The sequence below is a fragment of the Gavia stellata genome, chromosome 1 (genome assembly GCF_030936135.1).
Source record: "Gavia stellata isolate bGavSte3 chromosome 1, bGavSte3.hap2, whole genome shotgun sequence".
Lineage (NCBI taxonomy): Eukaryota > Metazoa > Chordata > Aves > Gaviiformes > Gaviidae > Gavia > Gavia stellata.
In genome coordinates, this window is record NC_082594.1 from 3,793,813 (window position 1) to 3,865,901 (window position 72,089).

A 72,089-nucleotide genomic window follows, 5' to 3' on the forward strand; every position below is an offset into this window, starting at 1 on the left:
TGAGATTGAGGCACATGTTATTTGTGCTTTTGGAAAGTGTCCCTCCCATGCTAGATTTCCATGTGATATTTCGGCTTAAATGGGTGTACATTTATCGCAGACATTTTGCAGCTGATAAGGGCTCTGATTCACATATAAGGGTGAATTAAGCTCAGATGACTGGAAAAGTTACTAAGCTGAGCTCTCCTTCCACACTTTTCCCAGTGTCAACTGCTTCTCCCTCGGGAATGGCTGAATAGCAGGTTTATCGCCTCCCGTACCAATTTCAGCCCTGCAAATTAGTGCAAACTGACATCAGTTTTATTTCATGCGAATACAATGGGTTGAAAGCTGCAGGTGGTTGGAGACACCTACGTGTTCTGTCTGCTTTCAGGGCAGTAAGCACTGGGTGCAGAGAAGCCTCAGTTTAATGCACTGCTACAAGAAAGCAAACATCCTGATGTTGGTAAAATGGCACCTGCTGTGGATGGTATCACCTGCCTCAGCTTTTGATTCGAAAGGTTTTGGGATACATCTCGATAGACCCCATCAGATAGGCTTGTGCTAGGAAAAGGACGGAGAAGAAAAATGCCTCTCTAAAATCTGCTCTGAGGATGGGATATAGGATTGAACCATCCTCAGCATGAGGGAACGCCCTCTCCTCGGCAGGTCGCACCTCCTTTCGTAAACACCTTGCGCTCGGCAGCCCCTGTTTTCATCAACCCTTTATAACACCATTCAGGTTGTTGTATTCATATCTGAGCCCTTCAGTGCCGGATGCTCACAACATCCGCAGAGCTGAAATCTGTGATGCTGTCATTCACTACCACAGTCATCTGCCAGAATGCATACAACAGCCTCGAAAATATGACTAAGAACAGTCACATTACACTGCCGAGCTTATGAATATTTATATGGCTCTAGGACTTGAGTCCCTTTGATGATGCTTTACAAACGCGTGACTCCATTTAATGTCAGCGCAGACATTTCTGCTTTAGCTAGCTATGAGTAGGAAATCAGTTCCGATAAAGTCCGCTGAAGTTTCTGGGATCAGATCCTTCTGCGCGTTAGGAAACGACTTCTCTTTTTCACTCGTTCAGGTGCCAATAAATTTCTGTGATCTTACTTCAGGCATAATTATCATCATCCCAACAATAGTGCTCATAAAGAGCCCTTAAACTTCAAGGCGCTTTACAATGAGTCTGATTCAGCCTCTTATAAACCTGCTTTTAGCATCTTACTCATGCTATCTGCTTATAAATCAATGGGATAAATTACGTGTTACACAGGATCAGGCTTGCAGGATCTAGAGGTGTTAATGACCTTTTTCTGTAACCAGTATGGACTAGATAATTACCAGAAAGCTGCCAATAATGACATTTTGAGCTGCAGTATTGGGGAGCCGACATTATCACGGGATGTGAGACTTTCGAGCTGAGAGCCCTGACTCAGGGTTCCATGCCTATAATGTTGGACACGCTATGACCCAATAAAATAAGATCCTAGAAGAGGCACAGGTTCATAATTAACATAAAATGTGAACAGGTGATTTGTAGCATAAAATTCAGCTTTATTTATGCGGCTGATACCTTTATTTTAACATTATTAGAACCAAGTAGTGAAAACATCTTCAAGATTTTGTGTCAATTTTATCTCCCCCTTCGCATGCGTATACTGATGAGAAGGAATACACACAATGTTCTCCAACGTATGTAGCTGTAATGAGTTCTAATCAATCTGTTTGTTAGGTCCCATTTTATGCAGAAATTAAACAACCAGCAGCACAAGCCATTATAAAGTGTTTGCATAGAGCAGGGATAGAGAAGAAATGTTCTTCAGGCGTCATTCCCTGAATGTCACGGATCACAAAGAGAAACAGCTGAACCCGTGCAATTTTTGAACAGGAGCCCTTTCCCATTCCCCAAGCAAAAAACTATTGGATCCGCATACTGAATTTACAGGATGTACCCCTCTAGTGGTGTAAACGGACATGACTCAATTAACCTAACTGATCAGTTAAGCCATGAGGTTTCAGGGCAACATAAAACTGTATGGAAAAGAGGATCCCTTGCCACAGGCAACCTGAGGCCACAGGAAATTACTCCATTGGCATGTCAAGTACATTTTTAGTAATACTGGAAATAAGCATTTCAGGAGCTCTATGTTTGGTTCTCTTCTTGGTATTTCAGAAACAAGACATTCCCTCCGTAGGTCATACAGATCAGACAAAGAAAATCCAACACCTGGACATAGGGAGGTTTGACGATCTAGTCAGACAGACCACATTTAGATGCAAATAACTTCAGGCTGTCACATTATATCCAGTGCAGTAACATACACTACAAAGCGCAGCTCAAGGTTACAAAGGGTAGTATTGCTTCTAATATGCATCATTGTAACAGCTGAAACGATCAAAGCTGGTTTTGTGGAAGATTAATTTTATGAAACAGTATTATAACGGTTTGCGGCTGCCTCTTCAATACTATCCTTCTGAGTGCAACGACTGAAAGGTTTGCCAGAGTTGAAACGCAGAGAAGCTAACCACAGAATAAGTCAGAAGTAAACATACATTGTGATGGAGAATACTACAGAAATGTGTCAAATAAATAAAAATTCCCCAATGATTCAAATTAAGGGCTAGCTATATATTTTTGCTTGCCTTTCTCTCTAGAAAAAACAGAATGGATGATACCCACATTGTTGTTGTTATCTACCCCATACAATCTTCCATTAATTTATCTTGCCCAGTTTTAAAGCCAGTTTCATGCCTGACTTCTGTTTCTATTGCGGTTACAAATCTTCTCATGTCCAGCATGCATGTGATGAAAAAAGAAACAAGCATCAATATTTTTAATTATTTATTTAAAGCCAACTGTAATTGAGATTTACACAAATGGCTTGGGTTTTCTTACTGTTCCCATTTTGTGCTCCTGGTGTGCAAATGGGATATTTAATAGTTATTTCTTTAGTTTCTGAACTACTGCAATTTCAAACTTTGATTTATTTTTCTGTTAAGTACTTTTAATCTTAAAATGGTTAACCATGATAACAAAAGATAGATCAGAGCCCTACAAACTTCCTTACTATATAAACTGAACCTTCATAAGTCCAAAAAGCTGAAGTGCACCAAGCAGGCTAGAATCCTCCTCCTGGTTTACAGCCAGTTTTGTGCTTTTGAATCAGTTTGGTACTCTTCCAGACCTCAATCTTGAAAGCCTAAATCTGGGGAAGATAATCTAGCTCTGAAAAAACCAGTAAGACAGGCCTGCATAAAAAAATACACAGTGATTTTTATGATATTTTGACAATCTTTCTGTCAGTGCCATCACTAAAAACAATTTTGCTTTGAAGGCTTTATATCACTATAAAAAAACATTAAATACATCTCTACCTGATGCTGAAAGCAATTATATACAAGCTGAACTGCAGAAGGCAGGTTATTCTTCACGACAGATATATACCGTATGAAACATCAGCATTTACACTAGGAAAGGTCTGTGTTTAGATTGGAGGTTTTTTAGCTTACAGAAGGGGAGGTGAGGATAAAAAAGATGTGGAAAAAGAAGTTTGTGCTTTAATATGCAGGTATAATAAATTCTGCTGACCAGCAGGGTATAAGCATGGCATACGGCCCTCAAGGTCTGCCCAAAGCTTCTCATCAAGTCTTTGGACCTTTTTCTGAAACATAAAAAACACACGTTATTATTAGGCCTCTACTTGTGTGTTTTATTCTTTGCCATTGTTTCCAGTCTTTCCCTTTTTAGACTCTATTTGCCTTTGGATACCAACTCCATTTGAAAAGCACGTTGCATATTCTGGGTGTAAGTATAGTACGCGTAGTAAGCACTGAGGAAACTAAATAAAGCATCAGATGAGAGAAAACCCCCGTGTAGTAGGCAGTGCTATAAAAAACCTCCTTCCTCCTCCCGGCCCACCAGTACGAGAAACACTTTTCCCTTCATTTAAAAAAACGAAGCCAGCGCGCTGCCTCCCTCGCGTTACTAACCCTCCCTGCAGTCTACAAGGAAAACCAGAGAAGGGAAGCCACCTCAGTGCCATCAAACCGACCCGGGGGAGCGTATTTTGCCCGAAAAGCAGGAGAGGAGAGAGCCGCCGCAGCGAGGCCGTGATGGTGCCCCTCCCGCCTCCTCTCCACAGGGGCGTCGCGCGGGCCCTCTGAGGCAAACGTGCCCCCCCAGCCGGTCTTTCCCCCCAGACTTCCCTTCAATCGGCCTTTTTTACCTCAACATTTTCCTCCCCTCCAAGTTTCCCCCCCTCAGGGCCCGCCCTGGCCTTCCCGTGCCCGCAGGCCTCAGCCCATCGCCATGGCAACCCGCGCCCCCCCTCCCGCCTCCCGCCGCGGCGGCTCCTCCCCCGGCCGGGCGGGCCCAGTACCGGCCTCCGCCCGCCGCTGCCGCGCTCCGGGCCCGGCGTCCCTTTCCCCCCCTCCTTCCTCCCCTTGCTCCGCTCTGGCCTGAAGCGGGTGCCGCGATGGCTCCGGTCGCCGACCGGGAGGGTTACTGGGGCCCGCCGACCTCCACCTTGGAGTGGTGCGAGGAGAACTACGCCGTCTCCTACTACATCGCCGAGTTCTGTGAGTGGCCGCCCCGGCCCCGGCCCCGGGAGCCGCGTCCTGCCGCCGCCTCAGTCCCCCCCGCCGCCTCAGTGCCCCCCGCCCAGCCCTGCGTGCCCTCACCCCACTGACCAGGCCCCACGGCAGGGGAATCCCCCTCCTCCATGGCCCCTCTTTCCTGAGGGGGGCAAATGGCGGGGTAACGGGGCCCCTGCCCCTCAGCCAGCCCCGGCGGGTGGAAATGGATGTTTTCCTGTCTCCTTCCCCCCCAAATCCGTCTCTTAAGGAGGGGCTGGTGCAGCCCCCTCTCTCCCCGTGCCCCAGCGTGTTGTTTGGGCCCCCCCCATCCCAAGTCTGTCCCTTTGGCCTGTGTCCGAAGCGATGGTAGGGCAGGAGGAGGGTGTCCGGGGGCTTGGGGAGGCGAGAAGGGGGCGGCTGAGGCGGGGTGGTTGGGTGAGGTGGGTCTCGGGGAGCTTGGCAGTGGAGCAGGGGTGGTTGTGTGGTAGGTGGATGGCTGAAGAGGGGAGTTTTCACTGAAATCATGCTTGGGGCACCATGCTGTAAAGCTGCGCGGGTCTGTGGCTCTGCTCCCCTTGAGAGGAGATGGGAGCATGTGTCCAGCCATGGGTGGGCAAACCATGTGAAACTGTGCTGGGAGAGCCGGGAGGGAGAAGGTATCTTTGTACGGAAGAGACATCTTCATCCAGGAGAGACACCTTCGCCCAACTGGTCTTTGGTGGGTCTTGACCATCATCAGGTTGCTCTCTTGCAGGTGGTGGTCTTTTCGGATAGCTCAGAGCAATGGGAACAGAGCAGGCTGCTGTTTTGACCTCAAAAATCTGTTATTCAGAGGCAGTCAGGAATTTAGATATATTCAAACACATCTTAAGGAAAGAAGAAGGTGCTTTGACTACAGGGCCATCCAGCAGGTGCTTGAGAAGGGATTATATTGTGGTAGCTAGTAAAGGATCAAGCCCTCTGTCACTGATGTTTTGCTGGAAAATTCGATGTTTTTGTACCCTGGGCAGTGACTTTAAAGGGTGTAGTAGTTGTAGTTATGTGCTGCCACCTGACAGACGCCCCATCCTACAAAAAGCTTTCACAGGCATGAGGTAGGCGGCTGCTTTTGAAGTGTTAAGACCCTAGGAAAATAGTCATGAAGTGAACAACAGCCTTACCTACCCTGAAGTGCTTGGAGTGGGCAATCTGAGGAGGCTTTTCGCATAGCTGGGATGCTTCAGCAGCACTTTGGAAGAGCTTGGCATGCAGGAGATGGAAGGTTCTGGGCGTCCATGCCAGGCTGTGACTCCTGGTTACAAACACTGACATTGGTGAAGGACTAAAATTAATAGTTGTGAAAGAGGTTTCAGAGTGTGGGAATGTGAAGGAGTACAGGATCTGAATAACAGTAGCATAGGTGGCATAGAAACTTGGAGGAAAAAGGAAGTTGGTGTGTAGATTTATGGCTGAGAAGAGGCAGGCCAGCTGAAGAGGGAACAAAATTAAGTACTCTTAAAATGGGACAAACTTAGAAGTTTTTAAATAGAATGAGACTTTTGCAGAGTATGTATTTTTGTGTTTTCCTCGTGGTAAAAAGTAATTTGTGAGACAGTTCTCATAGGGAAGAGGAAGCTCTGTTGCTTCACCCATGTAAAAATAAATTTGACTAGCATGTAAATTTTTGAAATAATCCCCGCATTGTTGCCCTTGTGAACTGATACTTTTCATCTACTTCTAGATTATGCAGGAGAAGGAAGATGAGGATGAGATTAATGGTGGGAGGTGGAAAGGCGTGTGTTCTGAAGAAAAAGGGACCAATTATAGAAGGTCTGGTCCCTCCTTATGGCTTTAATGTTTGGGACCACAGTTTGTTGATCTGTCACTTGCGCTGAAAAAAAAGGGTATAAGGGCTGTGCTGTAAATTAAAGCATTTAAATGGTCCAAGTATACAAAGCAAAACAGTAAATAAGCCCACTTTATTTTAGGGTTAACTTAACAGTAGATAATTTCAGTAGAGATGCCAAGATGGTTTAGATTTTCTTTAGCAATAGTTCTGTAACTGCACTTTCAGGGTCAGAGGAAATAATTTATTTATTTAATTATACGAACCCATTGCATTTAAATCTTAGCCAGTGAAAGTGGGTTGGCAATGTATCTTTCATAAAGCAGCTAAGGGGTCTTTCCCAACTTTCTCTAAAATACTTAATGTGAAGCTAATTACTTTGGTAGATCAGAGAGACATTACCCTGAAATCTAGTTTGCTTTAGCAGAAGAGCTAAGAGTATATTTGGGGTCTGTGTGGCCCAGTGGCCTTCTGTCAGTTGCTCTGCCTTTATGGCCTCCTTTCTCTATCATAAATTCAAATTCAGAGAGCAAACAAACCAGAAAGTACACAAATATTTTTCTCATCTCTCTCAGAGTTCTGGTTGTGGCTATTTTTGCTGTTGCTGATACTGCTTTTAAAACTCATGTACAGCCTGTATTATTTTAAGTCTTACATTACAGAAGAGTGAAAATCGGTTTCTGACTTCTCACTGTCTTGGTACCACTCAGTTAAGCTGATGGTTTTAAAAAAATTTGCATTAAATGTTTGTTGTAAATAATTGATAAGAAGCTATCGGAGTCCCGAAGCTTGAAGGATACTGGCAGGTCCAAATCAAATATTAGGTTTTCCTTAGGTTGCAGACTGAAGAGCCAAACTGAAGGCTTGTGCAAATTACGTCTTTGTGCCATTTAGCAATTTGTTTTTAATATGCTAATTTTAGTACAAATTGCTACATTGTGTTCCAGAAGCCTACGTGCAGTTCTTTGCCATTCACTCCTTAAAGAACTAGTGTAAATGGTGGCAGCTAATCAGTTGTATTTGTTCAGAGATGTAAAGGTGAGGTAAGGTGTTTTTGTAGCACTTCGTATTTTCATTCACTTGATGTACCCCAAACACAATGACCTGTATTCAAAGATTCATTTTTTTAATAAGAAAAAATGCTTTTTCTTGCCTTTCTGAGTCTGTACCTAGCCAGTTTTCCTCCCTTGTGGAGGTGGATGACTAACTGCTCTACGTCCTTCTGTAGAATATTAAACCAATTGAAATGAAAAACAGTTGAAAATAATTATTTTGCCAGCTTAACTATGTTAAGCCCTAAAACAACTCTTACATCCCTTACTGATCAAATCTATTGTATGGTGTAGTAATCCCTTCTTTAGGGTTTCGCAGGAGTTTTGGACTGACTCCTGTGTGCTGGAGGGTAAGCAGTAGAGATGTTTTGGTTGTTTGGGTTTTTTTTAAACTAATCTTTTCCAGCTCCCAGTGCTTGTATGCTGAATTACCCAACCTTTTGTACACCAACATAAGCAGAATAATAATAATAAAGGAAAAAACCAGCATCCTCCCACCCAAGCAAAGAGAACAAGGTTAAATGTAAGTGCTATTGTTTAACACCCAGTGCTTAAATGTTACAAGTTACTCCTTATTTTGGTGGGGTTGATGTTTCAGGCCAGTTTAGCCCACGTAGTGTTCAGTTTTGGGGGTCTGTTTTGATGTGAATGTCTATATGACAAATGCCTTACTCTTCTTGCATTCACTGTTATCCCTGTAAGAAGGGTTTGTCTTGTAGAATATGAGGAGTGGCTATAACTAATCTTCATAGATTTCTTTTGTTGAAAACATGGAGAGTAGTATCAATTTAAAAAAATACTTTAAATTCAAAGAAGCCCAGTGTGGTACCCGAGGGTTTATAATTCTTAGTCAGGAGAATCATGGGGGCAAATTTGTTGTTGTTATCAACTCAGTGCTGTGTTACAGTTTGGATCAAACTTGAGAGGTGTTTCCAGGTATGTGAAATATTGCCTTGAGCTATCATTGTCCATGAGTAATATGCATCATCTACAACATGACTCCTTTTGAGATAGTATATCCTTACGTTGGCATTTACAGCAGCAAGTATCTGGAATATAGCTTCAGGCTTCTCAAGGAACTGCTGAAATCATTTCTTGGCTTCTGGTCCTGTCTCAGTATGTTCTGCTGCCTTCATATAAGAAAAGATTTTTTTTTATTACGAGCGTTAAATCCATTGCTTTTTGTTTTCATTAGTGATCTGGTAAACAAATATTTGTAACCGTGCTTTCCTTATGGGACCCTTATTTAGAGATAAAAAAAGATCATGAGAATCTGCCCATGTTTCTAGCCACTTTTGCTGCTCTTCCTTAAATCCTTCCTATTTTTGCTTCAGGCAAGAGCTAAGAAATTGAGATGTCTGTTACCTGTGTTGTTAGATGAGAGATACCTCATTAACGCGTAGACTGCCATCCAAGCATTCTCTGCATTGTGAACACTGACACAAGAATACTGGGGTTTTTTTTAAGCTTTGCTCAAAAAAGACAGCTGTCAAAGATGCACAGATCTCTGTTTTGCATGGAGGTCATTACTTTGGAACTTAATAACTTGCAAAATTTACTTAAAGTTAGAATAATGTCATTAATATTGAATTTCGACTGCCACATATGTACTGTCACCTGTTCCTCTTGGGCATCCTGCTGTATTTTGCCTTCTTTGCCAGAGGCTTTGGAAAGCAGCCAGAGACTGTTGGCTAGGTACTATCCATGTGGGTTAAAGAAAATAAAATAAAGCCAACTCTGTCTGGCTTCAAGAGCTCTGTCTGCTCTTTCAATAATAAAGTGGCAGGTGAAGGAAGAATCATCAGGATTAATTGGGTGTGATCAGCCCAACTGCCTGGCTGCGGCTGAATTATTTAAAGACACCATGACACAGATGAGTTCTAAAGTGCGATTTAAGAGAAGACGATGTCGCAGCCTCACAGACTTTAAGACTGAAAGGGATTTCAGTGTCTAACTTTAATGACCTAATTGCAGGAAGCCACATCACAGGTTTCCTCTTTAAATTTTTCAAGCTCCTTGAGGGACCTCCCTCAACTTAGAGGGCAGTAGGAATGAAAAGGTAAAGGGAACATTAAACTAATTGATGGTGGCTATCAAGTCAGGTGGCATGTACAGAACAGTGCTCAGCTGTGGGATGCTTTTTAAGATGAACACTTCTAACTTGCTTTTTGTGCTGTGGACAAAAAGAAGTTGAAAGAGGGGTTCCTTCCTTCAAAGAATAATACAACGGAAGTAAACTTTTAAGCCAGACGGATGGTCTCTGCTGTCATGCTTTCTTATTTCTTTAATGATTTTAAGTGATTTTGAGTCAGTGGCAAATACTCTTGCATTAATTTATTTCTCTTCCCAGGTTGTTAATGTATATACTTGACTTAAGCCTGAAGATAATCTTGTGGCACTGGTTTGATGCATTTTGCCACAATTAATGATTTATATATTTTTTTAAAAATTCTTCCCTTTTTTTGTCTCTCTACCACTTTCTAATCCATGATGCAACTCAACATTTCATTTCACGACAGCTTAATTTTCTGTTTTCCCAAAAGCCTTCATTGAAAGACAAGGGTGAAAGGCTTTTGGAAAATCTACATTTGTCCAATCAACAGTTCTCATTTATTCATCGCATTATGGATATGCTTAAAACTTGACGGATGCTGTGGTAATGGACCACATGTGTGTTTATCTGCTAATACTTGTGTAGTTATTAAGTGACAATAAAATTCTCAAATATGGTTTAACAAAGCATTTGATTACTCTATAATTAGTGCTTGATATTCAGTACTTGTACAGCTGGCAATTGGACATCTGCCACTCCAAATGGTAACAGAGCAGTGGCATTTGTACAGTTTAATTTTGGTTACGTGCAAACTAAGGCAGAGAGGCTTATGAACTGCATAATATGAGTTTGCAGAATTTGTATTTGTAGCAAGAAATAGGAAGATTAATGTAAAATAAATCATGGTAAGGGAACACTGCTGACTTTTAAATGTCTTTAAATGAGCTTTTAGTCACAGATAAAAATGACTCTTGTCATAATTGAAAGACAAAAATGTTTTCAGTCTGGGGTTTGTTGTGTCTTTTTGTGTATGTGTGTGAAACTGCTATTTATGTAAAGCATTTTCCATATTTGCTGGAGCCTTTCACAGATCAGTGGGGAAGATTTTTTTTAAACAAAAGAAAGATTTAATAATTGCTGCAAAACTGTTCAAAAGAACTCTAGGAGCTGTCTGCAGTCCCGACAGCTCAGCAGTATATGGTCATTTTAGCTTGCAGGACCTGCGAGTGCTAACGCACTTGACTGTTTCTCTGACTGTCTCAAAAGCTTAAAGAGGATCGCAGAAGGGTTCATGGATCAGGAGAGGTTAAGATAATGCAAAGAGGTCTTTTAATTCAAAATATGTATCAAAAACTGAAATTTATGATGCTAGAAGGGAACCCACTTACAAGTGGTTATCAGAGAAAAGCTACCTGCCTTTGATTGCTTTGAATTTTCTGGGTGTGGGGCTCTTTACACCTGCCTCATTAATTACAGGCATTTTTCAGTGCGTTAGCAGAGAAGCTGAGCTGCTGCATCAATTAAAGGTGCTTGGTTATTCTGTGGTTGTGGAAGTACTACAAAGAAGGAAGGCAGGCGTCAGGAAGAGAGAAGTTTCCAGAGAATGTTACAGCTCAAAAAAAACCAGAGCATCACTGCTTTAGTGTCGATCTTTTACCATTAATTGATCTGAATATCCCCATATAGGCAAGCTCTGGGTAAAGTCCCACTGATTTTGCTGAGCACTGTTTAAATTTAAGGTTTCAGGCACAGACCCTTTTGTGCACTTGGAAATGCAACTGTAAAATACTTGGGGGTTTTTGTGCTAGCTCAAAAACCTGAAGGGACCAGGATATTTTTTTCTACCTGTTTTTAAAAATTAATTTCCTTGAAGAAATATGCTGCGTATGCATTGTGATCAGTGACTGAAAAACCTGACATTTTCTAAGGGATCAGTGCAGTCAGCATCTGCAGGATCGTTATCTCCTTTACAGTAAGGTCCATCGACCTCTGGCAGAGTATGTACTTCAGTGTGTCCGGAGTTTGGGCGGCAGGAGTAGCCCTCTCTGTCAGTCCCGGCAGGGAGATGCATCCTTTGTGTGCCCCCGCAGCCTTATGAGGTTCCTCTTCAGTTCGTTGCCTTTCCAGGAACTAGTGACTCAACCTGCCCTCCATGTTGCAGAGCTTTCCTGAGGGAAATTCCAAACTTTATTTCAAAATTGAGATTAGTGTCCAGCAGCGTATCTGTTTCCCAGCTGTGTCCTGGGGCTTTGTTTTATTTGGTTTTGTATTATTCCTTGGTTCCTTTGGACTTGTTTTCCAAATGGAAATGTGGAATGATGCGTGCAGAGTGTGTGTCTCTTAAAGGTTCTCTAGCTGGCTTTGTGAGCAAGAGGGTATGTTCCCTTGCAGCCTAGTCCAGGCAACGTTGCCCTGATTCTCTTCCCTAACTGGAGGAGCTGAAGAAGGGGACAACAGTGTGGGCTGGTTCAGCTGGACAAGGTTCAGGATATTAGTTTGAGACTTGCCTTTTAGGTTTGAGGAGAAGGCAAGGCTCGGTGTTCTTTAGGCAGGAAAGCAGACAAGCAGAATTAGAAAAAGACGTTGTGTTGGGGGTGAGCTGAACATCTGCCTCTACCTAACAGCACGAGGCAAGTGGAGCCAGGACAGCGTACATAACTCATACTAGCCATGCCTCTCCCTCAGTTTCTTCCTTCACATCTGCTTTTCTGTGAGTCATGGGTATATGGCACAGGACACCAGAGTATGTTTTGTATGAATTCCAACTAGTAGGATTTCAAAGTATCAACATTACGGCTGTAAAACATGACCCTGGAAGCTCTCTGATTTATACAGTGCTTTAATGAGCTCATTATTTGCAGCGGAAGCTCAAGATGCTCCTTCCCCGTAGGCTGGGTTTTTAGTAACTGCTAATTCCGGTTGGATAAGGATTTTTATTTGGACAAGACCCAGCATCTAGGAATCAGATGCAGTATTAGATCAAAGAAGTAGTCCTGTAGAACTGTGTAGCATAGTTGAGCGTTAAAAATAGTCTGGACACTGACAATCTTGGGACAGAGTATTTCTGTATTGTATCTGTCATTTGTTCATCAGGTTTTCTTCATCTTCCCTGGTCAACACCATTCGTTTGTTCAGGCGGAGACCTCCTTCCCAGGTGGAAAGCCGGCTACTGTGATCCCTTCTAATGGTTGTTTTGACCAGGGATACCTGCAAAATTACTTACATGTCTTTGAGAAATAGGATCTGCAGATCTGGCTTTCTCTGAAATCAAATGGGTCAACAGGGAGCTAAAATGACCCAAAGAACTGATTTTATTGTCACAGAGTGGAATTCACATTTCTTCTAGGTAAAATGGGTGTATTTTTCCTCTACAAGTACTTAACAAGGTTTGCTGTGAAAGAAAGGGTATGTTTGTGCGATTCTCATTGTGACTTGATTGCTCTTGGAGGGAGTTTCCAGTGCTCTCCTCCTGCCAGAGACAGCAGGTCTGGTGCTGGCCCCAGACCGCAGCAGGCAAGCTGCAGAGCCTGCTCTGTGGGTTCTTACACTCGGGAGGAGAGCTGCAGGGTGTATTTCTACAGATATTCCCTGCATTCCTCCCACAGGTTACAGATTTTTTTTTCAGGTTTTAAATCTTGTAGACTTAAGAAAAAAAATACAAAATGTATAAACTCAGAGTTGCTCCAGGTGATATTTTGCTTATGAATGAAAACTGATGCCTTTATATTTTTTTTCCCTTTGGGTTTTTCTTTTTCTTTTTCCCTTTGGGTTTTTCTTTTTCTTTTTCCCTTTGGGTTTTTCTTTTTCTTTTTCCCTTTGGGTTTTTCTTTTTCTTTTTCCCTTTGGGTTTTTCTTTTTCTTTTTTTTTTCCCCCAAGTCCTTTTCACAGTTGTGGAAATGACCCATATAAGCAGAGAGAATTAACTGTATGCAACGTGCTGAGCAGTGCCTGAGTAAACAGCCTGGAAAAATGGAGAAGCGAAACCTTTTTCTTTATTTTTTCAGTTTAGTAACAGAAATTTAGAAAGAAGGTTGGCAATGCACTTTTGTAGTGCCCTGTACCTGCAGATCTGGCTTCTGCAAATGGGTAGGGTTTAATGCCATCTCCATAAAGCTGCAGCTAGCAGCAGCAGTGTGGAAGTTCATGGCTCTCTTTACAAGTGGCAGAGTGAAAACCAAGTAAGGGTTGTCAGTTTGTATCACTTCTGCCTCTTTCAAGCTGGTGAGTGCAGTCTCAAATAAGAATCAGCTCAATTGAATTGTGTAGATGCTTTGGAAAGCAGCAGAGAAATGCACCGTGGTAGTGAAATCATACAGCAGATGTTGTTTTCGTTCACTTAAACAAACTGCTATGTCTTTGTGATCTGTGATAATCACAGTTGCTTTTCAGTCAGAGGTTTGGGGTTTGGTGGCTGTTAAATCTTTCAAGGCCCAAGTTTTATCTTCCTGTGTGGACCCTCAGAATATAGTCTTCAGCACAACGGCTAACATCAGCAGAGTACTCAAATGCTAAAACTCCTGAGTCCAGCTCAATTTATTTTTTCTTGTCTTTTTTTTTTCTTTCTCTGTTTTAGCTGCAGAGAAGTATTTTAAAGCTATTTCCTTTCCTTAAACGCATTCCCTTCCAAGCTCTTCAGTTCTTTTTCCTGCCTTTAAACTCTTCCACATTGATTTCCACATGGCTTTTGTATTAACTTTTTTTTCTGCGTTTATTGTACTTTTTCTACATTTGTCTTAAACCTGTCCTCTGAAAATTATCTGCCAGTCTTTGGGCCACCATTGGTGCTGGGAACTTTACTGATTTTTGTGTACAGTTTTTGACTATTTCCTATCACTATTCGGTAAAGCTGACTTCTGCCTGAATGCTTGCCACCCACCTTATGAGCTGTTATTGTATAGGTATTATATTAAGTTATATTTATAAGAAAAAGACAGTGTTTAAAGCTCGAACCTTCAATGTGTTGTATATCTCTTCCTGTAGTTGGTTTAGATTGAGATACTTAACATTTGGACTTTGATCTTACTGTCTTTGTGGAGAAGCTTCATTTTCCCTCTAGATAAATAGCTTTTGCCAAGGTTTGTGGGTGGATAGGCAACTGCCATTTTTTTGCTTTTCATTTTTCAAGCAAGAACAAGAAAGTTGTCTTGAAATGACCAGTGGACAGTGACTAAAGAACACAGTTGGAGTTAGAAGTTGCGGACCAGGAATGACAACCTTCGAGTCTTGGGTTAGTGAATTAATTGGGTACTGTTGAACGTTCTTGCCAGAGGTTGTCATATTAGCTGGAAAAGGTTATGAAGACTTCAGAGAAAAGAAGTGCCTAAAAGAAATGAAGTTGGGTATTTAGGAGTGAAAAAGAAAAGTCCGAGTCATTTCTGAGATCAGGTGTCTGTCTTTTATCACATGTTCCAGGTACCCTTAGGATTTTTCATTTAAGGCAGTCCTGCAAAAAAAGATAGTTAGTTACAGATGGAATTTTCTGGTAGTACTGCTGATAAGAGAGGGAATGTCACCAATCAGTGTTGGAATGGTTGCTGTATATCTGAATCAGGCTGTGGTTGCTGACTAGTTTCATTATCCCAACATGCTCTGTTTTACATTTGTTGCATAGCATCTCGCCTTTAATTTCCTACCATCCAAGTAGGGGAAAATGCAAAAGAATGGCATGAGTCATTAGTAGGAGAGACTTTAATCGTTCTGGACACCCAGGGGAAATCCATGGTGATAGCAAGAAAGGGAGGAAAGCAAGAGGATTTGAGTTTTGAAGAAAGGCTGCTCAAACTAAAGCTACAAGTATCTGGAAAAGAGCACTGACACACGTTATTCTCTGCCATCCATCATCCAGTGAGCATACTAGGCTCCCCAAATGCTTAGCTCTCACATCACACTGCACAGTGCCTGCAAGAGTCCTACTGAGCCTCTGAGATGATACCCACAGCATATTTGCCTCAAGTTGGTATCTCTATTTGTGGTGAGAGCCGACAGATGCTGGGCTGGATGTACTCTGGTAGCTCAAAACTGTCAGCTGCCAAAAGCTGTGCTTTCTGTTCTGGACAGACCCTTAGATTCAGAGGAGTTGGTGCAGACACTGAACATGAAGCCAGGATGCTGGCACCAGTATAGAAGAAAGGTGAACTGGAAGGAGTTAGGTATGATGAAAATTAAATGGATGATTACTATAACATTGTATTGGTCACTGCTTAGTTTTAGCAGTGGCTGAAGAGTAAGCTTCCCCGTCTTGGTTGTTTTCTTCCAGTCTGACATCATCAGCCTCTCTTAAAATAACATTTAAAATACGTTTTATTTTGTTTTCCAGTAAAGGCTATAATAGCACCAAATCCGCCCTTCAGCAATGAGCTTATTGCATGTAATATTCTAACTTTACATCATCTCAGCCTAATCTCTTTAGACTTTGATTGCATTTTCCAGCTGTAAGCACTTGCTTTCGTTGAGCTTTCGAGGTTGAGATTTCAAATGATCTGCCTATGTCAACTGTTTTTACTTTAAATTTACTGGCAAATCCTTCCAGGTGTACTTCAAAGTAATTGGTCTGCTTGCTATCATCTTAGGTGCACGTTTATCAGGGAAATGATGCTTTCTTTTCCATGAGGCTTCCCATACTCTAGGAACGCAACAGTAAAATATAACAGGGTGGTATATCAGCTAATTATAATGCAAGTTTATTGCTTGTAGTCCAGTTAATTGTGGATATCTTGGATTGCGAATAAAATGTCCTATAAAGGAGCTGTGTACTATCATATTTGTCCAGGCTACTTCCTGCAATCTCAAAATATGGCCAAGGATGGATTCTAGCACTTTTATTACATCCTTAAATACTGTCATTTTTTGTGTAAAGGTCCCTTCAAAACCAAAAAAACATTTCTTAATGCTTCAGAATGCCCTGCACTGGTGACAGGCCTAGGTGTGATAGACATAGTTAGAGCCACAGTAAGATAATTAGCAAAACTGGCTTCAAAAGTGAGGAACAGGGCTTTTTGATTTAGTTGTTGTAGCTATCTTAGTTCTGGCCTGTCACCTGAGAATATTTCCCTTGCAGTTGCTTTCATAACTACCTTTTAAACTTTACAGTCGGTCCTCCACATTTTGTAATCTGACTTATTAACCCTTTTCTGAGGAACAGCATCTCATGCAGACCTCGGACTTCACTCATGAAAGGCTTCAAGACAGATCCCTCTGAAAAAAAAAATCAGTCATCCTTCCATCAATCCATGTTCTGGGTCCTTAGACACTTTTTCTTCATTTGTGATAATCTTTAAGAATTCCAGTAGGAAGAGGAGGAGGAGGACCCCATTACGCTAAATGTTATAAGAACTGGTAACAAAAATGTTGTTTCTGGAAAGTACCCAGTTCTTACTCTGATGTACTTTCTACTTTGAAGCTTTATTTATGAGAGGTGTTGTGGTGAACTCATTCATTTTTATTGTGGCATGTAAGGATGGTCTAGTGGCTAGAGGAACACTTTGGTGTTTGAAAGTCCTGGCTTCAGTTTTATGCAGGTTTCTTTGTGAGTCAGGAACCCTATTCTAACCTGTCCTCTTCTTGCAAGGATATTGAGGCTAAGTACACAGAAGACGGGGGTTGCTCAGGCACTGCAGTAATGGAGACTAAATAGGTGACCAATATGTTTTAGACTTGAGGGGGAAGAGCAAAAACTTCTTAGCTCAGCAATGAATGTTTCACCATCTAAGTTTAAATCTGCATTATGAATGCAAATGTTGGATTTCTGGGATTGCAGGGGTATCAGTTTCTTATGAAGAAACATGTGGAGCTTTAAAATTGGGATTTGTGTAGCATTAGCTTTCACTCATTTATTTTTAGTATAATATACATAAGAAGCAAGGTCAGCATTGGTACAGTCTCCTCTTAGGTTCTAATTTTCTAGTGTCTTTACTACACAGTAGCAAAGCACTTTGCAGAGAGGTGAGGGTAAAGAAGAGAATAGCTTAATTGTAACCTAGGGCAATTCAGAAGCAGTTTAATAATAAGTGCTTTTCTAAGATGTGCATACCAAAGAGAGGCTTGTGCGTTAGAAAATACACCCACACTTTACAGGTTTGAACTGAGCTTTCTTGTGTGTACTTTGTTAGTCAGCAGTGTCAAGAGCTTTTTCTTCTAATTACCTTTTGATTGTTTTGAAGAACACAAATGTAACACGAAATACTGTAATCAGAGTGAAAACATCTATAAAAATACTAGCTGAACTAGTATGATGAATGCCAAGGGAATGAATTCTGCAGCTGGAATATAAAGTGTGTAAGGCCATAAATCGGAATGTATCACTTGACACAGCATGTTGGAACCACTCATAAATGAGCACTGGGAATAAAAAATCAAATTGTGTTGTTAATAATTAATTTTTTTCCTAAAATTACCTCATTACCCCTCCCCAAACCAATAAATCACTGAAATGGTTTACCTCTTCAGAAGGATATCAGCGTACATTTACATATCCTGGAGAAATGGAGGCTCAGCAAGGGAGAAGCAGCCTGGAAGATCTAGAAGCACTGCCTGGCACGCTGACTTTAAACAGGAAAATCTCCCAGCTGGCCACCAGCTCTGCAGCAGCAATGCTGCCCTTAGTTTTTTTGATCTTGTCCCAGCACTTTGACTTGCTGGAAGTAGCACTGTGTTGCGGCTGAGACGCGTGCGACTGGAACGCGGTGTGCTCACACTAGTGGTATGCATCTGTGTTGGTGCTAGCATTGAGGAGGCGCCTGCGTTCCTGCCTCGTTTGCTTCCTTTCTTTGCCCGTGGTGGATTGCTTTCTTCGTGTGTCTTGCAGCGTGTTGTCCAGTCTTGTTTGAAACTGTTCCAGGATTCATGGCTTCTTTTGGGAGATGTTGCTGCTGCCAAATAAACTTGATTTCTACATGTTCTACCTAAACTTTGCTTTTCCTTGTTTCAGTCTGTTGGTGCTGATCAGAATGCTCTTCTTTAGTAATACAATAATATTTTTTTCAGTCTTCCCCCCAGGTAAATCTGTTGGATTCCACGTTGCTTTCTTGTACCTGCAGCCTGGCCAAGTTTTAGGTAGCTGTTCTTTTTTTTTTTTTTTTTTTTCCCCTTAAGTTCTTTCTTTTCCATTGTAGTACTCCTGGTTGCTGTATATGACCCCTCCCTCTCATGTGTCCCTTACAGTTTTTCTCATAATAGTATGCCAACATCTATACAGAGCTAGATTAATGCAGCATTCCTTTGTAATGTACTCGCTTTATCACATTTTTCTATAGTGTTTTATCTACCTTTTAATTTTATTATTCCTATGATCTATATGAACATGCTCTTTAGATTTCTGATTTTTATTTTACATACCTAGGGAGATCTAATAGTCCCTCTAATAACTCATTAGTTTGAAGTGATATTTATCTCTACCCATTTTTATCGTTCTTCAGGAAGCTTTCATACATATCTTATACGGTTCAGTAATTGCTTTACTATTTGTTTCCTTGAGTATTTTTCCCATTTTGTAATTAGAAATGTGGTGGCTAATACAAGTTGCAGGGAATTGCTGAAGTTGCAACTTCAGTTTATGTCCAGGTAAACAAAATCAAGGCTCGCTTAGTATTTGAAAGGAGAATTACATAGGGTAAGAAAAGGATCTTGTCACTTAAAAATAAACATTCTAAACACTCCCCGTCCCCATTTTTTCACAGAATCACAGAATGGTGGGCGTTGGAAGGGACCTCCGGAGATCATCTAGTCCAACCCCCCCGCCAGAGCAGGTTCACCCAGAGCAGATTGCACAGGAATGTGTCCAGGCGAGTTTTGAATATCTCCACAGAAGGAGACTCCACAACCTCTCTGGGCAGTTTGTTCCAGTGCTCTGCCACCCTCAAAGGAAAGAAGTTCCTCCTCATGTTTAGACAGAACTTCCTATGACCAAGTCTGTGCCCGTTACCTCTCGTCCTGTCACTGGGCACCGCTGAAAAAAGACTGGCCCCATCCTCCTGGCACCCACCCCTGAAGTATTGATAAGCATTGAGAAGATCCCCCCCTCAGTCTTCTCTTCTCCAGACTAGAAAGACCCAAGTCCCTCAGCCTTTCCTCAGAAGAAAGATGTTCCAGTCCCCTAATCATCTTGGTAGCCCTTTGCTGTACCCTCTCCAGTAGTTCCCTGTCCTTGAACCGGGGAGCCCAGAACTGGACACAGTCCTCCAGATGCGGCCTCACCAGGGCAGAGCAGAGGGGGAGGATAACCTCCCTCGCCCTGCTAGCCACACTCTTCTGGATGCACCCCAGGATGCCATTGGCCTTCTTGGCCCCAAGGACACCTTGGTGGCTCATGGTCATTCCATTGTCCCCTAGGACTCCCAGGTCCCTTTCCACAGAGCTGCTCTCCAGCAGGTCAGCCCCTAACCTGCTCTGATGCCTGGGGTTATTCCTCCCCAGGTGCAGTTCCCTACACTTGCCTTTGTTGAATTTCATAAGGTTCCTCTTTGCCCAACTCTCCAGCCTGTCCAGGTCATGCTGAATGGCAGCGCAGCCTTCCGCTGTGTCTGCCACTCCTCCCAGTTTTGTGTCATCAGCAAACTTGCTGAGGGCACACTCTGTCCCTTCATCCGGGTCATTGAGGAATACATTGAACAGGGCTGGACCCAGTCCTGACCCCTGGGGAACACCGCTTGTTACAGACCTCCAACTAGACCCTGTGCCACTAATCACAACCCTCTGAGCTCTCTCTATCAGCCCCTTTTCAATCCACCCCACTGTCTGTTCATCTAACCCACACTTCCTAAGCTTGCCTGTGAGGGAGACGGTGTCGAAAGCCTTGCTCAAGTCAAGGTAGACAACATCTACTGCCCTCCCCTCATCTGTCCATCCAGTCATGCCATTGTAGAAGGCTATCAGATTGGTCAGACAGGACTTCCCCTTGGTGAATCCATGCTGACTACTTCTGATAACCTTCTTTTCCTCCAGGTGTTTTGAGATGACACCTAGCACGAGCTGTTGCATCATCTTTCCAGGGATGGAGGTGAGGCTGACTGGCCTGCAGTTTCCTGGATCTTTCTTCTTGCCCTTTTTGAAGACTGGATTGACATTGGCTTTACTCCAGTCCTCAGGCACTTTGCCTGTTGTCCTGGACCTTTCAAAGATGATGGAGAGTGGCCCAGCAATGACTTCTGCCAGCTCCCTCAGCACTCGTGGGTGCATCCCATCAGGACCCATGGACTTGTGCATGTCCAGTTTACTAAATTGGTCTCTCTATCTTGATCCTCCTCAACCAAGGGAAAGTCTGCCTTCCTCCAGACTTTGTTACCTCCAAAGTCTGGGACTCCTAAGGGCTGGCCAGAGCAGTAAAGACTGAAGCAAAGAAGGCATTCAGTAACTCTGCCTTCTCAGCATCATCTGTCACCATGGCACCTGTCTCATTCACCAGCAGGCCCACATTTTCTCTAGTTTTGCTTTTGCCTCCGATGTACTTGAAGAAACCCTTCCTGTTGACCTTGACATCCCTTGCCAGGTTTAATTCCAAGGATGCCTTAGCTTTCCTCGTTTCATCTCTGCATAGTCTGACAGCATTCTTTTAATCTTCCTAAGTGGTCAGTCCCTTCTTCCACGTACTGTAAACTTCCTTTTTCCACTTGAGCTTTTTCACAACCTCCTTGCTCAACCATGCAGGTCTCCTGCTTCCCTTGCCTGACTTCTTGCTCTTGGGGATACACAAATCCTGAGCTTGGAGGAAGTGGGACTTGAATATCATCGAGCTGCCTTGAGCCCCACTACCCTCTAGAGCCCTAACCCATGGGATTTCTCCAAGCAGTTCCTTGAGGAGATCAAAGTTAGCCTTCCTGAAGTCCAAGGTTGCAATCCTACTTGTTGTTTTGTGCATACTGCACATGATCCTAAACTCTATCTTCTCATGATTGCTACAGCCAAGTTTTTATTTTAAGTCAGTGTTGGTCCTGTGCTCCAGTCTGGAGTAATGCTGTGTTGTGTTTCACTGAGTAACAGGAAGTTTATATTGATCCTTCATGTACGTTAGCAAGCAGGGAGTTTAGTAATTGCATACTGGCAAAATTCCCATCTGGATGACTTGGTTTTCTCCCCTTCAGGTCCTTCTGAAATATCAAACAGAGACAGGAGTTTTCATTTCCTGACACTCTGAAGTGCAGTTAGTGTAGACTTTGAAGTGGAAGATATTAAAAATGTCTGGTGGAAGTGAAAATCTAATTGCTATGCTGCCCTCCTGGTGATAAGCCGTAAGCCAAAACAGCACAAGATTGAAGTTAGTGGCCAAAACAGCTGGTTCTGTGTAGTTGCGTCTTCTGAACAATCATGAAATGCCTGTATTTTGAAACGTCAGTGGTACAAACCTCCTCTGGGCTCTGGCTCCTCTGAATTCCAGAAACAAAAGCCATGAGATAGAATTCCTTATATCTGAAAGCAGCTAGAAGGATGATTCAAGTTTTGCATGATGCCATCTGATAGGCTTTGTGTTTTATAATTATTTTTATTTTCTTCATGCAGTGATGAAAAAAGAAAAAGCTACATGATCCAGGAAGTGCACTAAAATTGACTGTGCAGAGTACCACAATATCCAGACAATGAAATAGATGTTTTCAGCCTCAAAATCTTGTTTGTTTGCTTGTTTGTTTTACTTAAAGGGACACTTTGACTTTATTGTAACTTAGGTATCTATTTTAGAAAATAGCAGCCACTTTCCTTTCTCCTGTTTCACAGTGAGGTGCAGTTGTCCTTAAGGGGAGGCTGTAATGAATATTGCATTTCTTAGTCCTGATTTTAAATGAGCTTTTTATGTATAGTCAACTTTTTTAACTGCAAAAATTTTCTTCTTTGCTTTCTGAAGGTAACATCTATTTCTATTGGGTTTGAGTCTTGTAGAAACCATAGGAAAGTGACAAGTCTTCATTTGTTTGACAGAGAGAGAAAGAGTGTTTTAACATTTGAAAAGATCCTTGCAGTTGGTAAATCTTGGAGTTGTTCTATGTACAAACATAAGAGAGAGGATCTCTTAACACTGTAAATCACATTGGTTACCTTGTCAAAAGCTGAAGATGATAATTTTTGCTTCTTTTTTATAATAGCACTTCTCCTCCCTCACTGAAAACATCATCTGTGTTCTAACTCTGTGTTGTGTTCCTGATGTTTTTACGTCCTGCATATTATTTCTTTATGACCATGTTCTGTCACAACTTGACTTATTTACAACTTTACTTGTTTTATCCTTTTGACTCTTCATCCAAATTTATTGTAGAAATTACATTCTAATGTAGAATTAACTACATATTTGGGGAAGTGGAAACTTTATGAAAGTAAGGTCCTTCAAATTTGTGTATTCTCTAACTGTACCAAGCTGTCTGTATAACAATAAGCAGTATATTGTGCCCATGTTTGCCTGTAAATACTATTTCTTCTTTAAGTTTGTATTTTTTGCTTTGAGGTCATCAGTCTTTGTACACATCTTTGTGCATTTATGATAATATGCATATTTTTTAGGACCTGAAGATGACTCTGAATGTACATGCATCATAAAAAAGACTTGTCAGGTTTTCCTGTTGTATTTGTAGAACAGTGTGCAGATGTGGTTTAACGCTCATATGGCTGTCCTTCCCGTAGACAGAGGCCTGTTGAAATGATGTTTTGCATAAATTTGGTTTTGTTCTGGTACCGTATGGCATTCTCTAAATGAATAAAACAGTATTTTGAAACAATGGTTTGCATTAAAACAGTCTTGAAAGACTTTTATGAAAACTCGTAAGGTCAGTCACACAGCCTGCATTTATCATGATTAGACATTAACTTAGCACTTTACCTAGTACCATGTATAATCTTTGTGGACGTAGTCTGTTCTACTACTGTGATAGGGCCACCACATCATGTAATCTGGCTTTTGAGCTTACTGAGCTTCACCCTGAAAGCAGGCATGTTCATCATGCTGCCCATTTCTGTTGGGAAGCAGTTGTAAATATCTCCTTTTTGGTGGGAAGCTTTCCTCTTAATTCTAGCCCGTGTTTATTTAGGGTTAGTTTATATCTACCTGTTCTTTTGTCAGTATTATCCTTCGTTCAAATAGCTCCCTTTCATCCTTGGCATTTACCTGTGGTGTATTTACAGAGCGCGGTTTTATTTCATCCGGCCATTGTTTTGTTAGGCTAGGTGAGCTAAGCAATCTTTGCCCCTTCTGATGTTGTAAGCTCCCATTCATGACTCCCATCCGAGTGATGCTTCTCTGCACCTGATGTACTTTCTCTTTTCTTTTATTGATAGCTAGAGAACGGTGTATTCTACTATTGGCTTGCATGAAGACATTACTATTTTCCCTGCCTCCACCGGAAATAAATTTAGGGAGTTTGGTGCCTACAGCGATGGTTTATGGTCAGTCAGCATGCAATCTTAATTCACTTTTCTGCCCTTTCATATAGATTAATCCTACATTTGGAATAAGGATTCATATCTGCAATGAAAGGCATGTTCTTGGCTTAATCCCATTCCTGCCATTTCAGTCTGTGAGTTCATTCGTTTCTTCCTCTGATAATCTAGTCCTCCTTTCTGTTGACAGACCTGCTGAAGATAAAATGCTGAGAAGCAGTCTTTGGTCACTAAAGAAAAATTAGATCACTCCCTGGTCCAGTATTCAAGGAATCCAGTACTGAAATATAAGAATGCTGTACAGAATTAAGCCCAGGTCCTTCCACGTGCATTCATCTAATTTTTGATATACTATATTTCTTACAGACATAACCAATAATCTCCTCTTTAATTATTTTACACATCTTCTGCCTTGTGCCTTAGTTGCAAATTCTTCAATCTCTGGTTTTCCCAAGGAGGTCTGCTGCGTTTTTTTCCTTTTTTTAAAAAAATGAAAATCTGGTGAAAAAAGAAAAATATTAGGTTTCTTGACAGTTTAACTTTTTTGACATTTTCAACTTCCCTATCAATGTCCTTCAAAACTTGTTTCACTTCCTTGTTTGTTAATTAACTTTAGAGTTATGGGTCTGTAGTTGTCACCCTTTTGTTCTTTCTTGGTATTGTTTGCTAATCTCTGTGCATACCCCACTGCCGTTTTTTGATGGAATTAGTGAAAATCCCTTTTGATGAATTTATAAGCTATTCCATGTGAGGATAATCCTGTAAAGACTAGCTAGACTTTTATGAAATACGCACTCCTAGGGACCTTGGGTTTGAAAGAGGCCTTGTAGTGTTTTTGTTCTTGAAAGAAGTAATTTTGCTAGCAGCACGCCAGAGGACTTCATTGTTCCCCCACCCCTATTTCCCTTTTTAAAAAATTTGCACAACTTTCAATAAGTATGTTTTGCAAATAGGCTTGCCTAATCCCATGCTATAAATGGTCTGAATAATATGCCAAAAAGTGCAGAGAAGGAGTGGCAGGAATTTACAGCTAGATTAGGTCTACGGTATTTCCTCTCTCAGCAAGATGGTCCTAGATTAAACGCTTGTAAATTTTCAATAATTTAACATAATTATAGCTTTACAGGAAGTGTTGAAACCTTTGCTTTCCTACAGAAGGATCTCTTTTCTGCATTCTTAATCTATCTGCAGTATGTTATCCTACTGCAACTCTCTTCTAAAGTCACGTGCCATCCCAGTTGCAGATAAACATCATGGTATTTCTTTTGTTGGGCATTTTCATATTTGAATTTTTGCCAGGTTTTTGACAGTTTCATAACAAAGTGACCTTGAACAGTGATATTTACAGGATGTAATAACATCTCTTGAAAATGGGCATAGTTGAGAACTGCTTTAGAAAGCAGAAGATTCACTATCTAGACTACGTAGCCTTTACTCTGCTTTTCGAGGCTGGATGCCATCTTTGCATGATTTGTGGGAGGACGTGGTAATGGTCCGTGTACCACACAATACTGAGTTTTAGTGGATTTCTTCCAAACCTGGATGCCACTGAAAGTGAATGACTGTCCATTGCAACACTCTGGGAATGTGGTAAAAGTTTAATGATTCCCCAAAGAATTTGGGCATGAAAAAGGCCTTTTATATTGGTATAAACTTGTATGTCTTTGCAGAGCTGGTTTGATTTCAGCTGGGCTTCTTTTACGTGGAGAAACTTACTATGCAGCTGACTAGAAGAGTAGGATCCCTGGCACATCTCTGTTTTGCTTGTTGTAACTTGGTGAAATTCATGGTTGTGCAGGAGATGATGTTAAATCAATAAGGAATTGATTTCAAGAAGGTCTGATAAAAATCAGACGTGATTTTTATCTGGTCAAGAAGCCTGTCTCAAACTGAGATTGGAATCTGTGAGAATTTAGAAGAGCTAACTTGTTGAAGTTAAGTAGGTACACTTCTGCTTCGTGTGTTCTGAAATAACCTTTTTTCCATTTGGGCTTGAATTTTCTGTAAACCTGTAAAGTGTGGATTTTTGTTCCCAGAGGTGCTGTAATACTTGGGGTTGTATGATCATAGTTTGGTAGTTTTTCACTTTTCTTTGGGATGGGTCTTGGGAAATAGGACTGAAAAATAGGTGCTTGAATTAAGGGAGTGATTCAGACATGGCCTGCTCGCTCATGTTCTGCGTTTTAGAAAGTGAAACTCTTCTAAGATTTTCTGCTGAATGAAAAAGTCAGAAATAGGTTTTTTGGCCTCTCCATAGCCTTATATGTTATACTTTTCATGGAGATACTTGGAAATTAGAGTTTCAATTTTATATATATTTAACTGATGGCGTGTGAAAGTGTGCGGTTTAATTTATGTAAGCAACATTCTACCTTTAATAGATTTGCTCTTTTTCCAAATTGAATGTCATTTCATTCCCATTACATAACCTTTATTCTCAAAATTATGATTTGTGGTTAGGCTAAAGAGCTGAATCTGCATCCCTTCTGCTGAGATATGTACCATTTCCTTATGCTTCACTTCTCAGTATTTCGTTGTACTTTTGCATAGGCCAGGACAGTTTGAAAAAAACATCTCAATCACACTGGGAGAGTAGTCTTAAAGAAAACAAAAAGAAAGGTTCCTTCATCTTCCCCAGTGCTGGGAGAGTTGTCATGCCCCCGGGTATGAGAGCTCGGCCCTTGGCTTGTTCTTGCTTTCTCTGATCTCTGCAACATGAGTCGTTTCTTTGCATTGCATCCCAGCTTCAGCAGGAGGGCTGGAGAGCGGTGGTGGCTGGCTGACGCTTAGGCTCTTGATAAGCTTTGACAGTTGCCTGTCACGCTGATCAGTAGTGGCTTCTGACTTTTTGCTGTTCCTTATCGTACCCTCTTACAGCCTTTGGTCTTACATTGTCGTCTGTGATGTAGCACCCCATCCAGCTTGTTCTGTGTGCGTGCCGTGATTAGCACACTAATAGTAAAGATTGATATGGTTTTATTTGGGAACGAGTCACTCGTTGAACTTAAAGTATCTGAAGGGAGTGTGGAGGAGCGAGTTCCAAGAATAGGTTTAAGAAGAGAAAAAAACCAAACAAACAGCTCTTATAAATACCAGGCTTGAACTATTTGGGGCTTTTATCTCCTTAAGGAACCGGGTTTTAATTCATGAGCTGCACAATCAAGGCAACCCTATTTTTCTCCCTCCTGCCAAGAAAGTAAGCACCATCTGAGTCAAACTTTTTAGTTGAATTAGTATTTTATTACTATCCATACATGTGAAAAAAGACAAAAGAGTTCAAGTGTTCTTAGCCTTTCAGTAGTTAACTGTGTTGTACCAAAATTTAACTTTGTATTATGTGTGAAAGCAGAAGACAACTTCTGAAAAGATGCAGCTTTCTGGATAAAAATGGTTGAACCTGTCTTTAATGAGTGAATGCAGCTTTATTTATTTAAAGTGCGTAGTACCCAATTCTAAATCTTTGCTTTTGGTTTCTGTCCTACAGGGAACACAGTGAGTAACCTGATTTTCATTCTACCTCCAATCTATGGTGCGATTCAGACCTGTAAAGATGGCCTTGAAAAACGGTATTTAGCTGCATATTTGTGTCTTACAGGTATGTGTAAAACTCACTTTGCTCTTTCATTATAAAGAGAGCTCAGATGTACAATGAACAATATCCAAATATTAATAAACCAAGTAGTTAAATCCAAATACTATGTGTGTGAAATGTAAACCTCAATTTGTTATATTTGTTAATGTTTACAGAAAATTGGTATTTGTTGGAAGGACGTGAAGTTAGAATTCACTAAATAACTTTATGAGATTTTAAAGTGATCCTTTTCTGGCTTTAAGTCCTGCTCAGTGCATCTTAGCTTACTGTGTCCTTTCATGATGATTTACAGAAGATGTCTTGTGTGTCCTACTTCAAACAGTTGCACACTCTATTAATATTTTTGTGACATTTGTATGGAACAGTAATATGAAAAATGGCCACGGTCTTGAAGGAACTGGAAAAGCATTCTTTCATGAGTTTGAATTTGTTTTTAGTTCCTCTTTGGTATATATCACCCAACAACCTAACTGCCATTGTATCTGGGAAGTTTTGCAAGGATGGGAGAACAACGTGACGTTTATGCAAAGGTGAACTTAAGGGCAGTCTGTTTTTTCTGAAATAGCAAAATCCAGAAAAGAACCAACTTCCTTTAAAACGTTAGTTATGCAACTAGAAGTCATGTTCCTTATGAGAAAAGAAGGTGTTTGAAGACGGTTCAGATTTGGCAAGTTGGGTCTCGAAGTAGAGTTCACAGAATTTGTGTTTCACAGGACTTTTGTTTGCTATAGCTCCTATCTCTGTGGAGGCTATCTTCCCCAGTCTTCTCAGTGGTAAGAGGTTGGTATATTGTAAATGTTACTTTTAAGATTGGCATACTTATGTATTTACGCAAACATTGTTGAAAACCACGTATCCATATGCTAAGTGTATTCTTGGTGCCAATTAAACTGTAACATATACTGGGTACAAATTCATGTTTTTTCAGTTATGTCAGCTTTGCTGCTACGTGTGAAAGATAAGCAGCAACAACATACAGCTTTGGATGTTGTCTGAGCACTTTCCAAATAGCCATTTGTAGGCGCTTTATGGTTTTGAGTTATTATTCATTTTTGTCTCAGTATAAAATGGTTTGGCAGAAGGAATTCTTGAAGGTCAGGGTTTCCTTTTAGAAAGACAGGAAAAGAAACAGTGTGTAAGCGTTTGCTGAAGTTGACTCTTTGCCTGTTCTTGAATCAAAGTATCTTATACTGCCATTCTTTATAAACAAACAAACAAAAAAGTAAAACACTGGTTTTGAGACTTTGTCTTCACCGTAACTTGCGGCTACCTCTGTCAGTGACACATCATGATGGACAAAGTGTGCCACTATCTGACCAGAATGTCAGGCTGTCACAACAAGACTGCCCTGAGTGGGCGTTTCTCATATACTGTTTAATGTTTAAAATTATTTAAAATAAAAAATTCTGCCTTTGATGACCATAAATACCATAAACTTCAGTTTTATACTGTTCCTGGTGTTCACGAAGGGGAGCTCAGCCTGCGTATTTGAAAGCAGTGCTGCAGGGCAGCCCTGAGTTCCAGCTGGGCTCTGCTCATCTGTGACTGGGATGCCTTTGACTCCTGTCTGAAGTGATAAATGCTTGCATGGCTTGATTTTTCTCTTGTATGTAGGAACCTAACATTAAAGGTCACTCCCCAAACTGTTTCTCTTCTGTTTTTTCTCTGCTTCAGTATTCTTAACACTGGACTGTTTTACAACAGTTGAAAGATGTAAAGGAATATAGAAGGCTTTATAGTTTCTCAGTGAAAATTAGGAACAGGTTTGGAATCACAAACCTCTTAACATTTGTACTACTACAGAATAAAAGCAGCAAATGAGAAGATAAATGGAATTTTAAATATAGTTGAAAAGTACCGGGAACATTGGCATTCTTTCTGTGCATGTGACTGAATGAGAAGCATACTGAAGTGGAGATAGAGTAAGTGTACAGAGCTTTCTTTTTCTAAGAAAGCACCAGAGAGTTTTTTTCCCTTACAGTAATTTTATTTATTAACAGATTTCACTCTACTTACTTAATTTGTAACAAACAAGTATAGACTTAAATTCACTATCCCTTTACAGATTAACATAAACTTCTGATTTCCCTTCAGGCACTATGCTTCATTAAAGACCATATAGCAGAGCTTCTACTACTAGCTAGTGGTGTCTACAGGTTGTTTTCTTAAAGTAGAGATTCTTTAACAATTCTGCTGTGAAGATGGGGGTGGAAGGGAGGGCACTTTAGTTATAGGGTTTAACAGCTTTGAATCATTACTGAGATTTTACAAGACGTTAAAAGACAGTTGTCAAAGCGGACATTAAAATTAAATCTGTTAGTATTTGAGAACATAAGAAGTGTTGTTTCTAGACATTATTTTGATCCAAATCAGCTGTTTCTTTTGGATACTTCCAGACATTTAGCTGATTGTCAGTTCCTTTGTGTTTTACCATGCCGTGCTCAGTGCTTTACTTTCTACCCCACAATTTCTTTTGTTGACATTTATTTCCTCTTTGAACCAAATGCATTTTGAATTAGGGAAGCGCTGTTCTTCTCGCATACATGCTAAGATCCAAAGTTGGCAGGACAAGAAGGGGGGTTTCTAAATAACTGTTCAAGTAAATTTCTTGTTCGTACTGGTGCTGAGACTGAATTGCACTTTTCAGCAAGTTCTTTGAGATACAGCACACTGTTCTCAGCCCTTATTTCTGCTTCCCTTCAGCTCAAAGGGCATGTGGGCAATGAACTCAATATGAACTGGATACGATTTTTAAGCTTTAGAGAACTATGTAATCAACGTACAAATTATGAAGAATAATCTTAAGCAATTACTTTAGTGTATTGCATCTCATGAAGTAGGTGGAACAAAGCATCAGACTGTCACTGCCTCGAAGAATAAGTCATTTTTTTTGGGTGGTTCCTTATGATGCTGTGGTATTGTATCAGGTTCTATCGTATGTCATTTACTCATGCATCCTGGGAAACTGTGATTCCCAAATGGTTCATATTCTAGAAAGGTCTCGATTAAAAAAAGATAAAAATATATATATATATAAAAAAGAATGTGTAACTGTTTTGGACCTAAGAAGATAAGAAAAAGCAGTCAATGGAGTTATATACTTTATTAGACGCTTTGCTTGAAATTTGGAAGGATTTTTCTGTTTTGTATTTCTTTGGTCCATTTAATAGGGCTCAGTCATTGAAGCTGTGCAAAGTGGAGGGAAAAAAGGATGCAAGAAGTTTTCTACATTAAACATACCCATAGGAACTCATAAACAACTTAATAAACTTCATTTCCAGTCAAAATAGTTGTTAGAAGCCCTTCAGTCAAAGTTAATTTCCTTATTCTTACCTAACAGCCATAGAGAAGGTGCTTAGGCCATGTCAACATTAGTAAATCAAATGTGCTCGGGAACATTCCTGAGGGCTGAAGCCAAGTAGTGTGGAACAGCCCGTGTCTGTCCGTCTTATCCCCCAAAACAAGGTGACCGCATACAAATTCCCTGCTGGGCACGGGCCCTGGACTCTTCTGGCTGCTGGGCTGTGCCTGGGAGCTGCCTGGGGAAAGTGCTAGTTGGAACAGGACAGATTCATGCCACAGACTGTTCTAAAAATTCACTAGCGCGAACGGTTGCGTTATAGTGTCTGGGAACAGTCCCAGCCGTGCTCAAGTTCACTTGTAGAACTGTACCCTTGGAGTAACCAAGGTCTCTTCTGTCTCTTATGCTGTGGAGGGAAACCGTTACAAAACAAAATACCTGAATATAAATTGTTCATGTAATTCTACTTCTTCATCTTGTTTAATTCTTGGACTGTTTATGATGCAGTATGTTGTTGTTTATCTTTAGTTCAGTTCTGTCTTGTAAGAAACCATAGGTGGAATTCAGCTCCAGATTCAAACACCTAAACGTGTGTCTACTTGTGCAGAGAGATCTGTCTCCCATTGCAGTCAGTAAAGCCTAGAGAATCATTTGGCTCATCTTAAAATATTCCCTTATATTTGGCCAGCTGAATTACTCTTCATAATGCCATTCTCTTTAGTGGAAGCTTTGACACCTAATTCATATGTAGATACCTAAATAAATGTGTTTGCATCTGGAGCATCCTTCCTTCAGAATGTTTTCATATAGTGCCTGTACAGTTTAAATTCAAACCATGTCTGTGAAATCCTAACAAACTGCTTTTTCTATGAAGGCTTTAGCCTTATGATGAGAATTTTGAATACTGATGGGTACTCTTATATCGAAATGAACTGTCACTGATTATGTGATACTTATGATTCTTCCTAAAATTATTGAAAAATTCGTAGGGGACATTCGTGTCCCTCTGGGCTTCAAATGCTGAGATATTATTTGGTTTGTATATGGAGCTGGATCTCATGTATAATGTCAGATTATTTCTAGCACGGATATTGCCTTGAAGTCTTTGACGGTGTTGAAGCACGGTGAAATAACTGTGTATGAAGTGAAGTTTGCAGATGCATTGTTTTTACATCATCGCTAACACAACTATTTTAACAACTGGCAGTAACCACACATTGTGTTTGCTGCAGGACAAAAGAGACCATGTTAGTCTACGTACAGCGGCTAACCAGACTTTGCGTTTCCAGTCTTTTTAAGTGCTACTCCAATCTCATAATATTGTGACTTAATGTGTATTCTGTGCTTAATACATAATTTATGTATATGCCCTGTAACTTGAGAGGTTTGTTGATGTAAAAATGCTGAGTGACTTGTACTATCTATGAAAAGTGAGTTACACTAGTTAGAGAGGAAATGATATTGCTTCAGATGGTGCTAAAACTTCCCAACCAACACGCAGCTTTTAGTGAGTTAAGCTCCTTTGCAAAAGGAAACACCTAAAATGAAAACTATAACCCCTGCGACAAAATAAAGAGGAAATCTCTTGCTCAGTTTGTCAATGGCTGTATGGGAAAGTTGCTTCGGTTGAAAATTGGTGTAATTGCAGTCATCATGTTCACTCATATTTTGAAAAGTACAAAGCTGGTAGAACGTCTCATTGCAGTGATGGTTTTTGTGAAGTAAATATTCCTCAGGAATGTCTTGATCCTGAAGTTATGTGATGAGAAGTGTATCTAAAGAGAGCTGCGTTCCTGTAGAACTGCAGGTAGAAGCTACGTTGGAGCTTAAGTATTAAACCACTATTTACTGGAGACAAATACATGTCAAGTCCCTTGTAAGTTTATAAGTTAGACTTTTAAGTGTGACAAAAAGGTAGTGTGCTCTGGGCGTAGCAGAGGAAATAAAGATTTCCTTGCGATCCTTGGCATGTGGTAGGCGTTTCGTCTTTTTACTTTGCCATGTTTTCAGCACCGAACACTAACCCTGCATTGAGCCATGAGACAGCAACTGCCTAGCACAGCTCTTGGCCCAGTTAGTGCAGTATTAGGTATTAGGTCCCTTCTGCTGAAGTTTACTAGATATATAGTGATGTTAGTGAAGCAGAGTATGACACATGCTTCAGCTGCTGCAGTTCAGTTCATCATCATCTCTTAATGCAGTTTCCTTCTTCCTCCTTTTTGAACAGATTCATGAAGCTTTTTTGCAGAATTCTGTATTAAGATATAACGTATGCCAAAGGTAGCAAATGAGAAACTTGGTTCTCAGCTCATTCAGTGTCTAGTTGTAAAACATTTTTAAGTTATCCCTCTGGTAAAAAAGGTAAAACATACCTTTAAAAAGGTAGAACATACCTTTTTAAAGTTACGCCTCTGCAATAAGCAGGTATAAATGGGTTACATAAAGAATCATTCTTTAACCTTCATCTAAACCATCTCTCCAAAAAGATGCTATTGTGCATAGTTACCACAGTGGTGTTTGAGGAAAAGTTGTCTGTGCAGTCTTGAGAGGGAGGGTGTCATCTGACGAATAATCTAGTCATGTAATTTCTAGTCATGTAACATGCTGGGTTATCTGCTGAAGGCACTTAAATACCAAACGGACTTGACTGTGTTCATGAGCTCTGCAAAGATTGCAGCAAACGGTATTACAGCTATTTCCAGTAGAGGTTTTTATTTTAGGAAGGACCATATGATGACTCCCTGTAAACTTTTCTTGTTTCAGATAACAATTTTATTACTACACAATATAGCTAAAGCATCATTCTCCAATCAATGATCAATGTGATCATTACACAGAAGCATGACTTCTTTTACTATTTTTAGAAATCAATTGTAGTCATGGGATTAATGACCTGAAACACTAATATCTGCAGCATTCTTGATTTTTGCAAGGACTGGAAAGAAAAATAATCTAGAAATAACTGCTTCTAATCATATAGGAGGAAGGGGAGGAATTCAGTAGCTGATTGTTGAGATTTATTAATGCCAATAACATTAACAACAAAAAAAACCCTCCAATAAACAACAGCAAAAAACCCCTAACAACATACTTTAACTTAAAATCAGTTGAAATTTCTTATGGAATTATTTTGCCCATATTTGAAAATTCTACTTGTTACAAATTGTAACAGTTTGTATCATGAAGATACTGAAATCACTGTGACAGCCAGGATAATGGATGGTACTGTTTTAATGATGATTTTAATGTTTTTTTTTCTTCACAAAGAGCAGTAGTTGTAATATATTCTGCATACGTAGAAAAACGGCCATCAGAATTTCTCATTAAAATCTCAATGAAGGTGAAAAACTGTTGTTGCTTATTGTTTAGAAAGATTTTTCAGAAGCAAAACAATTTAATCAGAACTTACAGAAGTGCATATGGTTGTTTATGTTCTGGTAGATAGCCATGCTTAATTTTCCCAGAGAATTAATGACATTAAAGTATTTGGCAATACATTTTTAAATGTAACTGTATTATAGTTTTATGTTTCAGTACAGTTATGTGAAGTATTTGATTTCATTGAGTACATGTAATAATCACAATTCTAGTCTAACAGCATCTAGAGAACCATCTCCAGACATGTCTTTCAACCGTCTTGGGAATCCTTTACAAAATGCAGAGTTTGTTAGCTAGAGGTCTGTTTGTGCATCAGTGAAATCTAGCTGTTGTGTGTAGGAAAGGTTCTGCTCTTGCGGCAAAGCACAGCAGCACTACCCAGTGATCAAGGCTGGAGTGCAAATTACTTGGCTTTCTCTGAAACCAGAGTCTGAGGTAAAACATAATTTCTTGAAGGAAGACAAGACAGCGCATTAATGTACGTTTTCTTGCAAAATAAAAATGAGCTGGTGCTTAATGAGAGTGTTTAACTGGTAACGTTTCAAAGTAATGAATGATACATTAAATACTCTACCCGCTTTGCTCTAAACAGTGAAATCTAACTTCCGAGAAACATTGCCCTTGTCTAACTGAAAAAGCTGTCTATAGGCAGAGTATATATCTCGTAAATTAATTTCAGAAGTAAATTCAGAGTTTAAAAAAAAACAAAACTATTTCAAACAAATAAAAATCATTACATAGAAGGATGAGCTTCCAAGAGCAAGGCTCGGAAATGGTGATCTTGTTTCACAAAACGAATCCATACTGTGTGGGTTTTGTTTGTTTACCCTGAATTTCTATATCTGAGTTCTAGTAGCAATTCATTTCTGTTTCTAGAGCTGACAAAAAATTCCTTGTAAAATTTACCTCTTAAACCAGGGTGATAAGCAGAAATTTCACAGGCTTTCAGGAGTACTAGCAGTTGAATTTGTGTTACAGAAGGATTGAGACAGAGAAATCTTAATGTACTTAAAATAAAAAAAAAAAGAGAGAAATAGAATTATAATGTTCTATTTATTCTGAGTTCCCTCCACTTCTGTCCTCACTGAGATTACACCAGTTCATAAGGAGACAGTATTGAGAGGAGGGAAAGAGGACACTCTCCCCTACCCACTCCCCCCAAAAAATAAAATCAAGGACGTCACTGGTGACTAAAGTGTGAAGTAGAAGGCTGTGGAAAATTGGGCTTTTGTCCCTGAAATGGGATGCTGATGTTATAATTTTTTTTTTCAAGTAAAGTTCATGCATTTAAGTTAATGTACCTAAAAGTTTTACATGCAGACTTTTATGTTAACCGTAGTTTTGATTTGTTTTCAGCTGTGGGACTGGGATCTTGGTGCTTCCACATGACCCTGAAGTATGAAATGCAAGTGAGTATTGATAAGTAACTGTGAATCATTTTAGGTGTGTATCTCACTATATAGTCATATTGCCATTTCTTGACTAGATGAAACTCGTGTAACATGAGTTAATCTACCTTAAGTATCATTGTACATGACTCCTGCTCTTAACAGAAGAGTAGCGCAGGTCTTGTTTCATTAGATACTTTCCACCGATAGATATACAGGAATATATACTTGCATCTGGAATAAGAGCGATAATCAATTGCTTACACTGGTAGAAGACACTTTATCCTTTGGGAGAATCATACTATCTTTTTACTTGAGTTATTATTTTAAAATTCCTACAGCTTTGGCTTAATAGCAAGCAGTATAGACTAGAGTTATTTATTGCATCCTTTTTTTCATCTTAATGTTCTCTATTATGTTTTCTATTTATCTAGATGTACGTGTAGCATTGATACTGAAGTCAGTATCTTCTGAGTACCAATAGTTGAGTCTTCCTCTCTCTCTCTTATTCTCAAGCAGAAGGCATTCTGGAATAAATCACTGGGCATAAGGGTTTGGTCTTAGTGTTTTCCGTTTTCTAAAGGGACACAAGGAGTCTTGTCCTGTTGTCCTGTTTTAGGTTTGAGAAGATAAAGGAAATCCATCTTTGATTCAAAATCAGGGTGAAGTAGGATTCAGTTCAAAATTAAGAAACCTACATTTAAAAGCATGTGCTGGAAGTCTGTAGTCAATGGAAATACAGTGAAGTCAGTGGAGTTTAGAGAGCCAGTCAGCTGGGCTGAATCATTCTCCAGACTCCATTGGCAGTCTTAACTTGAATAATACCCGTTTGTCTGAATATAGGTGTTTAGTGTCATTTTAGACCCTGTGAGTGTTCTGTCTGGCCTCCAGCTGCCATCCCACCAAGGTGCAGGTCTCTTAGACTGCCCCCCGTCACATCTGCCAGTCTTGGGTGGGTGTATTGGAGATGACAGAGCATCTCGGATGGCATTAGGTGCCTAAGCTGTGGCAACTGGATTGAGTCCTGGATTTCTGCTGATCATAATGGGACCTGAGACACTGCATCTGTGGACACCAAAAGTTAGGTGTCTCAAACATGAACTGAATTACAGTCTATAGGGATGTTTTCTTCCATAATGCTCTGTTTTAGATCTCTGACATGTGCTGGATATGGTCAGCCTCCATGGAGCATGCTCTTGTCACCACATAAGAATATTTGGTGCTTTTCTTGGCATGGGAAAGATGGTTTCTAGATCCATTTCACCACTTCCTCCCAAATTGAGGTGTGATTTACCTATATTCTCTTCAGTGGTGAAACTGCCTTGAATTTCTAACTTTTCATCTCTCTTCCCTCAGCTGCTTGTTCCTAACCCTGCCAGTGTTTCAAATCCTCTTTTTTACACTGATGCAGAGGTGAGCAAGGCCACCCTGAAACCCAGATCCTTAAAATGATCCAGGTTTAAAACATTCTTATGTGGTGGTGTGGGGTTTTTTTTTGTATGTACAGACTATTTCAATGCAAGTCACTTTGCTGTTTACCAGGTAGTTCTGGTGTTGCATCAGAACAACTAAGGGGCCTATGAACTGTGATAAGTAAAGGGTGGGCAGAAGCAGATGAGAGGGGAGCAGGAATGTATTGCATCATCTTTCCCACTAGAGTAAAAGGCTTTGTATGAGGCAGAGAAAGTACACTTATTATTTTGGTAGCCAAGTGAAATCCACAAGTGGTTCAGAATTACTCTGAAAGCTAGCTGACAAATCACCATAGAGGAAACATTTCAACCAGTAAATAATCTTTTCTCGTTCACCTTCTCTCTTGGTATGATTAAAAGTCAGCATTGATAGCTGTTTGAAAAGATTTTTTTTTTTACATTTGTTTTGCAATCTTCATACTGTGGATGGTCGATTCAGATTGCTTAATTAAGAGAAATGTGAAAGCTTCTGTTCTTGAAAGCAGTTATTTAGAATACTTCTGAAGTGATCCCTTCTCTTTTTCTCTTATTTTTATGGGAATGCTTGATTGTGCATTCCTCAAGAATCCAAAATGCTTATTTAACCAGCGAAATCAGCTCACTGAGTTTCCTTCTATCCATGTTTCTTCATTGTTCAGACACGCTCTTCACAGGGTTTCACAGAAGCATTAATTCCTTTGGATACAGAAGCCATTGTCTTCTGTAAGCAAATTCTAACTAGGATCTTTTGAGAGGCTCTTCAGTGTTACCCATTATGTCCCTGAGAAGCTGCCAGTATATGTATGAATTTAAGAGTGTAATCTCTTAATTTGAAAAATTTTGCTATATTGTATTTCTTATTCTCCCCCACCACCTATTTTTATGAGGCCTTAGCTGCATGAATTAATCCTGCAGCTAATTCCTATCAGACTTATTAAAGCATATCACTGAACTTATAAATAATAACTGTTAGTATAAAGTTGAATTCAGCTATTGCTTCTGGTTTTTCCTCTTTAAGGCATCACAGCCAAGATAAACTAATGTGATGGCAAGGTGCCACCTAAGACGCCTGTTAGCTTCAGCTGCCACCTATGTTCCTGATACTTTCTTTGTGCTACCCGTTGCGGTCCCTGACCCTATAATGCACGGATTCAGGGTTTTAAACCTTTTTCTGCAAGGTTAGTTGTGTCCTGGATCAGCTATTGGAACTGGCTCACTGTGGGTCAGACGAGCATGACTGCCTCACTCGAGAAAAGCAGTGGGAGTGTGGGTGAAGAAGCAAGACCTGCCCTTGCAGTGGCAGCTAGTCAGTAGATCTGTATAGCAGTATTGTGAAATGTTTCCTGAAGTTTCTGTGGCTAAAACCACGAAAAGCTAATAGTTCACTTTATGATAGGATAATACATCGGATAATACATCTCTCTCCTTCTGCGAAGAACTAGATAGCTTTTTTCCTGATATAAAATTTCAAAACTGAAAGAAACTTTTTGCCTGTGTGGTTAGAAAAATTTTCCCAAACCAAGCAGAATTAGGCTGGCTTTAGAAAAGGGCTTGTGTAAGCTGCTATTGCTTGTGTCTCATTATTCAGAAGAACAGGATTGTGAACTTGTTAAGCACCCTGTACCAGTAGTAGAAAGGTAATTCCTGTACAGGCATGGCCATCAACAACTTTCAGAGTGGTGATGGAAAAAGATCAAAATCTTGTTTGCATCCAGTTCTTGTTTTTTCTTAGGAAAGAGTCAAACCTGGTGTAACAATTCTAAGATGCCTCAGTATTAATGTTTGCTTAACATATTAGAAATCAAGAGGCAGTAGATCTTCATTGATCCATTTGTGTGCTTTTGCATTTTTGTGATTTTCAGTCCTTCATAAGAGGAGGTAAGTTTAACAAATTTCTGCTCATAAATATATAGTTAATGTTCTTTGAGAAAAATTTTAGAAGAAAAAGATGCTAAGATTTTTTTTTCTAATGATAAATAAATGGCAATTTTTTTTTTTTCTAATGATAAATAAATGGCAATTTTAAGTGTACTTGTTCCTAAGAAATCGCCGCTCTTCTGATTACTATTTTAATTCCATCACCATTAAGGTGACATGTTCCTGGAGAAGTAACTGTTTTGGCTGTAACATGCCAATCTTCTCCCAAAGTATAAAATTTTTTAAGACAATAAAACATTATATGGCAGTCATAATTTGGGGAAAAAAACCCAAGAATCCCACAACAAACCAACAAACCGAAAAAACCTGTCTTTGAGTTAAAAACAATGTAAAAATTTTCCAAAATTAGGAAGTAAACACACAAGCATGTTGCAAGGTACTTCTTAATGGGATAAAGTTCTGTTTTATGTTGTGGAAAAAATTTATTTCAGTTTCTCTGTGAAGTTTGTACAGAAGTAAGAAAATGCTGCTGGCTGTATTGGGCAGGCTGTAAGTGGGGTGGTCTTATTCAATCCGACTTTACAAAAGTTATTCTTATAAATGTTTTAAGGGGTATGAACAGCAAAAATGGCATGATTCTTTGAAGGAGTGGGCTTTTTATGAAACGAGATATTCAAAAGATTCAGAGTAATAAGCTTATTAATGCAGCAAGCTTTCAGTAGTTGAATAGGATTTGACACTGCTGCGTACTGAAGCACAGTCAAGACGGTGGATATCCAAATGACTTAAAAACTCCTGTTTCTTAAGACTTATCTCTCCTTAATTAACTTACACAAGTGTGTGAGTTAAAAGTAGTTTTCATGTTTTGATGTCTCTGCTTTTTGTAGCTGTTGGATGAACTGCCAATGATATACAGTTGTTGTGTGTTTGTCTACTGCCTGTAAGTATTTGTTAAATGTTTTTTTCTGAATATTTATGAAATATTAACTCTTGAAATGTAGAATCTGTGAAGCTCAATCTAGTGTATAGTGAGGCTGACACCGAAGCTTCTGCTGATTTCAGTGAGATCTCAGTTTTGCTAGCAGTACAGCATTATGACTTGGCCGTTAGCATACCAGGCTAGCTTTAGTCCTAGTTTTTGCTAATTTAGAGATGTTTTACCGGTGTTTGTTTAGCGGGGGGAAAAAAATAACTCTTCTTAAAGACTTTGTGTAGTATACAACCAGAGCTCAGTGTTACTTGACATGTAAACAGCAGGTGTAATAAAATCAACTTCAGTAATGCCTACAAAATTATCAACACTGTAATTTATTTGAGCTGTATTTCTATGATATAGTCTGACTTGAAATGCAAATTTCAGTTTTCTGGTTAAACCTGCTTTCCACTCATCTGGAAAATTAAAGAAAATGATTTTATGAAGAGTTGAGCGCATATTTTGCGGAGAGTGTCTTGGAACATGCATGACAGCCTAATGCCATGCCAGGATGTTTTCTCCCATTTAATTTCGGGAGCAATGTAGCATTTGGCAAATGTAAAGATACCGTAAGTTGGCTTTTTATTGCCTGTTGCTGCAAGGCCTGAATTTAACATGATTTGTTCTGTCACTTCGAAAATCCAAATGATAAATCAACTTGTTGCAGACAAAAACATAAAAAAATTGTCTTTTTGCTTTTGAATGTATCAAATATTCAGCTGTTGAAAATTGGAATATCTTTGGTGAAGATTACTGGTAGCTTGCAATGGAGATGGGATGCTATAGGACTAAACCCACACCTGTGGAAATTACCATCAGTTTGTGATTCATACATTAGTATGATTTGTGCAAACTCAGGACCAGAATCATAATGCCTCTGTTAGTGGAAATATTTCCATTTTAGCTCCCTATCTCCTTGAAATTGTCTTTGCATTTATTTTGTCTGATTTGAATGTGATTGGGGAAAAGGGTGAGAAGTGGCTATAAAAAAATCTGTTTGAAAAAATAACCATGCGTATTTTGTGCAATGGTTATTCTGTTGTCTTCAAAAGCACTGAAGTCTGTTACTGCATTTATAGCTCTAATAATATTCTGTGTATGTATGTATGGTAGTAATTAAAATGTTCTGAAGAATGAGCTAATGTTTTGTTTCGGAGGCCTTTAATAATCGTTTTGGTTTTCTTGAAGGTAGGTGGCGGGGTGCTTCTGCACAGGACCTTCCCTTTTACATCATTCGGTCTTACTGACTCTCAAGCTGTGCAATTACTTTGGCAAGCCATTTTGCAATATAGCACATTGTGCTGTCTTGTAGGTCTTTTTTTTTTTTTTTTCCCAAAAAAATATTCCTACCTGTTTTTCCTTTGTTTCCTTATGTTCATCTATGATGATGTCTGTTTCCAAAAGTTTATAAACAAATAAACTAGGCAGATGTAACTTGGAGTTACATAGACAACTTCCTTTAACCCTAATGATTTTGTGCTTCTCAAAGTTCATTTTTGTTGGGTTTTTTGGACCTTTTTTCTGATACAGATATGGTCTGCGATGTGTGTGTCTAATTCCATCACTACTGTGACTGAAGTGTAGTGTAGAGATTGTGAAGCCAATTTTAATTAGTTGTTGTACATACTGGGAGCAATTAGCTGGTTTTACCTTCCACTTCTACCAGTACCCAATCTAGCAAATTTACTGCGCTGTGACTGTAGTAAAGCAATAAACGATCTGCATTTTAACAGATCTCTGGAGTTCACTGTTTTGTAAGGCAGACCCTTTCCCACGCTGCCTTTAGCTCACAGATGTAATGTTTTTTGGCAGCTGTATTGCATTCTAAACTAATTTCTAATTTGCCATCCATTATCACCCCTCAAGCACCTCCTGAAAATGCTTCTGCTTCCCAAAGTCCTTCCACTGACTGGGTTATTTTTTGCATATGCATGAGCTTATTGGGTTTTTCCCCACTAGATTTTTTTTTTAAATCATTTATTGGTATAAGTGTGAATTTTTATACTAAAATGACACAACTTTATTGGAGGAGCTACAATTTCTTGAAGGGCCTAAGACTCATTTGGATCAATTATCTCTCAAATTTTGTGATAATATACCTTGAAAAATGCGTCCTTTACATGGTAAGTGATGAATGTTATCACTATCCTTTATGTTCTGTTCCAGGTATGAATGTTTCAAGTACAAGAACACAGTCAATTATCCACTGCTTTTCTTGTTAATAACATACAGCTTCGTAGTCAGCATAGTAAGTAACTTTTTTTTATTCTAATATGGCATTTTCACCTGTAGGTTGACAGTTTTCCTGCCAGTGAAGGAACGTTATACAGGCAGTACTGAATCTCTCTGACTTCCAGTCAAGAAAGACAAATTATTCTTTTGTTGGGAAAATTATGTGCTGGCCAGACAAACCCAAAACCTTTCTTATCTAAACCACTGTATAGAATAAATGAGGAAAAAAAGCAGTAATCCAGTTGCTAGAATAGGAATGTGAGAAAAACAGTCACTGTTGACTTGTTATGAGACCTTGGACAAGCTGCATTCCTCATCTTCCCTCACTTTAATTCATCTACAGAAATTAGAATAATCCTGTTTAACAGACTGCAAAAAGTGAACTGTGATACACAGTACAGGGTATTGACTGGTGTTTTAAAACAACAGCCAGAATAAGAAAGGAACTTAGCTATTAAAAAGATTAGAAGAATTCTAACTGTCATAGCTAACTTGATTCCCTTTCTCAGTGCAGTGTGCTCCCTTTATGAATAAAATGAGTTTTGTGTTGGCTGTCAACCACAGATGGAATCTTCTTCATTATTTTTATTGATAACCATTTCTTAAAAGAAAGAAGTGTTATAGGTCATCTTCTGCTTTCAAAATACTTGCCTGTTCTCTTCTGTGCCTCTTAAAATTTTCTACATTTGTGGCATGTTATGCCTAAGGTCTAGTGCCCTTCTCTCTTCAAAAGCAGAAATTAAATGAATGGCATTAACAATAGGAAGAACTACTAGCTTTTTGTAAAATGAGTTGAAATGGTAAAGCATTGTCAAAAACATTAATAATAGCAAATCAAAGTAGAATACATTTTCTTTTTGCAATGCATATCGAGAATGTGTCTGGTAATTGCTGCATCTTAATTGCTTTTGTATGTGTTGCAACTCTATTAAATGAGGAGATTTTAGATGTTAATGTTTCTATTTGTGCTTCTTAATTTAAATTAATTCCACAGTTAAAACCTCAGGTTTTGCCAGAAGAAACTTCAAATGTTTAATCAACTTTAATGGTGTATGGGTAGGCATTTGTGTCTTGATTCTAACAGAACAAGTCTTGGCAATATTTAGATGAATAATGTTATGATCGTTCTCTGTTGTAAATTATTTCTCATTTTTTAATCTTTCCAGGTTTACTTAAATTTGAAAGAGCCTGTATTCCATCAGGTAAATCTCGCTCTGTTGGAGAAGCTAATCTTGTTTTTAAACTATGCTGTTTTAGTGGAATGTTTTACAGGATTTTATAGCTGGAAGGAAGATGGTAGGACAAGCACAATTTTCCTTTTGCTTTTTCTTGAAGTAGTATTGCTGCCTGTTGTGTTGCCATCCTCTTGGTGACCTGAAAAACTAGAATGTTTTAATGCATGTTGTGTTTTAGTATTTGACCTGATATTTCATGTGGTTTTCATGAATGGCAAGTGTAACAAGGTGACCCTCGCTGTGGGCTAAGGTGTGTGTGAGAGGGAGGGCTTAATGAGTCCTTGTGCGCTTCTTTCCATTAGCAGCCGCTGTGAAACTATGACCTGACATCGTACCGTGGCTTGAGTGACTTAGCACCATGTTCTTCTCTCCACTTTAACATGTTAGTTTGGGTTTTTTTTTAACTACTCCATTTTAGTTTGTGTAAAATCAAGCTGAATTTAAACACAGAATGTCTTCTAGGGTTATGTAGCAGACTGGTTGTTACGGTCTCACAGGCTTAATGGCATTTGGTACAGGTTCCTTTTGTAGCAGCCCAGGACTATTAATATGCATCCACTGCCTGTGGGGATAGGACTTGTATCACTTGCCTCTTCCCAGGAGGTTAGAAATCATGCTCGTTTATGTATGCCATGAGTAGTTTTCCCTCATTTATGATTTTTTGATTAGGGATAACAGCTGAAAAATTGCCAAGCAAAAGTACTGAGCTCTTTGCAGGACAGAGCTTCAAAGCCTTGATTTCTGAAATTGGTAGTGCAATTGCTTGTCAAAACGTGCCTGCTGCATCAGCAGTTGTAAAAATGATACGTGATTCCTGTTGGTGGATTAGTGAAGCACTGATGAATGAAATAAATTCCCAGCTGCTCCAAATAATCTGTCCTAGGAACATGAATTGTTACTCTACCTACAGATAAAAAGAGAAACTTGCAGGGTTTTTTTGATAATATTAATTTTTTTCTCTTTTTTCCCCTACTTACATTTCCAGCAGGAAGATATTGGCTGGGGTGAAAGCGGCAATTTCTGATGGTTTTACTGAGCTGGTTTTAACTGATTTCGAATGAAGTGACTTTAAGCAATTTTGTTAACAACAGTGGCAGAATTTACTACTGATATCGGACTTTTATTTCTCTAATCAATTATCTGCTCGACCTACATTTATTGCAATAAATACATCACAGCTTCGCTATATTCCAGGTTGATGCATTGGCATAGGTATTGTCCCATGTCTCAAATACTAAGACGATAGACATTATGACTTGTTGGGAAAGAGGGAAGTAGGGAAACTTTAAGCTGTTGACCCAGACCTTTAATTTTTTGCATCTGGTTTCTCTTAGGTTCAGAATATGAATTCCCTATTTTAATTTATACATGAGGAATCAATGTAGAAAAGATTTAGGCCCATAAAAGTGCTGGACTTCTTACAACAACTCTTTCTAAATTGATTTTTATGGAGAACATATAGTTATGGCCAAATTCCAAACATTTAAGTACTGCACTCATTTTTTCACAATCTTTGCCAAATATGTTGTAAATCCAGAGGAAATGTTTCTCTGACTACACAGCTAAGCAAGGTTATTTTCCTAATACTTGTCCGTTATTTTAGAGTGCACCAAGAAAAAAAAATCTCAATGTAATTTCAGTAAGTATTTTCCACCTGAATGTGTCGCGTAGATTTGAAGTAAAGTTAAATATGCTCGTGCAATCATAGTTTTAAATCACAGTCTCGGTCCCTAACTGTATTGGAAAGCAGCGTCAGGACATAAAGCAGCATTTGATTCCTCTAGGTGTTTGTCTGTGATCATCACCATTTGTCACCCTTGCAAAAAAGGAAATAACTACATGGACAGCTTTATATTGTTCATTGTTTCAGTGTGGGTTTTTTTCCCTGAAAGGAGAGCAATAAGAATGGAAAAGGATCTTATTATATTTAGTATCCAGGATCCAAGCCTCATTTTTCAGTGAATTACTTTCTACTTTCCTTCCCAACTTAAGATCATAAATTGCTTACTGCCAGCAGGGCATGAAGGGGATTTCAGTTTGTTATTCATGGCACAGTGGCAACGGAGACCAACTTCTTTTTCTTCATCCACATATTGCAGATCTTTAAGGGTCTTCGTGCTTTAACCATAGGAGGGATGAGATGCGTTTTGGTCAGTTGGAGGCTACACATCATTAGAAGGAGAAAACCACTTCCCTGTCTGACAACCAATCTGGTATTTTTTGCCACCTCATCAATGAAATGAAAGATAGCAGCGGCCTTTACAAGCATGTATTGTCTTATTTATGTCAAAATCTCTCAGGCTAGAGCTCTATTATTACCAAATTTCCATGGTGCTGAACAACCGTACATCCCAGTTTCCTAGTTGTTTTTAAGCCAGCATCGTTGTCAAAGAAAACAGCTATGCCTCTCCCTTCTTTCCCATCTGGCACACAAATTTACTCTCTGATGTGAATTTGATTGGGGAACTCAACAGGTTAAAACTCTCCTCAGAATTAGTTTTAAATCAGATTATTTGCTCATCCCTGTTTACAAGGAAAGGGAGGGGTTCGGGAAGACTGGCTGCTAGTGTGGAGTGATCCATAGACACACAAATATAAGACAACCTTGGAAGTAGAGTAAATTACCTGGCAGTTAAACTTTTAGACTCAAGTCTTACAAGTAGCCTTCTTTCTAATATCATACGGCCTAGAAACCTGTCATCTACAAAACATTGTTTTCCATCCTGATGTGTTTACTTGCTACATACCATATGCTGGCTATACACTTGTAGTGATCAAAAACCTCATTCAGCTAGTGGGCTAAGTTATGTGAATAATGCTAAAAACCTGTTTTATTTGCATAGTCATCTGCTGCAAGAGTTTGAAGCCAATTTTGAGCAAACAAATAATTAAAAGGTAAATAGAAAATTAGGTTAAATAACTATTTCTTCTACATTAGGAAATGTGATTTTAAAAATGTCTTTTGTACAGACATTCCAGAAGCGTTGTTATGGTGTCCCATGAGAAACTAAGCAAGCTGGAGAAGTAGATCAGTATGAGAATTGTGAATAGGGTAAGGGAGTGGCTAGTGGAAAATGACTGAAGGAGATAATAAAAGGAAATCTCAGTCTGGACTTTCTCGGGATCAGTAGTGGGACTGTTTTTATTTAACGACCTGTAGCAGGAGAAAGAGTCATGTACTGCTGGTATTTGTGACGATAGAAAGTTCAGAGGCATCACTGAGTACAGAGGACGAGATGAAGAGATAACTGGGAGACCCTGAGGATGACAAATGATTCAAAATGGAAGAGCATGCACTGATGGGCAAATACCAACTGTTCTTGTTCTAAACTGCGCACAGATCACCAAAGGAGGGAGGGAAGGAGTGCCTGTATGCGCTCGCTGATCGCAGCGTAATAATATGACCAGGGAATTTTCTGCAACAGTGACAGAAGTAAAATACAAATATTGGATTTACCAATTAAGGTGACTTTGGGTAAGAGGGGAGAGAGTGAGCGTGGGAGAAAAAGGTATTTTATTTGCCTCAATGAAAAAATTTGTTCTCCATGGATGCTTTAAATATACAAATGCAAAGACAGAAGCGAAATCACTTTGAAATGTGCATGCAGAAGTACATATGAGAGCCTGAAACTGCATGAAGAATCTGTTATGTCAGGGCACAACCTGTTCAGACTTACAGGACTCCCCATTTTGGGGAATCTGTGTCGACCCAGTCTATGTTCTACAGCTCTTCAGAGTCCCTCCTGCTGCTAAGGCAGCAGTTAGGTGTGTAGGCTTGTGGCTTAATATATTGTACCTTTTAGTGGAACATATTCTTACTGTCTATATGTTCGGGTTGACAAGCAGTCTGTTAAAAATGACCTTTTCAGGGCATGTCTTCACCGCAGAGCTTTTTCTACTTCAGCGTTGTCCTGCTGAAGACCACGTATAAAACTAATTTGAGTGACATTTCACTCTGTTACACAGCTTGTTTGGGCATGTCTTGCAGGAAGCGAGTACAGCTTTCATTCCGGCTAGTGCTGCTACCTGCAGGAGGGGGATTGGCCTTCCTTTTTCTCTCTGCTCAGGTTTCTTTTCCAGAAATCCAAGAACATGTAGAACTCTGTTTTCTTTGTTGTAAATTGCAAATTTAGTTTCCCGCTTCAAGTACTTAACCTAATTATTTTTTGATAGCTGGTTGGTATATTAATAGATAAGTAGTGGTCGCCAAGAACACAAAATCTCTCAGTGCGGTTCCCAATGTCTACACTAATATTTGAGGCTAATAAATTGACTTCTATTAACCAAGGATGGGCAGAAGGCCATGAGCAGGGGAAGCCGAAGTGGAAATAGCAGGCTATTGCTGCTTTCTGTACTAGAAGGGTAGATGAAGAACCAGTTTTGTATGCTCCCCCCAGTGTAGAGTGCCAACCTTGCCTCCGACTTGCATAAGAAGTGAATCTATATGATTTACTTAACTGCCTCCACATCAAAAATGCTGTCAAACACTGAGCTCTGAAATGCTTACTTCCCATTTGTGAATTAGAAGGATGTTCTTCATATTTGGCCTCCTTACCAGGTAATTCACTGTGTATTAATAAGACTTCGAGTTTTTCTGCATTGCAAAGATACGGGCTTCAAAGCTGATATACATGCAGCTTTATTTGTGTCTTAAACAGCAAAGAGGGAACTGTCTAGTGATAATAAAAGATGATGAGATTCTGCTGTTCCCTTTTCTTTCAGTTGTAGTGCAAGGGTGTTCTTTGGCTTACAGTTTAAAGGCACTGTGAGACAAAACAGCACAGAACTTGCTTGGGTTTTCATCTGTCACTTAAGTGATGTCATAGTTAAAGAAAAAGAACAAAGGGAGCTAAAGGAATTGAGAAATTTGAGTCAACTTTAATAAGGTAGATTTTTTAAAATTTTATTTTATACTTTATTCTTCTTTGGGTGGACAGAATATACCTAACAAATTTTTGGCACGATGAAAATAGTAAATCCATGGGTGGTAAAGGAGTAGAAGTAAGCGCTGCTCCCTGAAGTATAAACTAAGTTGAGTAGCTCAGTTTACAGGCCTCTAGTAAGAAACAGCTGTAGCGAGACGTGCAGCTGCAGCCTGTGCATCTCACAGCAACACCTCCTCGATGCTTGCCTTCAGCGTGAAGAGGAGGACTGGAGCATGCAGAGCGGAACAGTTTGTTGTTCCAATCTTTCACAGGCTTTTAAACACGAATGTATTTTACTGCTAACAACCTGTTTGTGTGGGGGAGCGGAAAAGGCAAGAAATTGAAGTGTCAACTGTGGACATATTTTTCTTCTGTCACTGCAAGGTTTTCTGGGGTTTTTTGGTTTTTTGTTTTTTTTTTTCTTCCTCCCTCCATTAAGACTGTCCTCTTCTGCAAGCCATTAAGCAACTCACTAGGAGATACCAAGCCAGAGGCTCTACAAAGAAAGCTTTTCTTACCTTTTGCTCTTTCCTGCTTTTAGCAGTTGCGGTGAAAAATAGCATTTTTAGCCTGTGTTTTACCTGGGCTTTGGGTCACCTATAAGCCATGTTTCTCTAGGCATAGTCTGACACTATTTAACTCCTTGTACAAAGAACCCAAGAGCAAATTGGTTAAAAGCTTGAAGGTGTTCACACTCTTAACCCGTATGATAGGAATTTCTCTTCACGGGCAGGTTTTTCCTGTGTCTCTGCTGCAGAAGAGCATTTTAGCAATGGAAATTTTAGGAAGGAGGAGGTCAGGAAGGAAAGGGCATCAAACGGGGAGCCTTTCTATGAGTTTCTTCCTCTGTGCCATCCCTCTCTTGGAATAAATTACTGGATTCGATTAGGAAAATGAAACAGGCTGTTTTAAATGAGACTGAAGTAAAAAGGCATTTAACTTTAAATTTAGTCTGTATTTGTTATATGGTGGTCTTTTTAGGGAAAATGTCAGTGATAAAGCATGCAGCACCTAGCACACCTGAGCAGTCCCCTTTCAACCTTTAGCTTGGGACTAATAAACACTTGGTACTCAAGCTGCGTCTAGCGGGTTTTGTTGTTTTAGGGTTTTTTTCCCTCGATTTATGTGCTGTACCAGCAAGGGGATTGGAATTAGCTAACAGTTTTGTATAAAGTACAAGCCAGAACCAATTAGCCTTTCAAATAGTTTTGCTTTGTTTAGCTCTACAGAGCAGAACACACAGTAATTTAGTTAGTGAAGTTATTTGATCTCACTCTGAATGCAAATAAAGAGCTGCTCTGCTGAATGACTTTGCATAGTTAATATTGAAGCTTACTGTTACCTGTTGTCAAACATAAGGGCTCTGTCTGTCTTGTTCTGTATATACACACTGATAGTATGGCATGTGCTACTAACCTCATCCTTAAAGCTAAAAGGAGTTTGGAAATTTGCCTTTATGGGCTTTTGAAAGGTAGGTTTCACTCTGCGTTATTACTGCAATCTGTTTTATGTCAGATGACTAGACATGTGTGTATGCTTGCAAGATAGTAATAGCTGGGTGCCCCAGTTACAGCAGAGTAAGAGGTAGTTTTTGCCTTGAAGACAATGTAGTCTAAAAGAAGGAAAGGTATGAGGAGGTCAGTAGAACATGGTAAGGACACTGGTTTGTAAACCCACCTCTGTGAATTTCAGTGGCTTTTAAAAATAGACAGCAAAGGTTTATCATTTTTCTGTTTCATGTAAAACAAAGCGGCATTAGATAGGAGTTAACTAAAAGCAAAATGAGAAAGGAAAGTCAGTGAACAAGGAAGCAAAAATAGCGAGGGGCTTGTGGGCCACTGGAGAGAGGCAAAGAGCAAGGCACAACTGCTTGGAACAAACTACCTTTTGGCAGGAGGAAAACAGTGTTCAGAATAAAAAGCATGGAGAGTAATTTAATGTCACCAGTGTCTGAAAATCCTCCCTGCCGCAGTGGCTTCTGCATCACTTTTCAGGCATGACTGACCACATTTCTTCTCTTCTTTAGTCTGTGCGTCTTGGAGATGGTGTTACGTGGCTCCTAAGCTTGTGAATAAAAAATGGGAGAGTGATTTAAAGATCACAAGGCAGAAAATAAATGATTACTTCGACTTTTTGTATAAGTCAGGCGATTACATTCAAATTCATCAAGCCTACAGTGAGCCAGATTTTGCTCATGCATCTTTTCAGAGCGTGCAGCCTTCCCACTGTATAATTAGATTGAATCCCAACAATCTGTAATAGTTGGTTTTAAATGCTTCCTGGAAAGTTTCTTCCATACTGATGCTCAGTGTGGGCATAGTGCATAATCTATTCAGGTGTTTGCTTTCAGGAAAAAATATTAATCAAATACCAGTGAAGGAAGTATAGCTTTCAAAAACAGTTTTAGCTGATGCTTATGCAATCCTGGGCTAAAATCCACAGATACAGAAGAGATGATAGGAGTTAGCGGTTTGATTTCAGGATGCTTACTGAGTGCCATCTAGTGTTTGCTTTCTAATTCACAAAAAGTGAAACAGCGATTTTACACTACTGACTTTTCCTGTAATTGCATAAAGGGCATGGTTTATAATCATACTTTTATTTGAAACTTTTATGGAAGACTTTCTGGAGAGGAAGTTAGAGGGGAATCTATTTTCCTGAGATTAAGAAATAAAAATCATCAGAGGCTTCAAAAATTTTTACTCCTGTAGTGTTTTATAGTTTCTTGAATCCAACTGCTGAATTTTATCTCTGTTTTTATTTCCAGATCATGTATGGAACACTAGTTTCCATTATAGTTCTACGATCTGTTTATATAGTATTATGGTAAGTAACCATTTAGTTCAGCATTATAAGATATAACTTAGCATTTGCAACTTTTTTTGGTGGGCTTAACATGAGACATTGGCAGTGGCAAAATTTCTTTAGCTAGGTACATAATACTAGCTCATGTGCTCTGCTTGGTTGAGAGGGAATGGCTCATCTCCTTGCATTTTTTTGAAGCCACTGGGGTAACATTGAACAAAACTGAGATCTCTACACTTACAATCAGTGTTCACTGCCAGGTGTTCTGCTAGTGGCTTCAGATGTTAGCCTGGGACTTCAAGGGGAATGGAGTTCCTGTCTTCATATTGCAGGGCAACATGTGAAATCTATTACCATTGTCTGAACTCTGATGATGATACTTGGAGGAAGGTGAGAGTAAGACTGCAGAGCTGAACCATCAGTTGATATTTTCCTTTCCTCTTCCCTACTCAAGTATCTAAAATTCAAACGTAAAAGATGATAACACAGAAGGTTAAATGATTTTTTTTTTTTCCTTACGGTTTTGTCTGGGTGAAGTTAGGGGTACATTATAGAAATGGAAATAAAAACTATTTATAACAAACAAAAGGGTATTAGAAATGTTAGGAGACATTGAGAAGCATTAGAATCATCAGAGCACAGACTTGGTGGGTAAATGTGAAGAAAAAGGAATTGAATGAGTATTGGAGTAAACACATACCTTTAGCTCTCAGGGGCTCAGTTGGTTGCCCCTTCCTGTCTCTCCCCTGTGAATAGTTGATGTTCTGGTGTGTTTGGGGATTGCCCCTGAAAATTACTGATTTCTCTCTACTGTCTTCATTCTAAATGTGCTTTTTGTTAAACTTTGTTTTGAGTTACACACGTATCTGTTCAGGAACACAAGGATGAATTTAACAAAAGGTGTGAATTTAAAGTAGATTCATTCAATTATCTTCCAATTGCAATTTCAGTTAATTTGATTTTACTTTCCCCAAGAAATCCCCACAGACCAAGTGTAAATATTCAGACTTTTATTAAGCAAGTAGAACTTAAAACTGATAGTGTGTTGCTTTCAACTTTAGAAACAATCATCAGTTTAAAGGCACTTTTCAAACCCATGAACATGGAAATTTTAATCCTAACCTAGAGATCTTAAGTGATACTATCTTAATTCACTTTCAAGGGAGACTAAGTTGAATCAAATTCAGGTCATTTTAGTTTTGTTCTTATACAAGGATTTAGCACACTTCTAGTCACTTAGATTAAATTTCTGTCTGTCTGTGTAGAGAAACCCTTGGGCCTTCTGTCTTTCCAGTTCTGCAAATTCCACACTCTTGTGCATTCTTATTATTTCTGAAGCTTTTCATTGTCTTCTGTCACTAACACCACCATCCTCCCTCCCAGGGTATCATTCATTGTTTTCCTCCAGCAAAGTCTGTCTTAGAAGTTCCGCCTACTTTTTTGCTTCAATTTTAGCAGTTCGGAGTGTATTTTCTTAATTAGCTAAATTACTTCACTGCAACATGGCCCTACAAAGACTTGCTTTCCCCTTTGGTTATATTAATGCAAACTGGTTAGAAAGTTGGGATGGGGAGAGAAGTAGGTTTAAACTACTTCCAAATTTTAACTAAACTAGTACTAATTTTAAATTAGTTCTGCTAGAGAAGCTGTGCCAACCTGAAGGTACCCTTTCTTTTCCCTAAAAGTCATTCCCAAGTACACTTTTGGATTTACTTCCTCTGCATTGCTAAAACATATTCCTGTCTTTCCACTGATAGTGCTAGCACTTGTCCAAGCCTGTTTCAACTTACATATCGATGCCGATTTCTGCTTATTTTGTCTCTTACTTCCTTAAAATATCTTAAGCTTCCTATCACTCATATTTCTTAGTGCGGGGCTTGAAGTCACTCTGAGTTTAGAGTAAAAATCTCAAAGAACAGCAAGTTATTCCTTCCAGGCTGCTACCTTGTCCTATCCTCATCATTTGTTGCTGTTCCTGCCTGTTTCCCCGCCACTTTTCATCTCTTTCTTGGGTCTGCTTCCTTTCCAAGATTACAGCTTGCCAAATGTTGTTCTCTGTTCACAAAGCATGTTCCCCATTAATATATGACGCCAGCCTCTTTGTCATTCCTTCACCAAACATCACCATTTATTCCCTGAACAATTCTAGCTATAATTACCTAATTACCAGCATGTATAACATACCATTTAGTGCTCTTTCATGTCCTGGGCTTGCTTATGTCTCTAAAGCACTGAGTTGGGAATACTACAGTGTAGTCTCTGCCAGGTACCGCATGGTGCTCCATGCATTTATTAGACTAAACAAATAATAATTTTGCTAGTTTATATTGGCAGTACACATGTTGTGAACATGTACAACTTGTACCTGGTTAGCTTGCCCTTTGGAAGAAGCTCTACCTGTCGTGTTTTGCGCATTTTGGTTTGCAGTGCTTATAGCTCTGAAACATGTACTGTGTGTAACGCAGGGGAGAAAAAGCAGCTCGGGAATGTGTTTAAACCAATAATCTAAACTGTGCATTCATAATGCTTAAAAATAACTTGAACAGTATTTCGCGGCAGCCTTTTAGGGTTGGAATTGGGTTTGCTTTTGGACTTATTAATGGGAAAGGAGAAAATGCTACCAGCTTCCATGTAGAAAGTTTACAATTCCATGGTCCAACCTAAATGCAGATAGTGAGGGTAAATTTATTAATGATGCACCCTATTGCATCTGATTCTTCAGTGTGTTTCCAAAATCCTAAAGAGGACTTTTTTCTTTTCTCCCAGAATGAAATTGACATTTTTCCATCCCCAATACCACTCAGCAATAAAATACAACATGAAATTACTGTTTTCTAAAACCATTCATTTGGTTAGTTGTTGGTCATGGTGGTCTACATTCACAAAAGACTACAGTCATTTTGAAAGACCTTATTTAAACAAGTCCCCTAGTATAGGGATATCATGTATTGGAAGAGAGCCTCGTCTTTTGGGAGAGTCCTAATTTGTAACATGGCTATTTTTTAACTGAAAGATTATATATGAGACTGAAGAATTAGTACCTTTTAGCCAACTTCAGTTTTCCCACTTACTTGTTGCATTAGGAGAGAGTAGTATTTAGGGGAACAATTAGAAATCTAGAAGTAAAACATTTAAAAGACTGGTCTTGGAGAATGTGAATTCAGGAAAGAAGGGAGGAAGTAAAATACAATACTTAAATAGATGAGATTTGAAGTTGATTTTTTTCCTTTTGAAAAAAAAAGATTAATAAAGCAGTTTATTTGTATGTAATAATATTTATGTATGTTACATAAAAGCTGCCTTTAAAGAATCTTGAACTAAACTTTGCATTATTTGTCTCTCTCTCCATCTCTAGGGTATACCCGTGGCTTAGAGGTCTAGGCTATACATCTTTAACTGTATTTTTAATGGGATTTTTTCTCTGGAATGTGGACAACATTTTCTGTGATAAATTGAGGTGAGTTCTTTCGCTTTGTCTGGATAGCTCTTAATAGCCTTTTAGCATATAAAGCTTTGTTTTTTCTGTGGTGTATATTCAAATCCATCTCATGGTATGTATGGTATGCTGCCTACAAAACATTCACAAGGGTTTTATTGAGTTTGCTCATGACTGGATTCAGCACTCAACAGTTTTTTTAACATCTTTTTATCCATGAATAGATTTATTTTTTTAAATAATTGATATTTCTCTTTAACTTCAATTTAATTTGAGAGAAAGTAATGTCACAGAACTAATTTTGAGCATCTGTGGCTTACTAAAGCCTGCTTATTCACACTTGATTTCATCTGTATGAGTGTTTTATCCTGCTTTTTTTTTGTTTCTGCTCTTACCATATGCCAGGAAAATATCAAAAGCAGTAGTTCTGCAGGTTAAAGAAATATCTATTGCAATATATGTCACCAATAAACAACAGCTGTTTGTGCATCCCAGAAAGAACAGTAACTCTGTGAGCCAATACACTGTGCTTGGCTGTCATTATAAGCCTGAAGTCTTCTGGCTTAGCACTTGTAGAGGAGGCCAAGAAAGACTTCCTCTCTGTTTAGTGTATTGCCAAGTGGGGTAAAAAAGGCTTCCAGTCAAAGCTTGTAGGAACCCACCATGTCATCGTATGGCTAGATATCCTGTCTGTGCAAGAAAGAACACCAGTCCAACAGGTTGTTCTCCTAATGCATGTTCCTCTGGAACTGGACAACTGCACCTTTCTTTCTCTTCGTTGTGATGCTTGTGTTCCACCACAAGCTGGAGGAGATGGAAAGGTTGATGCCAGCATCCAGAAAATCCATTCTTGACTATCTGATACGCTGTTATGCTGCTGAATCTGTGGTGTACAGAATTGTCCTGGTAGGTTGCTTTGTCAGGGTGGGATCACAGTGTGCTGTTAAGAAGTCTAGTGTTTTCCATCTTTCCCTTTTGGCTCTGTAGTCCTTGCACTAGGTTAGGCCAACTGAAAGTTAACTCCAACAGAGTTTTCTTGAAATTTTTTTTTTAAAAATAGGTGTACTGAATGTAATACAAGGTGCTGCATCCCTAGAAACATTTGATACAGATGGCATCGAAAAGTTATTTGCCAACACCAGTGGGTGGGTATACAGTGACTTTGCAAATATTGGCATCAGAGTTGATTTTTGCAGCTGCGTCACATCACTGGTGAGATCATAACCCCCAATTCACTAAGCCTGCTGAGCTGCTGCAGGTCAGTGGGACTTTTGTACTTGTGCCTCGACTCAAAGATTACACCAGCTGCTGAAGCACTTTTTTCCACCCTCATTTTGTAAAGGAAAAAAAAAGTTAGCATACTTCCTGTGATACTTGTTTGGTTATGGTGCTAGAAAAAAATAAATGTTTGTTTACTAGCTTTAATCAGATGTCTACAGAGCCTTGAATTTGACCAGGTGGTATTACAGCTTGAACCTTTGGAGAAAATATATTGCGGTTCCTTGTAATTTTTTATTCTCTAAAGGTCTAACTTGTGAATCATCCACCTACCCACTCTTTTTGGTTTTAATGTTCAAAATTGTGTTTTGGTTCAGGTTTTGCTTTTCCATATTCCATTAAATCTGGAGCTTATTTTAAAAAAACAAAACAACAACAAAAAAAACCCCATCTATAGCACTCAGCTTCCCTGGTTGGATCCATGCACTTTTGAATTTGACCTTTGAGATTTCCTGCCATCCAAAGGCTCAGAGGCTGTGCCAGGGTGACAGTCTGTGAGTTCCACTAAGTCATTCCTGGCCTGACTGAATCAAAGCTCTGTGTTCCTATTTGTGACTGAGCAGCTCTGGAAACTAAGCGGTATGTTGGGGATTAGCGTTTAGTCAGGGGGACTGAACGCTATAACATCAAGCAGTAAATAAGTATTACAGAAGCTGCAGATTTTTCTCCCTTAACACCTGCGATCATTGTTTTCCCTTTTTTGTTTTGACTGAATGTGAAATGAAAGTCAAACTAGAAGACAAGCAGATGCAAACATTTGCTCCACCATCAACCAAAACAGGCCTTATCTGCAGAAGCCTAGTGAGCAGGAGAAATCAGGGCAATATAGTTCCTTCCCTTTCTTTATCACCATCCCTTAGCCTCTTCCCAAGAAGTTCACACCCCATAACTGCAAAATACAAAGAATGTTGGCGGAGTATTTCAGACCCTCTACTTTCATTGCTTCCTCACTAAACACCCATTTTGTCCCTGCTTTAGAGGACAACAGAGAAAGGCAAGCTAAGCTTCCATGGAGCTGGAGAATACATGGTGTGATTGCCAAATGCAAAGTGCTGAAGTCTGATGGATGCCATTTCCTCTCTCAGACCTTAAACTCAGTATTTCATCCTATGGACAGTAGTTCACCAGGTTTTGAGGAGGAGAATGGTAGAACTCATTTGGGACTGTGGGATGTCATAAATATATTTATTACCTGAAATTTGAGTCCGGAAGTAACTGATCACTCATTGTATGAAGAAGTGTGTGCTTTCTTTAAATGTGTAAGAAAGCCAGTTTGCTACTGTCTTTCTATACTGGCAGTATAAGGTGTAATTGCTGTTCCTCGCCTGCTGAAAGCCTGAATACGTGAAGCCTCACTCGTGAAGCACATGCCTGCGATGCGGAAATAGTAATGTGTAATCTGACAATCAAGCACTGTGATTTGAGATTGCTTAGCTTGAAAAAAAACCAAAAACATTGCATGGTGTTTCTTTCTTACAGAGCACTACGAGAGAAGATGCCTCCTGTTGTGGGAGCTGTGACACAGTTTCATGCATGGTGGCACATTCTCACAGGCTTGGGCTCTTACCTTCATATCCTGCTAAGGTAGGAAATGTTTTCTAAACTGGATGTTCCTAAAGTGGTCTTAAGAGTTTTACCAGGTTCAGATTTACTTCAAAATGTAGTATCGGCCAGAAGAGTAGGAAAATTACTTCTTACTAAACTAGTGGGAATTTTTCTTTCCTCTTTGCAGCTGGTCTAAAAACTCTGTAAAAGTGATTTATATTCTTCAAAATGTAATAATTAATCTTTAAATAGTCATGGTTCTTCAGGAAAATGCAATTCAGAAATGGGAACCCTGTAGCAGTTAACTGCAAAACTGTTTGACAGTATATTAATTTCAAAATACAAGCTATTAATACCTTTCTGTTCTTGAGCAGCAATCCTGAAGTACTTAAACATGTTTAATTTTAGAAGCATAACTAATCTTTTTCATAGGCACCGTTGCTCCTGAAAACTAGCAGGTATCATGCTATAGAGCAGAAGGGTGACGACTGAAGTTTTGGAGAAGAGCCGTTCCCAGAAGTGCAGGATATTAGTTTTAGGAGACTTTAAATGAGAGCCTAAGTTAGCAAGTCTGCAGCCAGCAGATTTTTGTCTCTCTTTTTGCTCTATACCACCACCTAGTGGACCCAGGAACAACACCTGAATTTAAGCTGGAATCTGAAGAATTTCTGTAGTTTGTTCATTATGTAATGAAACAATGTTTTACCACTTAACCGTAAGAGAATGTCTGTTTAACAGATACATTCTATGCAGTTGAGAAAACTTGATTACATATCAGTTTTTCTACATCTAACATGAATATTCTCCTTTTTTCTCAGATGTTAAAATAGCTAGTAAAAGGAAAATGCAAGGAAAATAATTACACTTCCAGCAGCTATTCTGATAGCTTTTTTATATATACATATATGTACATATGTACATATATACATGTATATATGGATGTGTATCTATATATACCTGTGTATATATATGTGTATATATAAAATATGTCATGGTATGTGGAAAACAGCTGCTCCATTTTGGCTGACAAGTTGTCTGCTGCCCTAAACAGCCTGAAATAATCTTTTGAAGAAAATTCCTTACAGAAAGCAAGCGGGTGCAGACACTTTGGATAGCATAGGCAAGGTTTTTCCAGCATGCTGCACAGGAAAAATAATTTGGGTTTGTATCCTCTAGCCCTTAGGGAATGTGCAGATGCCCGATTTGTTTGTCCTACCCTAATGAACTACATGCTTTCCCTGTAGTAGTTTACCTAGTATTTTCTCAGCCACACAGTGGCATCACCTATGTGCACTTAAAAAAGTGAGGTCATGCACAGGAAAACATCTACTGAGGGGAGAGAGTGTATAAGAACAGAAATGAGATACAGAATCAAGCTATGCTGCTTCCCCATCCCCGCGTAAGATCTGCTATGGTTTGTGGTACACTGATGTAATTTCATCTTTCCAAAATGACAGTCCCTGTTTAGTCTTTTCCACAGTGGAGAGGGAATTTACTTCTCTGGGTTTCTCTCTTTCTCCCCACATAGGTGATAGGGTAGATTAGTTTGCTAATCGTAGTCTAGCACAGAAGGATTTACTGTAGGCTAATGTCTCCTATTTTGCATAAATCTAGACAGAGGGGATAGCTCTGCAATCACAGAAGCAATTCTTTTCTAGTTGGAAAATAAAACTGGGATTAGTACGTCATTATTATTTTATATGCTGTCTTATACATGCAAGATTAAGCACACTTTTCTCCTTTTCCTCAGTTTATACACAAGGACACTTTTCCTGAAACACAGGCCAAAGGTGAAGGTAAGCAAGCAATATTTTGTGTCCATTAATGCACTGCAGCATTCGGGTATGTTGTGCTTTGTACTGCCATTGGGACTTGCTGATTATGCCTGTTGGGATACTATCTTTGATTTCTACTTACATCCCAAGAAATGCAGTTGAAATGATGGTTAACAGTGTTTGGTTTCTGTTCCAAGAGACATAATATTCCAGGAAATCTTTCCCCTCTTCCTATTTTTCTTTTAACAGTTTGTTTTTGGAATATGGCCTGTCCTTCTTGTGGAGCCGCCCAAGAAGCTTTGACTGAGACCTAGGCTGTCACATGCGATCACCTAGCCTGGCTGAATAAAGCGATTCGACAGTTACTGTGGCTGAAGTCTCAAAATTATGGATCAATTCAAGTACCATTGCTATAAAAGGACTTCTCTGTGTTATTAGGCCAGCCGGCCAGAACAGAGCAAAGAGTTGGCACACTAAGGAAATAATGTTTAGTACAGCTTTATTCTAAGTTGTTAAAACAAAGATTAAGACACAATATTTTTATGTATATATTGTATAGCGGATGATACTGAGCTAATACTTCGTGCTGGTCACAGAAAACTAACCATTTTTGAAGTGGGTTGCGTACATTTTTCATTCAGTTGTTGTTCTTTCTGTGGTTTAAACTAATATTAGTAACTGAATGACAAAAACAGGCCATTGATGGCCAAGCTAAGCATTTGTGTGGCCTATAGTGAACTGAATGCTTAACCTGAACTACTTTAATCTTGCACTTTTTATACAATTAATGAAGTATGTAATGATTGATTTAGGGCTTGATTCTATCTTGCTTTTGCACAGCCTTCTTTGCAATTTTTATTTTAAGCAAAACGGTTGGGATACCTGTGCCATTTAGTTCATTTTGTACCAAGCTTCCATTTTCTCTTTAGTCCAACTGAGGTACATCGTGGAGGATGTTCCAGGGTGTGACTGGCAGAATGGTGAAGCATTATAGGGGTTCTTGTTTGTGTGTGGAAACTGAATTCCTAATTTGTTTGACCAGTGATGCATCAGGGGACTGCAGGTGACTGTATAAACACAAGAAACACTTTTTAATTTTTTTTATAATTATTATTTACATGCCTCCTTTTTCTATCCCTACTTTTTACTCCCCATGTCCCATTCATACTACAGATTGACAAACACCTTAGATGTGTGCTAGTTCAGCTTTGAATTCATCTCTTCCTCTTATTTTACAAGTCTTAAATACTGGTCTGACTTTCAGAAGCATCTTCTTATTCAGAAATATTGAAGAGTAAAGAACACGATTGATGTTGAGGATACCCCAAAATATAATTGGCAGCACTTTGATTGCTTGCTCTTAATCTGTCCATCACACAGTTACTCTGTGGAAAGTTGACTACCTTTTTAAAACCAAACTTTGGGGATTAATGGAGGGGCCAAACCCTCTGGTTTCTGCAATTTTTATCTACCCAGATGATGAAAGTTAATAAGTAAACATAAAGAAAACCTTGAACTAACACAGTTTTTCAAAATATACCTCATATTGGAGGCTGTGATTTTGACTCTTCAGATCTTGGGGCAACTAACGTTCTGTCTCTGGGCCTCCTAGCTGCCATGCTATGCAATTTTTGTCTGCTTTTGATGCTCTGAGGGATTTATCCTTCTTGCCATGGAGGAAAAAAGGGAAATGCTCAGACTGATTGGAAATCACATTCTGTATTGATTTAAAACATGCCCACAGCAGCAAAGCACGGTAATGTAGCTATAAAGCTGTCTCCCAGATCACTAAGTCCTGGCTGTGTAAGCTTCCTTGCTCTGACTGCTGAAAAAGTCGGACTGAAATCTGTATTGTACAATCAATGCTGACTAAAATGGTCTCCCTCCTTTATTAGTCTTTTTTCCTGTTTGCAGCTTAGCTGCATTCTCCTTGTCCATCAGTAGCACTCCTACTGATGTGAATCTCCAAATAAAATCATGGCTTTTGTTACGTGACTGACCCTGGACTCTTGGGATGAAATAGACCCAAACTCAGGGCTAGAAAAAGGTACTTAACCTTGAGTGACTTCAGTGAGGTCTAAGCACATGCTGATAGCAGTGCATTTCAACCTGTAATCAGTAAACCACTATAAAGATTCTTGAATGAAAATTTAAAAACAGATTTGTTGTCAGTAGGCTCCAGTTCCATAGACAAGGTCAGCATCTGGGTTGGAAAATTTGAGTGATCTTCAGACTGAAAGATGTTGGAATAACTAGCGTAGAGGTAGGAAAATTCTGTCTTGGATTAAGTGTCTTTAATTATCCAGAAGGCATATTTTTTGTAATGAGATTTGAGAACTGTCTTAAAAATGTAGCTTAAAAATAAGTGCCTGCCTGTTCACCTCCAGGCTCTCTCAAGCATGCTTCTGAACACTGTATCCAATTTTCTTGTTAGTATGTTTACATGTTTTCGTAAGTTAGGGAAAGAGTCCTGTAATAGGAGCAGTGCAGCAGCAAGACCTATCAACAGTCACTTGTGACATCTGCTAGGTATGGTATTATTTTTAAGAAAACGAACAAAACCTTTCTTTCAGTGGCCTTAGTTTTGTTACTGGAGGAGCTGAGGGCTCTGTTTGGTTTCCTTGTAATTGCAGGAACCAGAGTGTGCTGAAAAGCCGCTTTCTTATTGATAAGGCATCTCTACAATGGTAAATTTTGAAGAAATTTGCAGATTGCCCTACACGTTTGCAACTAGGAAGTGTATGTTTCTTTTCAGATCTTGTTGAATTAAGTTGTCAGGATTTGAAAAAAAAAGTTGGAAAAGCTCGTTTTAATTTTATGCTGCTGTTAGCTTTTCATTCACATATCATTTGTCACTGATGTTTTTATCTTTAAAAAAAAATCATGCAAATTGGCTTCTTCCTTCATTCCAAATGACCAAAAACATGTACACCTCTACCACCCTTCCAGCAGCCTTTCTTTCAGGTTATGTTAGACCCTGAAGAATGTAATTTACTTGTGTATCCTTCTAAGCATAAATAATCTAAAATTATGGGTGCTTTGGATTCACTGCCTTACTGATCTTGTGAGTGATATTGAAAATGGCAAGCCAGTTTTAACTGCGTGTCACTGAAATTCAGACTGCCTTTTCTAGTGCCTGGAAAGACATACATCCTTACGCCTGTAATGTGTTAAATGTCTGTTAAATTGCTTTTTATTTTTATCACTTGTATGACACGCTGATTTTTTTCTACAAACCTTAGAGTAGCATATCCCAAACTTTTCTTGCACTACATCTTATAAGGTGGGTCATTGTTGATCCTATTTTTTGAGTAGGATTTGACAGCAGCTACTTTAAAGGGAAATAGGGAAGTAGCGGGTGTTGTTTAATATGAATCCTACAGGATGTGTTGGACAGACTTGATAGCGATGAACTCTTATTCTATAACACCCATGAAGAACCAGGAAATCTGCCACCTTACGACCATCGGCTTGGCACAGATCAGCAGCAAGTAGTTCTGCAGACTGTGAGCTGAAAAATTCTTCCTTGGAAATAAAAGAAAAACCTCAAAATTACTCTCCCAGTACAGATCAACACCACACCTTATGCCGGGAATCTCGATTTTCTGGATACAGCTCAAGACATGCATTATCCAGAACAGAAGATGAGACATAAACAGAAATCTGCCATCAGGACGAATCTCATCCGTGTTTTGAAGGCAGTGTTGTTGGCTAGCGGTATTAGTCATCTCCAGACTTCATTTTAATGCTTTTTCTTTTAGCACAAGGAAGATGTGCTACCCACGAGTGTTTAGAAGACTACCCCATGGTCAAAATTGGAATATGCAGTCTATCACTTGCCAATCTACCTCTGTCGTGTATTGTACAATACCTGTGCCCTTAATTATATCTGCCTGACTGTGCAGATGTCAGAGCAGCCTGACTTAGACCGTGCAGCCCCTGAGGTTGGCAATAGTATTGTATTGATCCGTGGCTGCCTCTGTTCACTCTCTGTAAGCATCCTGACTTGTTGGGTGTCTGTCACTTTTCGGTCGTGCTCAGTCTGCTGTTCATCTGCGTGCAGAAGTCTGGCTGCTTTAGAAAGAGATATGAGGAGGAGGACTTTAATTCAGACAGATGAAGTGAAACCTTTTTGGCAGTTAAGTTACATTTAAAGCTAAGATGCAAACACTGTAGCTTGTTTTACATTGTTTTGGAAGAGAAGTGATGGAAAACACTGTTTTATAATTAGTTTTAATTCTTTTTTAGTCTAATATTGTGCTATCTTGTTTGGCTGAGGGGAAATTGTATGATTTGAAATGCAGTTGGTTCTGTTGGCTGTAGTGCATTTGCTTCCAACACCTGGTTTCAAATAGCTGAATGAGGTTTTTTAGCTAAGTCCTTCATGTGAAACTCTCAGCAACAGTAAATCCTCCTGGTATCACAAGTGGTTCTCACAGTCACTACCACCTTGTTTAGTCTGAATTCAAGAATTTCGGTGATACATTTTTTTTTTAAAAACCTGTTTCTATCAGTGGATGTATTTTTGGCATTTGATAGCAGGTGGTGAAACAATTCAACACTTCTCAGTGGAAGTCAAGCTCTAACAAAGCAGCACTGCTGTTTTCTTCAGTAGACCTCAGAATCCAGGAACACACCTTAATTTTGGTGGAACGTGTTAATTTAAATGAACGTATTCAGGTAAAATGGTTTACTTTAAAGAAACCCCATCTGCACTTTATAAGTAGGTGGTGGGAGGCTTTAACTGCAAAGTGCTGCTTAACTGTGAGACTTCAGTGTGAAGAGGGATAAATGATAGAGTCTTTATTACCCATGAGAAGCGAAAGCCAGAAGGAGATTAAGAAATCTTACATGGAAAGAGAATAACAAAAGATTAAGCACAGAATCCCGTAGTATTACATCAACCACCCTCCTGATAACTGCACTTTAGATACTTATGTAACAAGCTTGAATGTTTTGCTATTTATACATTTAACTTTCCATGCTGACTCTTCACTCTACCATAGAAGTGATGTAGACTCTTGTTACATTCAGTTCGTTGTAGATTATTCAGCTGGTTTTTTATAAGAATGGAACGTGACATGGATTGTTTCGTACATGAATGAATACATTTCTTATCCGTCTGGAACGTCCTCTGCCAGCTTTGTTTGAGAGTCCGTAACGTAACTACAGAGAATATACTGTATAACTATTATGACTGGGTTTGGGTTTCTTTGTTCAGTTTCTTGCTCGTGACTGCCTACGGCTGCTAAGTGCCTGATCTCTTTGTCGCAAGCCTTTTCTGAGAGCTGAGGCTGTATTTTCTCCTGGGGTCCATAAGACAAGGTCCTTGGTAGGTGGGAGGTCAGTTTGTTTTTTGTTAAAAATTCTCCTGCTGCAGGAGTCACAGCACTCTTTTTAGTCGCTTTCCAGAAACGTCATTATCCAGTACGTGGCTGCCTCTGCTTGGTTCAGACTTGTGCCTGACTACCCCATGTCCCTGATGCTGTTGCGTGTTTTCAGATTTTGAAAGCTGGTTGAGGGATTTAGCCCCGCAGCTGGTGTTTATTTTAGTGTGTGTAGTTCAATGACAGGCAGTGTGAGGGCGCAGCAGTCAAGCAAGCACTTTATGCAGAGCCCCATTACTGGAGCTCCCAGCCAGATGCTCCGAACGGGACTGGGGATATGGGGCTTCACACGTACAATTTTGGTGGCAGGGTTGATGCCTGAACCTCTTATTTTAGTTCAGAACTGTCCCTTTTTACTTCTTGAAAGTGTTTAGATTTGATTAAGCATGTAATTGCAGATTTAAGAACCACCAAGTTGAGAATCCAGCTAATGCAAGACCCTAATGCAGTGCCTGCAAATTTATTTTGCACATATTTCACAGAAGTTGAATCTGCCTGATCTTTAGAGCAGATTGTTGAGATTTTACAAATGCAAAGATAAGGCATCTTTTGATTACTTGTCCTTCATCACCAAAACACATGAATAGCTGTAAGCGCAATCTCAGATTCTTCTTTCCTCAAAACCATGGAACATACATATGTTCCTCCAGAGCTGATGTTGAATAGAGATGGGCTTTCACACATGCTCACAGTAAATCAGGTACCAAAATGTTTTGTAAATTAAAGCCCTGGTCAATCACTGCAGAAGAATTTTGGTTGTGTATACTGCTGCTCCCTGGATTTTGGAAGAAAGGGTTTCAAGCAGCATGAACAGTAGTTATTCCTTAGACTAAACAGGAACCGATTTTTCTCTTGATCTTCCAAATTGATATTTGATGTTGACTATTGAACTCAGCTTAATGCACTGATGATATTTACTGTCTTAGCAAATAACATCTGTCCACCTGTAATGCACATGAAATACCCCGTGCATTACATGACCAAACTTTCTAACGTTGACGCTATTTGTTCCTGAAATTCAGTATATTGTTGCAGATAAGTAATGACACTGTGACAGATGAATAGCAGTTGACTTGTAAAACACAGCTGCATTGAGCAGTGTTTATTGACAATTTTGATATACTGAACTGATTCTTCGTACCAAACCAGCTGGTAACTAACATTAGGCTTATATGTATCAGCATATCCTGTTTCGCAAAGCACAGTAGCTTTGAAATATTTAATGTATTTCATTTGTTATTCATGCTGCAGTCAAGCACTAATTTGTTGTCTTTATAGTTCAAATTATTAAAGAATTTTGTTTTAAATACAACTTTTCCCAGGAGTTTCTTGCCTTTTGTGTTGCACGGGGCTGGCTGGTTCGTCTTGACGCTATGCAGTAGATGGGTGGTTGTATGTCTTGGCTAGTGGGTGCACAAGTAGAACAGGGGGATTTGTATGACCTGCAGTGATGGGGAAGCTGCCTGCCTGCAGCTACGACACTCTGAGCCCCCGTGGTAGTAGCACAAAGCTTGGTCATCTTGGCTTCTTGCCTGCAGCCATCCAGCAACCACAGAAACGTCTTAAAATGAAGGGAGGTGTGATTGCGTTCATTTTGAACGCCAGCATAAGGCTCCGGGGTTCCCTGATCTTTACTGCCTTGTGCTGGGGCCCTTTGAGTGCTGGACCTTGCTCAGAGGTGTAGCGCTGACTGCAAATAGTGCAGGATCTTCTCTCCTTCAAAGGTCTTCCCCAGGACACACCAGTTGGAAGGGAATTCAGCTGCCTGACATGGATGGGAGAGGAAAAGGCAGGAGTCAGGTGAACGTGCCGTCAGCTTGGAGCATGTGGTTTGCACATGCTTTGCCTCATTCTTCTCCTGTTTCTTTCAGTGAAAGAGGAGGATAATCTCTGCAGGGCAGAACCTCTCCAGGCAGGAATCATGGACCAGTAGGCACTTACCCAGCAAGTCTCATCACGCCCCAGTAGCCAGGGTCAGGTAACCACCATCGGGTATTTCCCCTGCTTCTGGCACCTCTCCCAGGTCCTACTCAGAGACCCCATTTTCTCCTGCTCATGTCTGTGGCTTCTGTGTCTCTGCAGGGACAACCTTGAACTAAATATCTGGGGGCCAAACCACAGGGCAGGAAACCTCATAGCCAGTGTTGTAAATGTCTGGGGAAACCAGTGCCACCTCCCCTTGGTGCGTGCTCGGTGGTGCTGCACACAGAGGCACATCCAAACTCCACAGACAAATGTTGCCTGAATGCCAGGCTGGGTGAAATCCAGCTTTGTATTTTGAGCTTGCGGCTAGCTTAGAACTGAGTAATACTTTTGAAATTTCCCCAGGGATAAAACCATTGTGGTTCTGTCCAAGACCTCCTCCCAACCAGAAAATTCAATTTTGAGCTTGACAATTCCCTTTCAAGACTGCAAATTTACTTGCAGCTTTATTAATTTCCCATTCCCTCTTCTCCCCCCAACTCTCCCCTTGTTTTTTCTTTATTCAGCCTGTTCAAAGGCTAAAACTGAAGTTATGTATTTGCCACACTTTAATGCCAGTAGCTCTAACCTGAGACCCAGCTGTGCTCAGTGCTGTACCCACGATGGAGACAGTTGCTGCCAGTTTGGCAGAGGAGCTGGAGATCCAGCCTGGATCTTTGGTGCTGCATGCATGGAGATGGTGGAGATAATGGAGTCACTAATGGAGCTATGATGGATCTGTCTCCTTTGTGGGTCAGTGGGTGTCTCCTTTTTGTTGCGAATGTACCTCAGGCAGCCCAAATGATCTTGTCTTGGCTCTTACCTAGAAGGACCAAGCACTCAACATGCTTCTGTTGAACATGCTTGTGTTTATCTCCTGGTCTTAGGGAAAACAAGACTTGAACTGGCCAGAGGTGAGATTGGTTATTTAGCGCTACCCAGGAGAGCTCTGTGTCCTCAGAGAACATCTTCGGGGCCATCTGCCCTGCCTCTGCCTCCCCAAATAGCCCCTTCTCCAACAGCTAAGACAGGGCTAACTTGGGTTGCCTGAAGGGATAGGTCCGACACCAGACTGGGGTTCAGCAGGGCTCCTCAGATGGGTCCCCATGGGGACAGGACAGACAGGGCACCTGGTTGTGCTGGCATGGGAGGGGGGATCAACAGAGGCAGGACAAGGACAAATATCTGGAGGGGATCATGTGGTGAGATCTGGAGCTCAAGGAGGTTCCCTGGCCCCGCACCCTGAGCAGGAACAGAGCTGGGATGTCCTTGTTTACCTTGTGCACGCGAGGCACCCTGTGTTTGCCAGCACGGAACTAATGTGTGGAGCACCATGTGTGATGGATAAAACATCCCAACCTAGAAGCAGAAACTGCACGGACTTACTTCAGACCTATTTTGCAATTCAACATAGTTAATTCAGCATCCTGGCTCCTAAATTCCTTGCTGAGCTGAGATACCCCCAAGCTGAGTATCTCACCTTGCTGCCATCCAACACCCAACGGTCTCGGTGCATGACACCTTCCAGCTGCTATGGCAATCCAAATAGACACTGAAAAACGTCCAACCTCATTAATCTCCTTTACTGAGACTGACTTTGTAATTTGCATGCGAGAGGCACATGCTGACTTAATGAAATCAGCAGTAATTAATGGCACTGACATGCATGTGGAGCCAGCACGGGGACCAGCCGGAGCTTGGTGTGTGCAGCTCCCGTGGACCGCACACCCACAGCACAGCACCCGGTGACACCTTGAGACGTTGAGGGCTCTGACTCAGTGGTTTCTCATCGCTGAGATCAGGTAGGTGAATGCTAATGAATAATAGCTCGCATAATCCCACAGAAATTGAATTAATTGAGTTACTCTGCTGATGTAAACCGATGTCAAACCGCTAATATTTATAGTCTGGCCGAGCATCAGAGCTGCAGTGATTTATGTGGCTGCCTAACCTCAGCACTGCTTTTTCCTGGTAGCTGGTGTGTTGACTCACTGCCGAACAGCGGAATGGAGTAAATTTGTTAAAATATTGCGGTATTGTAGAAGCCTGGGGACAAGTCCAACTTACTCTCCTCAGGTAAGTGATGAACAGGACTGCCAAATCCACTCTGCAGCCGGGCAAACCTGTCCAGGCACTTGTGAGTCATTGCTTAACAGGATTTTGTTCGTTTGGAGTCCTCCAAGGGTTTTTTTGCCTTTTTTTTTTTTTCCTTCTATTTGTTTTTTTATTTCTTTAATCTTCTTGTTTTTAACATCCCACCTTGGCTGGAATGAAAACAAGATTAAGCACTAGTTACAAGATGAAAACCAGCAACAAACCTGCAAGCAACAGCGTGAAAGCAGAGCTGTTACAGAAGGGATATTTTTACACAGGTTATCTGAAAAGCAAACAAACTCCAGCTGTGTTTTCTTGCTGCTGGCATTAATTGAAGTAGGAAGGCTGATTAACATTGTGGAGTTGTTTCTGCTGAAGATCTCTGGGCCACGTGCCCCTGAATTTGACAGTTTGCTATGAACTTGCTTTGCAGACGATGCACTCACGTACGCCCCTCCGGAGCAGTGGTGGCTCTTCAGTAACGCCCAGGACATCTGATACTCAGTGGGTTTGTCCATATGCTTTTATTACGTGGTGTTCATGCTTGGGATGGAGTAAAAGCCCCTTTTCCCATACCATGATCCATGTTACATCCCAGCAGACCCCTTCCTCTCCAATAAGCATCACGGGGCACATCAGCAGCTCCACTTCAGGTTTGTACAACCATCACAGCAACAAGCCCAGCCCAAATCCACGATGAAATCTTGCCATGGATCTGGCTTTAGGGGAAATCAATGTTTAAACACCACTCAGGACATACTTTTTTCAAGACAGAACCCCAAATCAACATAAAAACCTGGTCATTCTTGCCTTAAGTAGATTTAACAGTGCTAGACAGAGTGGTGGAGGCAATTACCTCCAGCAAGGGTGGTGATGGAGTATCTGGAGCAGGAACACCATCAAGTGGGAAGGCTGGAGGTGGAGGAGAATATCCCTTTACAGCCTCTGATTTCAAATGAAACCCTGGTGTTTTCCTGCCTGAATCCATGCCCAGCTTGGCTATTTCTGCTTAGAGATCTTGGATCAAGGAGAAAGTGCAAAATGGGAAAACCACTCACAACTAAGCTATATTTTAATTTTTTATATATATATCTCTATACAGTCTGACAATATCAGAAGGCTCTGCAGCTTGAATTCGTAAGTCAGCAAATAAGGGAGAGCAGGAAGAGTCTCCAGTGTTATTTGTTAACATGTGACAGTGATTCTAAATCTCATACATCGGTCCCAGAAAGAAGCATGTATCCATAAGAGCTGTAAAGGTGTGATCCACATCAATGTGAAGAGTAAAACCTTCCTGCACTTGCATTAAAGGCCTTGTTTCTTTTTTTTCTTGGCTTGGCTGATGAGAAGTAGCCCACCTGGTTCTTCCCAAGAGGCTGATGTGCTTTCTGCAATCATCTGCGCTGACCCAGATATCAGGCTGTGGGATTTCCCCCGGCAGACCCGGGTTGACAACATCAATCTGTGGGTACGACTGCAGCAAAACCTCATGGATTCAGGTGCCCGGAGGAAGGGATGATGCTCCGTGTCCCTGATTAACTCACCCCCCCGCTTTCCCAGATAAAAAACAGCGCGCAGCGATGCTACTCAATGTACTCAAAAGCACAGGGCTGCTTGTGCCTGGGGGTCACCCTGTTTTCCCCTGCTAATGGGGGGACGGGGTGAGCCAGGTAGGGTCAGCACGATGCTTCATCCCCCCCTGCCTGCAGCCCCCCCAGCTGCCATGCCCTAGCACAACGCAGCCTTTCCAAGATGATGGTTGAAACCTCCAGGGACAGGGATGCTACAGCCTCCCCCGCCTTCCCGCTCCAAAGCTAGACTTGGAAAGCTTTCCCTAATGTCTAGATCAGATACAAGCCTTGTCCCTCCTTTGGGCTTTTCTCCTTGTAAGAAGCTGAGTGTGAACAGTGATTCTGTCTTCCTTTTTTTCTCTAAACTATAGATGTCACTGAACTGGAATTTTTTAATATCACTGAACTGGATTTCTTTTTTTTTCCCATCTTCAGAGTTGAAATAGAAACTTTTCAATTCTGAAACCCTTTTTTCCTCTATCTCATTTTGCCTCAATGCCCTCATTTTGGCAAAGACGGATAGCAATGAAAAGACATTTCCTTGGCAGTGTGGATCATTAGACTTATTAAAACACCATGTGCAAAGAGGAAACAATCTGGATGCTTTGGGATGGACTTATATCCTTGGTCAGAATGATTTCCCAGCCTCATAGAAGGCGATTAGTCTTTCTGTGCTATATGACCTCTGCTGGGTCTGTTTTTTCTACCTTTTTCCCCTTTAAAACACAGGGATGCCCATGTGAGGCAGTGCCATCCCCCTGGGAACCCTCTGAGCAAGACCAAAGGCTCCTGAAGGGTGCAGCACCCAGGTCAGACATCCCAAGCCCATCCCACTGGCCCCATGCAGCAGTGAATATCTCCTTCCACAGCTCAGACCAGCTGAGGTCCACTGAAAGCACCACAGCAAGTCCAGGGGCTGGATTTAGGCTGCAAAGACCCACCCAGATGAAATGAGAGGCTCCACTGAGGATTTAAGGCAAAGCTGATAATTTTGTCTTCGCTTTTCCATACCAAATGCTTCGCACAATGCGCTTGTTTGCTAATTAATACAACCCTTTCTTCGCAACTGGCAAGTAAGTGAGATTACTTGAGTTATTAAAAAATAAGGAGGACCTCGGATTGTAAGGAGGACCGTATAATTATCTAGCTGGCTGCTGTCCCCTATTGCTAGCCTGGGATATTAATTATTTTCCTGCTGATTCAGAGGGAAGATAGCCAAGCTGTGAATCAGCCCTGCCACTTCTTGCAACACCTGCCTTTTCCCTAGATCTCCTCTCCAAATCCCAGCCAGGTCTGGCAGCGCTTCGTTAATGAGATTAGGCGTCACTGCAGCACGAGCCGGCAGGGTTGCAGCGTCGGGAGGGAATGGGAGTAACTGCTCTTCCTTCCACATTGCAAAGCTGGAAATGCTAACTGTGAGCTGGATATATTTTTCTTCGAAAGACGGATTAACAATTGCTTTTTTGCAGGATCAGAGGGTTCCTGGTTCCTTCTCCATTGCTCTTCCCACGGACTGCGCAACGCCGACTCCTTTATAAAAACCACCGAGAATCTGAAACACCTAAAAAGGCCAAATTCTCGACTCGTGTACCCTGCCCAGCAGCCAAGACATGCATCCTTCTGTGAGTGAAAGTAGGTATGACACAGATTTAATGAGGCAACAGCTTCTTGGCAGCACCACAGGTCTGCTCAGAAACTGTATCGTTATTCATTTACTTGACTAATGCAGTTGTGTTGGGCGAAGGAGGGGGGAAAGCTATCTGGAGGGCTAAGTAAATGAGGTTTTAAGAAAAAAACATAGCTAACTCAGCAGGGCTTGCTGAAGCTTAGGTGGACCTTGGGCATATCACAGTTTTGGGGTTGGTGGCGAAGCCTTCCTGGGAACCCCCTGAAGATTTAGGGGACTTCAACACCATGTACGCAATGCCTGAGCCTGCACTGGCTACACAGAGCATTTAAAATTAGCATCACGTTCTCCTCAGGATTTCTGATTGAGACATCCCTGTTCTCTAAGACTTGGAAAAAGAGGG

General features: G+C 40.1%; 1 protein-coding gene across 2 annotated transcripts; it reads left to right on the forward strand.

Moving 5' to 3' along the window:
- Window positions 1-4,443: 4,443 nt before the first annotated feature.
- Window positions 4,444-59,870, forward strand: ACER3 (alkaline ceramidase 3). 2 transcript variants are annotated; one of them, XM_059820988.1, is made up of 11 exons: window positions 4,444-4,573; window positions 27,338-27,448; window positions 35,481-35,533; window positions 39,729-39,781; window positions 41,981-42,062; window positions 43,213-43,248; window positions 50,974-51,032; window positions 54,367-54,468; window positions 57,205-57,309; window positions 59,021-59,066; window positions 59,295-59,870. In XM_059820988.1, exons 1-11 carry the CDS (start codon window positions 4,471-4,473, stop codon window positions 59,346-59,348), a joined length of 804 nt encoding a protein of 267 aa, XP_059676971.1. In that variant the 5' UTR covers window positions 4,444-4,470; the 3' UTR covers window positions 59,349-59,870. The 2 variants fall into 2 exon arrangements, with proteins under 2 accessions (XP_059676971.1, XP_059676978.1); XM_059820995.1 differs by lacking the exon at window positions 27,338-27,448.
- The last annotated feature ends 12,219 nt before the right edge of the window (window positions 59,871-72,089 follow it).

Excerpts from the sequence above, each read along its gene's own strand:
- ACER3 (XM_059820988.1), top strand. The coding sequence starts at position 4,471 with ATGGCTCCGGTCGCCGACCGGGAGGGTTACTGGGGCCCGCCGACCTCC. Across the intron at positions 51,033-54,366 it reads TCTGTTTATATAGTATTATG|GGTATACCCGTGGCTTAGAG; the intron begins GTAAGTAACCAT and ends CTCCATCTCTAG. Across the intron at positions 57,310-59,020 it reads TACCTTCATATCCTGCTAAG|TTTATACACAAGGACACTTT; the intron begins GTAGGAAATGTT and ends CCTTTTCCTCAG.